Below are 70,303 nucleotides of genomic sequence, written 5' to 3' on the forward strand. Positions count from 1 at the left end.
GGAGCAAGTGCAGTCTGTCCCTGGCCTGTCTCCCTGGCTATGGGCCTTCCTTCTTTGCCTCTTAGCCTCAGACTGTTGGCCAAGTGTCTCTTCAAACTGGGAAAGGCCATGTTGCACAGCCTGCCTCCAAGCGGGCCACTCAGAGGCCAGGGTTTCCCACTTGTTGAGGTCCACTCCTAAGGCCTTCAGATCCGGAAACCAAATAAGGAACTAATTATCATTATCATTGAGGTATTATGTGTAGAATATAATGCACTTTACAGTCTATACCTGTTTATCCTCTCTGTCAGATAGGACACAATTATTTATCTTTTCTAGGTGAGGAGCTTTGGTGGAGAGACTGGGACATGCTAAAGGACACATAGCAAATCCATAGCTTAGGGCCAAGTTAATGGGGAGAGAGGTGGTGGATCCAGTGGCAATGGCGCACATCAGATCTTATTCCCTCTTTCAGAAACCTCCCTGCCCTTTTTCCTTCCTCAGACATATGCCACCAAAATAGGTAGCATATGTCGAAGGATAGGCAATCTGAAGGCTTACACATAGGTAAGTAAAAGACATTTGCATTCAGGTCTGTCTCTGTCCCCCATTGTAGAATGCAGCACACTTCTTTTTGGCCCAGCAGCATCAGCACTGGTGACGGGGGATACCCAGAATGTCTTTGTTCACCTCAAAATTCAGTGCTGTCATCAGATACAATGAGTACAATGACTGTTTTCATTCTGTCCATCAGGTGCAGTATAATGTCATCACCACTAAATGGCTGTGGACAATTCCACCATGGTGACAGAATTCATTCTTGTTGGACTCACAGACCGGTTAGAGCTCCAGCTTCCTCTCTTTGTTATATTCCTGGTGATCTACGTTCTAACATTGGCTGGGAATTTGGGAATGATTGTACTGATCAGGATCAATCCCCAGCTTCACACTCCTATGTACTTCTTCCTCCACAATCTCTCTGTGGTTGATCTCTGTTATTCTTCCGTCTTTTTCCCAAAGCTGCTGATGAATTTCATGCAATCAAAAACCATTTCTTATGCTGGATGCATCACCCAACATTGCTTTTTTGTTGTGTTTGTGAGCACGGAAGGGTTCCTGCTAGCAGCAATGGCATATGACCGTTATGTGGCCGTTTGTAATCCACTGCTCTATACTGCCCTTATGACCAAAAGGGTCTGCATTCAACTAGTAGTAGGGTCATATTTAGGAGGAATACTGAATTCTTTCACACATACATCTGGCTTGCTCAGACTATCATTCTGTACTCATAGAACAATCAATCACTTTTTTTGTGATACCCCAGCTGTATTGAAAGTTGCATGCTCAGATATCCACATTAATGAACTTTTGTTGGTTACCTTCTCTGGGATCGTTGCTCTTTCTACCCTCCTGTTCATCATAATTTCCTACTTGTGCATTATCTCCTCAGTCCTAAAGATCCAGTCTTCTGAGGGCAAAATCAAAGCCTTCTCCACCTGTGCCTCCCATCTGACAGTCGTGACCTTGTTCTATGGACCTGTAAGCTTAAGTCACTTACAACCCAGCTCCATGTACTCTCAGGAGCAAGAGAAAGTCTCAGCTGTGTTCTACACTCTGTTAGTCCCAATGCTGAATCCGCTCATCTACAGTTTGAGGAACAAGGAGGTAAAGGATGCTGTGAAGAACATGATCAGCAGAAACCGCGGGAGGGGGGTCTTTCATATGTAATCCCTGCCATGGTTTCTAGTCCAATAAGTAAATGGGGGGGGGGACTTTTAATAAAATCCAATAATTAAGACTAATTTTCTATACATCTACCTGCACTATCTGTTATTTTCCTCACTATAAGCTGTACAAAAGATGCAACTGATTCTACATTTTCAGAATATTTTTTTAAGATGGTAATGTAATAAGTAATAATAAAGAGTTGTTGGTTGTATAGATTTTCCTTCTTCTTTTCATTTGTTCTCTGTTTTATTATTTGTTTTACTCACTACATCTTCCCTGAAGTGGAATGAATATTTTTCTGCCAAAATGCTGAAACCTTGAAAACATTTTATTTGGAACAGGGGAACATGGGTAATACTGTGCTGATCAGCAATTATTAAAATGGCAAGGACCAGCCCACTTCCCAATCAATCAATACTTGGGGGGGGGGGGAGTGGAGCAGAAACTCCAAAAAGAAAGTATATAGCTTTCTAGGTAAGTACAAATGATTTCTGTGCTCATGCCAACGGCATTGCTAGCAGGGTGCAGGGGTGTGAATCTCATTGGGTACGGTGCAGTCAGGGGGTGGGTGACTTGGGGGGATGACGCCACTACTGGCCAAAATTGTGAAATCTTGGTATTTTTGAATAATACCATCATGCTATATATCATTCAATGTGGGAATTCATGCAGAATGCAATGAACGAAACCCTGTCTAGATATCTATATTTTATCAAATATTATGGCCAAATAACCAGAAAAGGAAAACACAACTGCCTTCTGTAACAGTGGATTTTCTTAACTCAAAACTGATTAATGAGTCTGATTGTTCTGAGAGCCAATGATGTATTTTTATGACACAGCAGGGAACCGATAAGTCATTAGTATGAGTCAGCTCTCATTTTCATGTCTCAGAGCTAATACTTATTCAGTTGTGCGAGTGTCATCGAATTGGCCACTGATTTTTTTGTTGGTTAATGATTTGTTGGGTGACCTATACTGTTATATAGCAAAATGAATGAGTGAATGAATGAATGACTAGGGATGACACCAATCCTACCATTGAGGCTGGGTGTAGGATATTGTCATTTGTTCTGTACGGTCTGGTATTAGAGCAGCATCATGGGAATGATGCAGTGAGCTCACACACTGTGTGATGCAAACTCCAGTGATGCCTCAGACCCACACCTCTCTTGAAACCTCTTGCAGTAGTAGGCAACCTTCAGTCTCGAAAGACTATGGTATCGCGCTCTGAAAGGTGGTTCTGGAACAGCGTCTAGTGTGGCTGAAAAGGCCAATTCGGGAGTGACAATCCCTTCCACACTGGGAGCAAGTGCAGTCTGTCCTTGGTCTGTCTCCCTGGCTATGGGCCTTCCTTCTTTGCCTCTTTGCCTCAGACTTTTGGCCAAGTGTCTCTTCAAACTGGGAGAGGCCATGCTGCACAGCCTGCCTCCAAGCACAACGCTCAGAGGCCAAGGTTTCCCATCTGTTGAGGTTCATTCCTAAGGCTTTCAGATCCCTCTTGCAGATATCCTTGTATCGCAGCTGTGGTCTACCTGTAGGGCGCTTTCCTTGCACGAGTTCTCCATAGAGAAACAAACCTCCATAGAGAATCTAACCTCTTGTACTAGGCCAGGGGTCGGCAACCTGCGGCTCTAGAGCCGCATGTGGCTCTTTCAGCTGTCTGCTGCGGCTCCTCCCGGTGAAAGTGGCAAAGGGGGTAACAGGAGGCACCTGTGTTGGGAGGGCAGGCTGCTTCCCTCCTCTCCCTTCACCCCCACCTTGGTTTCCCTTTTCAATTTTGCCCGCTCTGCAGGCTTAAGCTCCCTGTTTTTCCCTTCCCCAACTCTCCAGCAGGACGCCCTCCTCCTCAGCCATTGCGAGCCCTTGCAGGTCCCCACTCAGTGCAAGGAGAGGCTTTCCTCCACAGCTGAGGAGACATCCTGTGTGTCTACTCAGTAGTAAGCCCCATTACAGCGGATGAAGCTTACTCCCAGGAAAGGGTGACTGGGATGGCAGCCTTGGAGCCTGCTCCTATGTGTGTCTACTCAGTTGTAAGCCCAATTACAGCGGATGAAGCTTACTCCCAGGAAAGGGTGCCTGGGATGGCAGCCTTGGAGCCTGCTCAAGGCCAAGCGCAAGGACAGGTGAGTGGGAGCCTGCGAAGGTCTGTTTGAGAGCAAGCCCCGATGTAGTCCCTGGGCTACTCCCAGGAAGGTGTGGAGGGCTGTAGCCTCAGCCCCCTCCTGTGCAGGTCTACTCACAAGTAAGCTGTAGTCAGTGGGGCTTCCTCCCAGGAAGGTGTGGAGGGCTGTAGCCTCAGCCTCCTCCTGTGCAGGTCTACTCACAAGTAAGCCCCACTGTAGTCAGTGGGGCTTCTCCCAGGAAAGTGTGGAGAGGACTGCAACCTGAGAGCTCCAACCAACTTGTCTGCTCAGAAGTCCCATTGTAGTCAATGGGGCTTACTCCCAGGATAGTAAGGATCCTGCGATACAAGGACATCTGCAAGAGGGATCTGAAGGCCTTAGGGATGGACCTCAACAAGTGGGAAACCCTGGCCTCTGAGCGGCCCGCTTGGAGGCAGGCTGTGCAGCATGGCCTTTCCCAGTTTGAAGAGACACTTTGCCAACAGTCTGAGGCTAAGAGGCAAAGAAGGAAGGCCCATAGCCAGGGAGACAGACCAGGGACAGACTGCACTTGCTCCCGGTGTGGAAGGGATTGTCACTCCCGGATTGGCCTTTTCAGCCACACTAGACGCTGTGCCAGAACCACCTTTCAGAGCGCGATACCATAGTCTTTCGAGACTGAAGGTTGCCAATACCAAAGTGTGGAGAGGGTTGCAGCCTGAGTGAGGGAGGGCAGGCAGGCAGGGCAGAAGCTGGCCTGTGGCTGCCCCCCACCTCTGGCTTCTTCTCTTCCCCACCTCTGGAGTCTGTGTCCTTTTTTCCTTCCAGCAGGGTGCCTCTGGAAGATGGGGGGAGTTCTTTAGTATCCATGTAAGATAAGCAGATGTCATAACCGACATATGTATTTGAATCCTGGAAGATCTGGTGAGTAGATAGATGTGGTGTCAGCAGTGGCCCCTTTAAGGGTAAGGCCTGGGCTTCCAGGGAGTGTGCTGCACAGCTGCAGCCACTTGAAGGCAATAGGGCCCTCAGGGATATAAGGAGCACCTGAGGCAGGAAGGGGGGTGTGAGTTGGAGAAGGAGTACAGGTTGGAGAGGAGACTGACTTGCCTTATTGACTTGGATACTCTGACTTACTCTGATTTAACTGACTTACTTTGGAATCTGACCTTGGACTGTGACTTGGCTTATTGACTTTGGACTCTGCCCTGGATACTCTGACTGACTTTGTGACTAATGGACTGCTGGAGACACTGGAGTTTGGTGTGTGGCTGCTGTGCCCAAGACCTGCTGAGGACCCAGGGTCTGCTGTAGTAGTGGGAGGCTGCTGGCAGGAGAGAGGACCTCTGCAGGTTGAACAGGGGAGCTACCCTGGAGGTGGGGTCCAGCAGGACTGCAGGGCAGAACCAGGGTCATTTGTTGGGGGAAAGAAGGGGAGCTAATTTGCTTAAAGTGGGCATAATTCTCTAGGCAGAGAATGGCCTTGGAATCAGGCAAAACACCATAGAGGACCAGGTGTCTGAAAACACAAGACAAGAATGTATGACAAAACTAACTAAAAGCTACAAGAGGGGGCTACATTATAAAAATGGGACCTATAAGAGCATAAAGGTAAAAAAAAAAAAAAACTATATATGCAGTGTTATCTTCATTTTAGATGTCAAAAGGGTTTTGTGGCTCCCGAGGTTTATTTCCTCCGGAAAATGGGTCCAAATGGCTCTTTGAGTGTTTAAGGTTGCCGACCCCTGTACCAGGCAGAACATGCCTCTGTACTTGCCCAGCAAGGCAATGAACTTTCCAGAACCTCTCTGGAAGCATCTCCAGATTCTAATAAGTCCTAAGCATTCCCCGAGGGATGGTTATGCACAATTTGTCATAGCTGGCCCAGAGGTAATCAAGATCTAGCCTAGCCCAGGGTTCATATTCAGTGTTTAGCTGGAAAAAACTACTATGGATTGTGGTTCAGTTATAAAAGGGTTACCACTGAGGACAGAAAAGGGTGGGAAGAAACATTAGAGAACCAGAGGGAAAACTGAGAGAGTCAGGTTCTCTTCTGAAGCCTTATCATATATGGGAAGAGCCTTCCAGAACCTTCCAACAGTGGCTATATAAGCAGCACATTCCCTCAGGTAAGGGCTGCTGCTGCTATCTCCATTGGGTCTCTGTACCCTTGTCTTTGAGTTTTGCCTGAAGAGAGTGGTAGCTGCTGGTTTCCACAATGACATTTCAGTAGCAACAGCAGTCAGCTTATAGGAGACAGGCAGGGTAGCAGGGCAAGACCTACTGGTGTTCCTGGAGCGGAGGCAAAATGCTAAGTTTCTTCAGGCACAGGGATGCCTGTGTAAAGCACCCCTCCCCCTCGCCTTCAGAGCCAGCTGTGGCTGCAAAAGCTGTAAGGGACATAAGGAAATACGTTTCAAAATACCATAGTTGCTCTTTGAATCAGATGAAAAGCACAGAAAGGTAAACACTACAATCCATTTGGAGGCTTTGACATGTGGAGGCAGGTTTTGCAGATATCTTAGCTGTAAAAGAAGCCACATCAGGAAATGCATGCTGTGTGCAGGGATTGCACCGATAAGTGTCCCATACAGAAGACAGACATTGCAGTCTGTATAAGCAATACAGGTGAGCATCGCTTAGCAATGTTCCAACCAGCCACAGACCTCATATGCGACAGCCACCATTGTTCCCTGTTCCCCCCAGCCCCCGAAGGCAAGGAGAGCCATGCTCCCCTCACCTGAGCCTTGCAGGGGCAACGCACATCCACGCACTTCCTCTCCAAGGCTCACACTGCCCATTTTGACCAAAAACACATGACTTCCGGTTTCCCGGGAAACAGGAAGTCACATCTTTTCACCCGAAATGGGCATTCTGAGACTTGTAGAGGCAGTGCACTGACTCTGCAAGGCTCAGAAAAGCTTCTGGAGACGAGGGGAGCTTGGCTCCCCTCACCTTTGGAGGCACCACATAGCATAAAGTCTCACTTGATGACGGGGGTGCTGGTCCGCATCCCTGTAGCTAAGTGACGCATGACTGTACTGCCAATCATGACTGTGTTACCAGAGAGGGAGGATCCAGCTACCCTTCCCCCAAAATATGCTCAGGATTCATACCAAGATCCTAAGTGAGACATTGTAATGGTAGGTATCCTGGGATAACAAGTTTATGTTTGCTTACTCAGAAGTAAATCCCATTTTCTTCAATGGGGTTTACTCTCAGGAAACTGAGCATAGGAATGCAGTGTGGGATTAGCTGCCTGCTGGGCAGGGCACATCCACAAAGCAAAATTCTGAAATCTTTCATGGGATATGAAGAGATTTCTGCTAACTCTTGATGGGCTCACTGAACAGATCCAGTGAAGGATGACCTGCAAAGTACATAGAGCAAAAAAAAAATGACATAAAGGAACAAAGAAACAACCAAAGACCTTTTAATATGCAGATATTAAGCAATACAAGCCATAGTAACACAGAGAGAACAATCTCACAGAGATAACATCTCTTGATTTACTAATCTTTTCATTGCTTCCTTCACTTTGACTGCCTCCTTGGAATCAGGAGGAAAGGAGAGAAAGAGCTAGGGGTCATCAGCATATTGATGGCACCCTACCCCAAACCTCCAGATGACCTCTCCCAGCAGCTTCATGTAGATGTTGAACAGAATGGGGGACAGAATGGAGCCTTGCGGCACCCCACATCTAACAGGCCAGGATGCTGAACAAGCATGCCCCAGCACCACCTTCTGGGATCTGTCAGCCAGGAAGGAGCGGAACCACTGCAGAACAGTGCCTCCAAGCCCCAGCTCAGCCAACCAACCCAGAAGGACACCATGGTCAATGGTGTTGAAGGCCCCTGAGAGGTCCAGCAGGACTAACAGGGATGCACTCCCCCTGTCCATTCCCCGGTACAGGTAATCCACCAAAGCAGCCAAGGCAGTCTCTGTCCCAATCCCTGGCCTGATGCCAGACCGAAAAGATCCAGATAATTAGCTTTGTCCAAGACCCTCTGGAGCTGGGATGCCACCACCTTGCCTAATCACCCTGCCCAGAAATGGAATATTAGAAACTGGACGGAAGTTCTTCAAGTTAGTAGGATCCAGGGAGGGTTTTTTTAGGAGGGGACAAATCACCACCTGTTTCAAGGCCGGTAGCAGTACCCCCTCCCTCAGAGAAGAATTCATCACCCTCCCTGTCCACTCAGCCAGTCCCTCCCAGCCAGATCTAACTAGCCACAATGGACAAGATTTACTAATCTTTTCATTGCTTCCTTCACATCCTTGTTCCTTAAACTATAAATCAAGGGATTTAGCATGGGAATTACAAGAGTATAAAATACAGAAATGAATTTGTCTTGGTCCGTTGCATATTCTGAGCTAGGCCGCATGTACATAAACATTACAGTCCCATAGAATATAGTGATAGCGGTGAGGTGAGAAGCACAAGTGGAGAAGGCCTTGCGCCTACCCTCAGCAGAGCGGATCTTCACAATGGTGGCAATGATGTATACATAGGACACAAGGACAACTAAGACGGTACCCATGACAAATATGGAGGCCAAAGTAAAATGAACAGTATTTGTGACAATGAGGTCGGAACAAGACAGCTTCACAATGGGGGGAATATCGCAGAAGAAATGATTGATGACATTGGAGCCACAGAAAGACAAACTAAATATGAAAATGGTGTGTGTCGTTGCACTCACAATGCAAGCTAGGTACGATGCAATAACAAGGAAGACACACCGTCTTTTGGACATGGCAGTGCTATACAGCAGTGGGTTACAAATTGCTACAAAGCGGTCGTAGGCCATCACGCTCAAGATGCAAGCTTCGTTTGTCGCAAAGATGCAGAAAAAATAAAACTGAATGGCACACTCAACAAAAGGAATGGTGTTGTCGTCAGATACCAAAGTCATGAGCATCTTAGGAGCAACAGCAGAGGAATAACCAAGATCTATAATGGACAGGTTGCTGAGAAAGAAGTACATTGGAGTCTGAAGTCTCGCATCCAGATGACTTAAGATAATGATGCCAAGGTTCCCAACTAGGGTGATAATGTAAATCACAAGGAACAGCACAAAGAGGGGGATCTGCAGCTCTGGGAGATCTGAAAATCCCACCAAAATGAATTCTGTCACTGTGGTGTGATTTCTTCCCTCCATTTATGTTCCTTCATTCTCCACTAGAAGATGGAAAGAAGTTCTATTAAATAAACACTCAAGATTCAAGCATACTTGTTGCATCTCCTGCTGAATCTCTTGCTGCGTCTTTCAGCTTTTTTGACAAGTTTTTACATATACAGATTACCCCTAGGAAGATTACCCCTAATCCGGACATCCAAAATCTAGACAATTCTGAAATCCAGACCACTTTTGTCCAGTGGCATACCCAGAGGGTTGCAAGGTGGGCAAAATCCCTGGGCGCTGTGCTTGACGGGGCAGTGCTGCAACCCTCTCACCACTCTGGGTGCAGCCACTGTTGGCGTCATTCTGCTCCACTCTGAGGGCCGCCCCCTCCACTCCCTTTCTTTAAGAACAGCCAAGAGTGGCTGCACTCCAGTGTCTGAGGGCCGTAAGGAGACGGGAGGGGGTGGCCCTCAGAGCAATGAAAAGCAGTGCATGCCTCCTCCACCTTCAGAGGACACGCGTGCCACTTCTGGCTCTGATGGAGCCTTTTGCACCACTTCTAAGCGGCGCAAAAAGGCTCCATCATACAAAAGCAAGCGCCTCTTCCAGGTGCAAACCTCCTGGGTGCTGCTTTCATCAATACCAAAACACCCCAATGGAGCCTTTTCACGCCACTTAGAAGTGATGCAAATGACTCCATTAGAGCCTGGGCTGCCTCCTCCATTGCCCCTTTGATAAAAGGGGCAATGGAGGAGGCAGCCACGCAGAATAATAATGACTCATTTACTATTTCATGAATAAATGAATACGTTCATATAGTTACTTAATACACTTGATCTTAGCCAAGAGGCCGAGAAGCGATATTTATTTAGTCTAACAAAAACAGCCAGTTTATGCATCAGACTGAACACTGAAGAGTTCAGGAACATCATCATATGAATTTTTCCTCTGGTAACATTCCTACATTACTGCTTCCTTGACATATACCTGTTCATCATCTCTTGTGGTTTAACTTGGATTTAAATCTCCCATGTGCACTGTTTGTCACTCTTGAATGTCAAGAACACAAATCTGATGGTTTATGGATTCCTCAATAAAGTCACTGGATTACTGGATAAAGTCACTAACTTTTGATTCAACTTCCACAGGTTCACTCAATAGAACTGGATGTAAGTTCTCAATTTTAGTCCTTTTTTCTCTTGATTTTGAGTTTGTTCTTAGTGGATTAAGGGCACAATCCTAACCAACTTTCCAGTACTGACATGGCTGTGCCAATGTGGTGTGCACTCCATCCTGCAATGGGGAGGCAGTCAAGGAGGCCTCCTCAAGGTAAGGGCCTTTTTGTTACCTTTCTTTGGGTCTGCATTGTGGCTAGGTCAGTGCTGGATGGTTAGGATTGCACCCTAAATGACTTGAAACAGCTGGGTCTTCTAGGAGCATACAGAACCACCCATGCACAAATTTGTAAATCGGAGGAAGAATAACCAAACATAAATTTCAATTCTAAACAACATGAATATTATTTGGAAGTCAACAAGGGAAACAAAAGAAGACAGACTATTTGATCTTTATCAGTCAAGCTGGTAGAGCCCACCTGTGAAAAGCGGAGATGTTTCATCCATGAATGCAAAATTGTTGTGTTAATTAACAAATAGTGAGTAAATATACTATTCATTGTCAACCAGGGATACATACCCTGGGGACATCATTGTGAGTGTTTATTTTCTTCAGGGCAACTAGGGATTTGTAGATGATTAGATATGTTTTCTCCAGTATACTGCAATTCACCTAATTTCCCTAGTTACAAATATGAAATTTATAGTGAAAAGCTGAACCCATCAGGCTAAAAATCTGAATTGTTTTCTTCCCAACTAATTGAAAATCAAAAATTAGTGTCTTGGTGTGGATACATAGTCACAAAGAAGAAAACTCGTTGGTTCCACGTTACTTAGCAATGTGCAAAGGCCAGTCATGATGGAGAATTCTGTAGAAAAGAGCACTCTTGAGGGTAAGAATGTTATATAGCAGCGAATTACCCAGCTTCAAAGCCTCTCGATTACCCTGCAATGTGTGCAGACTCATACAAAATAAAGAACTCTGTGGAAGACCTGTACAGTGGTGCAGAGCAAAATGCAGGAGCCAACTTGAAATATTCCTTTCCACTTTCTCAGATTCTGCAAATCCAGGGCCCACTCCCTAAGATCCATTGACTAGAGCTTCCCCCAGTGTATTTTAAGGGATTAAATCAATCAATCAATGAATCAAGCAGTCTATTCTTGACCGGCAGCCTATCCTGGGTTCTCAGGGCTGCAGCAGCGCCAAAAATGGTTGCAGCTGCACCCTGCATGCTCCGCCAGCAGTGCCAGCAGCTCCTCGGAAGAAGGGGAACTTTCATCCCCTTCCCCCGGGTAAGGCGAGTAACCCTCCAATGGGGCTACTCAATTCCACATCAATCCGAGGGTTGGCGTAGAATTTTGAGTCTCCGTGTTGGGCCGGCGACCTGAAACGGAGGCTCAGGATAAGATGGAGTGAAGCTCCACCAGTCCCGCTTCCCTCCTGCCCTGCTCCCTTCCATCTGCACGCCTCCTCCCCACCCTATGTTACAGTATGTGCCCCATACAGTGATAGAAATAAATTTGCTCTTTTGGTTCTTTAGCTAGGCAGCCGAATAAGAATTGACAGAGATCTGAAGCTGTTCTACTTCATGCAGCTTTATTGCTCCATCAATCACAGGATAGAACAGATCGTCATAGGACAGAGACCAGGCCCCCCATTACCTCCCACTTATACTTGAATTTATAATAACAAGTTATATAAACCCTTGACGTAAACTTTGGCTCCAGTTTACAGGACTTTCCATACCTCCCCTCCGATGGTCACCATGGTCCAAACATCTTGTCATATTTGTTCAACAAATATTGTGACATATTTGTTCTTCCAACAAAAGTACAAAAGTCCTTGGCCCCAAGTTGACCAAGCCTTTTGGTCTCCTCACTTTATCTGCCACATAGGCAGACTTCAGCTGACAGTAGGCCTCAGCCATTCATTTTACAGAGCAATAACCATTTCTAACTCCTTAGGTACATGATTACATTAATAATGGCAACCTTCAGTCTCAAAAGTCTATGGTATCGCGCTCTGAAAGGTGGTTCTGGCACAGTGTCTAGTGTGGCTGAAAAGGCCAATCCGGGAGTGACAATCCCTTCCACACCGGGAGCAAGTGCAGTCTGTCCCTGGTCTGTCTCCCTGGCTATGGGCCTTCCTTCTTTGCCTCTTTGCCTCAGACTTTTGGCCAAGTGTCTCTTCAAACTGGGAAAGGCCATGCTGCACAGCCTGCCTCCAAGCGGGCCGCTCAAAGGCCAGGGTTTCCCACTTGTTGAGGTCCATCGCTAAGGCCTTCAGATCCCTCTTGCAGATGTCCTTGTATCGCAGCTGTGGTCTACCTGTAGGGGGCTTTCCTTGCACGAGTTCTCCATAGAGGAGATCCTTTGGGATCCGGCCATCATCCATTCTCACGACATGACCGAGCCAACGCAGGTGTCTCTGTTTCAGCAGTGCATACATGCTAGGGATTCCAGCACGTTCCAGGACTGTGTTGTTATGAACTTTGTCCTGCCAGGTGATGCCGAGAATGCGCCGGAGGCAGCACATGTGGAAAGCGTTCAGTTTCCTCTCCTGTTGTGAGCGGAGAGTCCATGACTCGCTGCAGTACGGAAGTGTACTCAGGATGCAAGCTCTGTAGACCTGGATCTTGGTATGTTCTGTCAGCTTCTTGTTGGACCAGACTCTCTTTGTGAGTCTGGAAAACGTGGTAGCTGCTTTACTGATGCGTTTGTTTAGCTCAGTATGGAGAGAAAGAGTGTCGGAGATCGTTGAGCCAAGGTACACAAAGTCATGGACAACCTCCAGTTCATGCGCAGAGATTGTAATGCAGGGAGGTGATGCATTGATGACCTGGCCACCACTATCAAGAAGATCCCCGTAAAAGAGCCATTGTTCATCCTTGACGATTTCAATGCTAGAGTTGGTGCTGATAACAGTTCGTGGCCCACTTGCTTAGGTCAGTTCGGCATTGGGAAGATGAACGAGAATGGCCAACGCCTGCTAGAGTTTTGCTGTCATCATGGTCTCTGTGTCAGCAATACGTTCTTCAACACGAAGCCCCAACATAGAGTCTCTTGGAGACACCCAAGATCAAAGCACTGGCACCAGCTCAACCTGATTCTCACCAGATGCTCCAGCCTTCCCAGCACCAAGATCACACACAGCTATCAGAGTGCTGCCTGTGACACTGACCACTCCCTGGTGTGCAGCAGAGTGAAACTGCAAACAAAGCGACTGTATCACACGAAAAAGGAAGGAAGACCTTGCATTGATACCAGCAAGACCTGGGATCAGAGAAAAGTGGAGGAATTTGCACGAGCGCTTGAGGAATCTCTTCCAGGCCCGTTCGATGCAAACACATCCAACAGATGGGAACATTTCAAGAATGCCGTTTACAACACCGCCTTGTCCATATTTGGCAAGAAGACCAACAAGATGGCAGACTGGTTTGAAGCCCACTCTGAGGAGTTGGCACCAGTCATTGAGGAAAAGAGGAGAGCTCAAGCAGCACACAAGGCCTATCCCAGTGAGCGCAACCTGCAGGTCCTCCGAGCTGCTCGCAGCAAAGTCCAGCAGACTGCCAGGAGATGTGCTAACGACTACTGGCTTCAGCTCTGCTCCCAGATACAGGTAGCAGCTGACACAGGCAACATCAAGGGGATGTATGACGGTATCAAGTGGGCCCTAGGTCCAACACAGAAGAAAATTGCCCCTCTGAAGTCTGCCACAGGCGAGGTCATCCAGGATCGGGCGCAGCAGATGGAACGCTGGGTGCAGCACTACTCTGAGCTATATTCCAGAGAAAATGTAGTCACCGAAGAAGTGCTGAACAACACTGAGTGCCTGCCTTTGCTGGAGGAGCTTGACAGTGAACCAACCCTAGATGATTACATAGGTTACATGATTACATGCAGAGATTATAAAACAGGTAAACCCCTAAAATCTCCCTCAACAGTAAGGCAATTTGGTGGCTGGATAAGGCAGGCCTACTAGACTGCTGATGTTTGCGCTAAATGTAAGCATACCTGTCAGACAATGGGGCAAGGGCCAATCAGGGCATAAGAACATAAGAACAGCCCCACTGGATCAGGCCATGGGCCCATCTAGTCCAGCTTCCCGTATCTCACAGTGGCCTACCAAATGCCCCAGGGAGCACACCAGACAACAAGAGACCTGCATCCTGGTTCCCTCCCTTGCATCTGGCATTCTGACAGGCCATTTCTAAAATTAGGAGGTTGCACATACACATCATGGCTTGTAACCCATAATGGATTTTCCAAACTTGTCCAATCCCCTTTTAAAGGCATCCAGGCCAGATGCCGTCACCACATCCAGTGGCAAGGAGTTCCACAGACCAACCACACGCTGAGTAAAGAAATATTTTATTTCCTCTGTCCTAACTCTCCCAACACTCAATTTTAGTGGTTGTCCCCTGGTTCTCGTGTTATGTGAGAGTGTAAAGAGCATCTCTCTATCACTTTGCTGAATTATTGCATAGAACAAGAAGAGATGGGGAAAGCTGATGCAATCCCTGCCCAGGATGATGCAATGACATTCCTCAGTGATGAGGTCATGGTGTTTCCCACTGGCTGACAGGAGTCCAACAAGCACACTCCACAGGTGTGGGTTGCAGGAGAGAGTCGCTGCACGAATCTCTGCTGGACGGACACCTGATTTGCTGATTACTTGGACTGTTTGCTGGACTGCCTCTTATTGCCAATTTCTGGAACTGCCTTCTGCTTGTAAATACTGCCTGTAAATAGACTCTGGTGCTGGGACTTCCCTGGGAATTGCCTCCTTTCTTTGGTGTTCTTCCCTATGCTCTGAGCACCACACGCTGCAGCTGCAGGCTTGCGCTTCTGCCATCTTTCTGTTTTGCCCATTATCTCTAACACTCCCTGCCCTCCGTCCGCCTCCCCCCACCCTGGAATGCCTCCTCCTCGCCTCCCTTCACGCCCCCACCTACCTCTCCACTGCCCAGCCTCACCACCGAGCAGTAGAGCTCTGGCGCTCGCCCAGTACTAACCCAGTGCCGTCCAGTGCCTCCCTCCCTCCTCTGCCCCCTCACCTCCTCTCTTGTCATTTAAGCCAAAGGGGGCTTCAGGGGGCAGCATGTCGAGCAGGACAGGTGGGGGAAGTGACGGAGGGAGTCAGAGCTGGCAGGATGGGTGAAAGAAAGAAAGAGGGTGCGTGTGTGTGTACCTGAATGAAGGAGGAGAAGGTATGTGCACACCGCCAGCTCCTCCACAGTGCCTGCTGCGACCCTGTGACCACTGCAAGGGCTAGACTGCCCCCCCCAAACAAGCAATTCCTTAAATCTCGGCTGTGGGGAGGGGCGCCTGTATGTTGCTGTGACTGTTGCCTTCCCTTAGCCTCCTGCCCTCCTCCCTCCGAGTGCCTGGCAGGGCTTTCTACAGCAGCTCGATCGTCGCACGTGGGCATTGTTGCCCATGCATTGTTGCTCCCCAGCCACCTTGTTGCCCGGTGCATTTGCTACCCCCTGCACCCCCCTAGCTACACTACTGTTCTAGCTCCCACAGTCCCTGTTCCTGCTTTCCCTGCTGCTAAGGGAGGGAGCCAGGGCCTCCTGTGCACCCAAATAGACATGGGTGACCAGGCCTCCCTGTATGAGGCGTGTTCAGAGGATCCATATCTGGCCCTCAGCTGAGGCTGGGATTCTGGCTATGCCAGGTGGCACTCAGCCTTCCTTGAGACTGATGCTGAGGCTATCAGTGCGTGGGGCTTCTATTAGGGCACAATCCTAACCCCTTATGTCAGTGCTTTCCAGTACTGACATAAGGGCAATGCAGCTATGAGGTCAGGGAACAAACATTGCTTGACTCTGAGGAGGCCTCCATGAGTGACATCCAACTGCAGGATGCAGCACATGTCCCACTGACACCGCTATGCCAGTGCTGGAAAGTACTAACATAAGGGGTTAGGACTGCACTCTTAGTGTATGGGGAAGGCTTGTCACAAATGCATGGTCACCCAGGGCAGTAGTGTAGCTTGGGGGGGTCACAGGGCTCACAGAACCAGGAGGTACACTCTTCCAGGGGACCCAGGGAAGCTCTCCCAGGGCCTCAGAGGGCTATCTAAGGCCTTAAAACATCACTTCCAGTTTTCCTGGAAAACCAGAAGTCACCTTTTAAGGCCTGGGAGGTCATGTGTGGGTAAGGCAGCACACCTTCCACCTATGCAGCTTGCCCAAGGTCCATTCCAGAAAGCTGCCCAGGTACATTTGGCAACAGCCTGGGCTATAGGACTGCTGTTGTCCAGGTTCTCAAGGACAGGCTGCTGTAACAAGAACCTAGAATGAAATATGTTTTTAAATCATACATTAAAATACAAGTTTTCTTTTTCTCCTTTGCTTCGTACCATGTGGTTTTGAATTTTGAATGAAATAGATGTCCTCTTTAGGGAACTGAAGAGCACTATCAGTCAGGTCAGTGGACATCGCCTGGGAAAAGAAAAGATCTACCACCTGTGACTACAAGAGTTGTATAAATGAACAACAAACTAACAAGCAGGAAAATAATACTTGAGGCCTGTTACAAAAATGCTAGCCTAAACGGAATTGCTGGTAACAATTAAAAACAAAACAAGCAGGCCATGGATTTTTTATGTACAGAACTGTCAGCTCTCATCTTGATCTTCCCTCTCCTTTTTTGTTGCTAGTCTGCATGCCTTATTGTTAGAGGTGTTTGTTTCTGGTGAGTAAGATAAGCTTACACTACAGTCTTATGGAACAAAATAGGCTTTCTTCTGAGTAAGGTAAATAACACCATTTTCAAACACCTCTACTCATTGTTCCAAAATGGGATTAGCACTTCTCTGGAGTATGTCAGCTTTCAATGGAGAGGATACCAGCAGTACTTCACTCCAAAACCTGTCAATGTGAGAGAGGGTGGCAAGCCCTCTGGTGGCACAGAATAGCAAAAGCATGCCAAGAAGGTTACTTGAGTCAGTCACAATATCCCTGACCTGCCTCCCTCCCCACTTACCATTCATTCATTCTGGGAACCAGGTAGGAAGACGAAATGTAGCTGGACCAGTAAATTCCAGTCCAGTTTGCAACCTTTTCAGAACAAAGGATTACTTTAAAAATTAGGTTGATTATGCTTATTAGTTTCATTGATGCTGTTTCACGTCAATAAGATTACGTTAAAGATATCTGAATTCATTAGTGTTCATCAGGTGATTTTTCCATCTAAAATGTCATAATTATGTTTATTATGAACATTAGTTAATGTGTTTTGATTAAATTCATCTTGCTGTGTTATAGTCTTACCACTGAGGGCCTATACAGTGCGTGCTGGCTCACCGCTGGTGTGCACTGTTGCAAAAATTTTGTAAGGCATGTTTGCGGGCCCTAACGCTGGAGGAGCGCTGGTGTTAGCCCAGCGCTGGCTGGCACTGGTCTAGTGTCGGCGAGCACTGGAGCTCCGCTGCTCGGTGATTGCGTGGGCTGCCTGGCAGCAGAAAGGTAGGTGGGGCCGTGGGTGGAGGCGAGGAGGAGGCATTCCGGGGTGGGGGAAGCAGGCAGAGAGGAGGAGGTGTGCTGGGGGGAGGGATCAGGACAGGAGTGAGGTGGGATCCGGAACCTCCATTTCGGGCCACCAACAACACAGAGACTCAAAATTCTACACCGACCTAATTCGAAATAGAATTGGGTAGCCCCATTATGGGGCTATGTGCTTACCTGGGGGAAGGGGCTGAAAGTTCTCTTCTCTCGAGGAGCTGCCGGCGCTGCCTGAGGAGCATGCAGAATGCAGCAGCAACCATTATTTTTGGCGCCACTGCAGCCCTGAGTGCCAGGAGCCAGTCAAGAATAAATAGACTGCTTGATTCATTGATTGATTTTATCCCTTAAAATACACTGGGGAAAACTCTGGTCAATGGATCTTAAGGACTGGGCCCTGAATTTGCAGAATCTGAGAAAGTGGAAAGGAAGATTTCAAGTTGGCTCCTGCATTTTGCTCTGCACCGCTGTACAGGTCTTCCACAGAGTTCTTTATTTTGTATGAGTCTCCACACATTGCAGGGTAATCGAGAGGCTTTGAAGCTGGGTAGTTTGCTGCCATATAACATTCTTACCCTCAAGAGTGCTCTTTCCTACAGAATTCTCCATCATAACTGGCCTTTGCACATTCCTGGGTAACATAGAACCAACAAGTTGTTTTCTCTTTTGTGACTATGTATTCACACCAAGACACTCAAAAAAACAACTCAGGATATAGACAAACAACTCAGACAAACAACTCAGCCGGATAGATTCAGTTCTTCACTATTAATACCATAGTTGCAACTAGTGAAATTAGGTGAATTGCAGTATACTGGTGAAAACATATCTAATCATCTACAAATCCCGAGTTGCCCTAAAGAAAATTACCACTCACAATGATGTCCCCAGGGTATATTTCCCTGGTTGACAATGAATAATATATATACACACCGCTTGTTAATTAACACAACAATTTTGCATTCATGGATGAAACATCTCCACTTTTCACAGGTGGGCTCTACCAGCTTGACTGATAAAGATCAAATAGTCTGTCTCCTTTTTTTCCTTGTTGACTTCCAAATAATATTCATGTTGTTTAGAATTGAAATTTATGTTTGGTTATTCTTTCTCCGTTTTACAAATTTGTGTATGGGTGGTTCTGTATGCTCACAGAAGACCCAGCTGTTTCAAGTCATTTAGGGTGCAATCCTAACCAACTTTCCAGCACTGACCTAGCCAGAATGTAGCCTTACAAACATGCTCTTACCTTGAGGAGGCCTCCTTGACTGCCTCCCCACTGCAGGATGCAGCGCACGCCACATTGGCACGGCCATGTCAGTGCAGGAACATTGGTTAGGATTGTGCCCTTAATTCACTGAACAAACTGATACAAATCAAGGGAAAAAAGGACTCAAATTGAGAGCTTACATCCAGTTCTGTTGAGTGAGCCTGTGGAAGTTGGATCAAAAGTGAGTGCTATCTCCAGTGACTTTGCTGAGGAATCAATAAATGATCAAATTTGTCTTACTTCAAGAGTGACAAACAGTGCGCGTGGGAGATTTAAATCCAAGTTGAAACACTACAGATGATGAATAGGTGTATGTCAAAGAAGCGGTAATGTAGGAACGTTACCAGAGGAAAAATTCATATGATGATGTTCCTGAACTCTTCAGTGTTCAGTCTGATGCATAAACTGGCTGTTTTTGTTGGATAAAATATATGTATTCATTCATTTACTCATGAAATGTAAATGAATCACTGCTGTTCTTCAGAGAAATATTAGCAGGCTTGAACCAGGGATTTCTGGGTTGAATTTTGCCAGAACAGATTATCACAATGGTCCTTTCTGGTAGCGTCCTGTATAGAACTAGAAATCACGACATCTTTTTTTCTCTGTATACATTTCATCAACAGAGTGTTCAGACATAGATTGTTGGTTGTTTTTTGAGTTTTGTTTTTCTTTATGGTGTAAGATTGGATAGTGGATATATGAGGCTTGCTCTGACTTTTATCAACATTTATGTAAATATAATACTGGTACCAAGAAATATGTTACTTTTAGTGAACATTTAAAGAAAGGGAAGGAAGGAGGCAGCCCTCAGAGTGGCACAGAATCACGCCAACAGTGGCTGCACTCCGGCAGCCACTGTTGGAGCGGTTTTCAGTGCACCTGGAGGGGTGAGAGGGTTGCAGCGCTGCCCTGTCAAGCACAGCGCCCAGGGATTTTGCCCACCTTGCACCCCTCTAGGTATACCACTGGACAAAAGTGGTCTGGACTTCAGAATTGTCTAGATTTTGGACGCCCAGATTAGGGGTAATCTTCCTAGGGATAGTCTGTATATGTAAAAACTTGTCAAAAAAGCTGAAAGACGCAGCAAGAGATTCAGCAGGAGATGCAACAAGTATGCTTGAATCATGAGTGTTTGCTTTTAATTGCTCATTTACTTTGGCATCTATAGTGATGAGTACTATTTCAGTTGCCTCAGTGTCCTCCATTTGCATCATCACCGCCATTTTGAAGAGCTGCAATAGTATTTAAGCATGCGAGCTGCAACAAGTGTACTTGAACCTTGAATGTTCATTGAATAGAACTTCTTTCCATCTTCTAGTGGAGAATGAAGGAACAAAAATGGAGGGCAGAAATCATACCACAGTGACAGAATTCATTTTGGTGGGATTTTCAGATCTCCCAGAGCTGCAGATCCCCCTCTTTGTGCTGTTCCTTGTGATTTACATTTTCACCCTGGTTGGGAACCTCGGCATCATTATCTTAAGTCATCTGGATGTGAGACTTCAGACTCCAATGTACTTCTTTCTCAGCAACCTGTCCATTATAGATCTTGGTTATTCCTCTGCTGTTGCTCCTAAGATGCTCATGACTTTGGTATCTGACGACAACACCATTCCTTTTGTTGAGTGTGCCATTCAGTTTTATTTTTTCTGCATCTTTGCGACAAACGAAGCTTGCATCTTGAGCGTGATGGCCTACGACCGCTTTGTAGCAATTTGTAACCCACTGCTGTATAGCATTGCCATGTCCAAAAGACGGTGTGTCTTCCTTGTTATTGCATCTTACCTAGCTTGCTTTGTGAATGCAACGACACAAACCATTTTCATATTTAGTTTGTCTTTCTGTGGCTCCAATGTCATCAATCATTTCTTCTGCGATATTCCCCCCATTGTGAAGTTGTCTTGTTCCGACCTCACTGTCACAAATACTGTTCATTTTACTTTGGCCTCCATATTTGTCATGAGTACCATCTTAATTGTCCTTGTGTCCTATGTATACATCATTGCCACCATTGTGAAGATCCGCTCTGCTGAGGGTAGGCGCAAGGCCTTCTCCACTTGTGCTTCTCACCTCACCGCTATCACTATATTCTATGGGACTATAATGTTTATGTACATGCGGCCCAGCTCAGAATATGCAATGGACCAAGACAAATTCATTTCTGTATTTTATACTCTTGTAATTCCCATGCTAAATCCCTTGATTTACAGTTTAAGGAACAAGGATGTGAAGGAAGCAATGAAAAGATTAGTAAATCTTGTCCATCATGGCTATTTCGATCTGGCTGGGAGGAACTGGCTGAGTGGACAGGGAGGGTGATGAATTCTTCTCTGAGGGAGGGGGTACTGCTAACGGCCTTGAAACAGGCGGTGATTTGCCAACTCCTAAAAAAACCCTCCCTGGATCCTACTAACTTGAAGAACTTCCATCCAGTTTCTAATATTCCATTTCTGGGCAAGGTGATCAGGCAAGGTGGTGGCGTCCCAGCTCCAGAGGGTCTTGGACAAAGCTAATTATCTGGATCTTTTCAGTCTGGCATCAGGCCGGGGATTGGGACAGAGACTGCCTTGGCGGCTTTGGTGGATTACCTGCACCGGGGAATGGAGAGGGGGAGTGCATCCCTGTTATTCCTGCTGGACCTCTTAGGGGCCTTCGACACCATTGACCATGGTGCCCTTCTGGGTCGGTTGGCGGAGCTGGGGCTTGGAGGCACTGTTCTGCAGTGGTTCTGCTCCTTCCTGGCTGACAGATCCCAGAAGGTGGTGCTGGGGGATGCTTGTTCAGCATCCTGGCCTCTTAGGTGTGGGGTGCCTCAAGGCTCCATTCTGTCCCCCATTCTGTTCAACATGTACATGAAGCTGCTGGGAGAGGTCATCTGGAGGTTTGGGACAGTGTGCCATCAATATGCTGATGCCATCCAGCTCTTTCTCTCCTTTCCTCCTGATTCCAAGGAGGCAGTCAAAGTGAAGGAAGCAATGAAAAGATTAGTAAATCAAGAGATGTTATTTCTGTGAGATAGTTCTCTGTGTGTTAGTATGGCTTGTATTGCTTAATATCTGTATATTAAAAGGTCTTTGGTTGTTTCTTCGTTCCTTTGTCTTTGTGTGTGTGTGTGTGTGTGTTTTTGCTCTATGTATTTTGCAGGTCATCCTTCATTGGATCTTTTCTATGAGCCTATCAAGAGTTAGCAGAAATCTCTTGATATCCCATGCCTTTTGAAGAAAGTTTTCAGGATTTTGCTCGTAATTCATCTGTAGATGTGCCCTGCCCAGCAGGCTAATCCCAGGCTGCCTTCCTATGCAGTTTCCTGAGAGTAAATTCCATTGAAGAAAATGGGATTTACTTCTGAGTAAACAAACATAAACTTGTTCTCCCAGGATACCTACCATTACAATGTCTCAGGATCTTGGTACAAATCCTCAGCATTTGTTTGGGGAAGGGCAGCTGGATCCTCCCTCTCTGGTAACCCTGCTAACTGGATGTTATGCAGGATTGAAAGAGACCACTGACACCAAACTAAGTTTAAGGCTTTTATTAGGAAGAATGGAACCTGAACCAAACCAAACGACCTTGTTCCAAATTCCCCCAATTGAGAGGGGACCTGAGGCAGGCACTAGGCAGGCAGGAGGCAGCAGGACTTGAGGCAGGCCAAGGGCTGGAAGCTTGATGGAAGTTCCTCTCTGGTTCTCAGCTCTGGCAAGGGGCACTCTCTCCCAGGGCTCCTTCCAACATCTCTCTCAGCTCTCCTGCAGAGCTCAGGGTTCAGCTCCTCCCTGCAGCTCTATCCCTGGTGGTCTCTCCAGCTTGCTCTTCTAGCTTCTTCTCTGCAGAGCTTCCCTGGTGGTCCCTGAGCTCTTTGCTGGTGCAGCCCCTTTTATAGCTTCAATTCCTCTGCACACAGCAGCCTCTACCTTTCCTCCACTGGTACTGCAGCCTTCTCTCCTGCAGCAGTTTTCCATTTGGTCCTCCTCAGACAAACTCAGACTGACTGTCTATTGGCTCATGGGCTACGATCCCCCTCAGGCCAATTTACAGCAGTGAACTGAGCCCAAGTTCTGCACATATCATGGATAAGAGGCACTTTTTCAAGTGGGTGTTGCTCTTTTTAGCAGGGGGAGAGTAACTGGCCCACCTCACCCCAGCAGGTGTCTTTTCTAGTGGCTGTCTGCTGGTGTTCTTTTGCATTTTTCTAGATTGTGAGCCCATTTAGGAGAGGGAGACATTAGTTGTTTGATTTTTCTCCGTAAACTGCTTTGTGAACATTTGTTGAAAAGCGGTATATAAATACTGTTGTTAACATGATTGGCTGTACAGTCGTGTGTCGCTTAGCTACAGGGATGCGAACCAGCACCCCTGTCACCAAGCGAGGCTTGGCATTAATGGCAGGGGGAGCCGTGCTCCCCTCACCTCCAGAGGCTTTTCTGAACCTCACAAAGCCAGCATGCTCTTCGGGCAAAAAGATGCAACTTCCTGTTTTCCAGGAAACCAGAAGTGTTTTTGCCCAAAATGGCCAGGTCGAATCCTGTAGATGTGCATTGCCTCTGCGAGACTCAGAAAAGCCTCAAGAAGTGGGGGAGCGTGGCTCCCCTCATCTTCAGAGGCTGGAGGGGAGGTGAACAGGGCCAAAGGTGGCCATCGCATACATGGGCTGTTGCTGGTTGGAGCATCGCTAAGAAAGACTCACCTGTATTGCTCATAATCTGTTCAGACTGCACTGTACATGTCTGTCTTCTGTACAGGACACATATTGGTAGTCTACATGTGCTCCTGTTATAGTTACAGATGCTCCGGCTTACACAGTCCCTGCTCCTGCTGTCCCTGCTGCTAAGGAGGAGGGAGCCAGGGCCACCTGTGCACCAAAATAGACATGGGCTGACCAGGCCTCCCTGTATGAGGTGTGTTCAGAGGATCCAGATCTGGCCCTTGGCTGAGGCTGGGGTTCTGGCTGTGCCAGGTGGCACTCAGCCTTCTTTCAGAATGCTGCAAAGAGTATTGGTGTGTGGAGCTTCTATTAGTATACGGGGAAGACTTACCACAAATGGATGGTCACCCAGGCCTTGGGCGGGGGGGGGGGGGTCACAGAGCTCACAGGACCCGGGGAATGCTCTTCCAGGGCCTCAGAAGGCTATCTAAGGCCTTAAAACATCACTTCCGGTTTCCCCAGAAAATCTGAAGTGACCTTCTGAGGCCCTGGGAGGCCATGTGTGGGTGGGGCAGCATGCCTTCCACCTATGCTGCTTCCCCAAGGCCCATTCCAGAAAGCTGCCCAGGTACATTTGGCAACAGCTGGGGCTACAACACTGCTGTTGTCCAGATCCTCAAGAACAGGTTGCTGTAACAAGAACCTAGACTGAAATATGTTTTTAAAATCATACATTAAGATATAAGTTTTCTTTTTCTGCTTTGCTTTGTACCACGTGGTTCTGGTTTTGAATGAAATAGATGTCCTCTGCAGGGAACTGAAGAGCATCATCATTCAGGTCAGTGGACATCGCCTGGGAGAAGGAAAGATCTACCACCCATGCACTGGCATGGCTAGAGGGGGGCGGCACACTACGTTTTGCAGGGAACCTCCCTGTAGCATGCAAGCGGCTCCTCCCCCTCCCCTTTGGAGCCATGTGGGTGGGTGGGTGGAAACAGAGGCGAATGGCACTGTCGCAAACGTGCCATAAGGCACATTTCTGGGCCTGAGTACTAGTGCTAGCCCAGCACTGGACGGCACTGGGCGAGCGCCAGAATGTGGAGAGGGAGGAAGAAGTGTGTTTGTGAGGAGAGTGGGGGCTGTCTGATGCTGGTCAGGACAGGGTGTGTGTGTGATGGAGCCCCTGCAAGGCAGAGCCCCCAGAGACCCTAGTGGAACCCAGCCTGGACTGAGGAGGGGGTTCTCCTTGTGCAGCGGACTGCCTGCTCTCGCCCCCTCCCCATGCCTCCTACTCTACTCTGCTCCCCACACATCCTCTCTCCATTTGCCTGCCCCCTTAGCCTCCTCCTGGCAAGGATGCAGCAGCCTGGTTGTCTCTGCAATCTAAGCTTGTAGGGCTTGCTCCTGACTAGACATGCAGGAGATTGGGCTCCAACACTATCCACACATTCCTGGGAGTAAGACCCATTGACTATAAAGGGCATGCTTCTAAGTAGACAGGCAGAGGATTGCACTCCCCTCTGAGGCTGCAACCCTAGCACCACTTTCCTGGGAGTAAGACCCATTGACTAGACTGGGCTTGCTTCCAAGTAGACAGGCAGAGGATTGGGCTCTGAGCTGGCTGGCTGGCTGTGATAGGTTACCAGTGTATGTGGAGGAACCTGAAGAGGGTAGCAAGCAAGGCACAGCTACCTGGGAGGCAAGTTGCAGCAGGAGCACTTCCTAAAGGTAAACCACTGGCTCTTACAATTGTCTCCAGCCCTCTCCTGCAACTCTCAAACTGTGTAAGGCTACAATCCTACCTTACCTCACTTACCAGAGAGTAAGCCCCATTGAACACAATGGAATTTACTTTTGAGTAGACATGCATAGATTGTGCTATAAAAGTGCAATAAGTACTTTCAATAAGTGCTTGATATTTCAGAATATTAGCTAACATTTCTCACTCACTTTAACAAATAAAAAGACCCAATTTATTTAATTAAATTCATTAATGAAATTTGATGTCATTGAAGCAGAGGGGGAGCTACAGAATCTTCTTTGCACCGGGCAGCAACTTGGTTAGCTACGCCACTGAGCTGGAGTAGCTGTAACTATAACAGGAGCAAGTGTGGACCCTGTTAGGACAACAGCATGATGGTCACGTGCATTGCACAAACCCTAATCACCATGAACATAGGTCATTTATAGGCACACAATATGCGATGGATGCCAGAAGGGCGCTGCTGCATGCTAGAAGTGCTGGAAGGGTGTCACTGCGTTGCCCAGCCATGAATAAGAGCACCGGCACTGGGTTGGCAACCTCCATACTGTGACCAGATTGACTGGGAGAGAGGATGGAGGTAGCTGCACAGTAGCAGCAGCCCACAACCCTGTGACAGGGGCTTGGAATAGGGCATGGGGCTGCAGAAGCCTGGTCGGGGTGGGGGACAGGGTGCTGAATATTGTGGGCCATGATGGGGCCCTGGGGCACAGCAACAGGGGTTTGAAGGGCCAGGGGAGCTAACCAGGTCATACCATCATACCCCACAGTCAAGATGAATGACATAGCCATCTGCATGGCAGAGCCACTCCCTCAGCTCCTGTGTATTGGTATCCTATACCTGCCATTGCAATGACCTCAAGGAGAAACTCCATCTTCCAGAAGGTCCTCATGACCTTCATGTTTATCCATATTAATCTGCCTGTTTGTATTCTAGCTTAAACAATAAATCCTGTTCCTCTTTATCCACCAGTGTGCTCTATCCAAAAAAGAACCATTGTCTTCCATGATATAGGCCCTGAGACACTCACTCATCAATTCTGTCCAGGACAAATAATTTTTGGAAAGCACTCTTTGACCCAGACTTGGATCCAACCAACAGTATTGTGATATAGCTCACATCCCACCTGTTTGTCCATCAGGATGCCATGGGGAATCTTGTAAACTTTTTACTGAAATTCAGATGTATAATGTCCACAGCAGCCTCTCAATCTAGTCAGTCATTCCATCATAGAATGAGCTACAGTTCATGAGATTTAAAAAAAACAAAAAAAACAACTTATTTATAAGACTTGTTCTTAAGGATGAGAGCTTGCTTCTTTTGCAATGTCTCCTGCTCTCTCATTGATGCCTTGGACACTGCCCATTCTTGTGGAGCAGGTGACCCAAAAACAAATCTCCAGTTCAATCAACCTCACCTTCTGCCTTCCCAGCTCTGGCTAGACCAAATTACCTCATTTTCCCCCCATGCAATAATTGGTTTTCAGCCCAGGTCAGGCCTCCTGAATCCCTGGTTGCCTCCCAAGTGTGCTCCTTCTCCTGCTTCTTCTCCCCAACTGTGCTTTTGGTTGATCTGGCTTCCTAGAAAAAATAAAAGCTTATTGCCTGTATGCAACCTCAGAGATCCTAACCAATAGCTATCAAGCATGGCCTTTGTATACATAATGCAACATGGGTACATTCAACAAAGAATGACAGCCAGTCCTGTTTTCTAAAATAATATGTACATGTTTCCCCGTCTGCCTCACCACTGCTCCTTATTCAACTTCCTGATACACACAAACCCCTCTCCTGCCCCTCCCCCTGCATCCCGTTTGCCTCACCTCTGCTCCCTGTTCAACTTCCTGATACACACAAACCCCTCTCCTGCCCCTCCCCCTGCAACCCGTCTGCCTCACCACTGCTCCCTGTTCAACTTCCTGATACACACAAACCCCTCTCCTGCCCCTCTCCCTGCATCCCGTCTGCCTCACCACTACTCCCTGTTCAACTTCCTGATACACAAAGTCCAAAAGCAAAGTCCAAAGTCCAGCTGAAATGTCTGCGTGACTTCCTCTTTGCCGACGATGCAGCTATCACTACCCACTTTGCCAAAGATCTCCAGCAGCTCATGGATCGTTTTAGCAAGGCCTGCCAAGATTTTGGACTGACAATCAGCCTGAAGAAAACACAGGTCATGGTTCAGGATGTGGACTCCCTGCATTACAATCTCTGCGCATGAACTGGAGGTTGTCCATGACTGTGTACCTTGGCTCAACGATCTCCGACACTCTTTCTCTTGATACCGAGCTAAACAAACGCATCGGTAAAGCAGCTACCACGTTTTCCAGACTCACAAAGAGAGTCTGGTCCAACAAGAAGCTGACGGAACATACCAAGATCCAGGTCTACAGAGCTTGCGTCCTCAGTACACTTCTGTACTGCAGCGAGTCATGGACTCTTCACTCACAACAGGAGAGGAAACTGAATGCTTTCCACATGCGCTGCCTCCGACGTATTCTCGTCATCACCTGGCAGGACAAAGTTCCTAACAACACAGTCCTGGAACGTGCTGGAATCCCTAGCATGTATGCACTACTGAAACAGAGACGCCTGCGTTGGCTCGGTCATGTCATGAGAATGGATGATGGCTGGATCCCACTCTATGGAGAACTCGTGCAAGGAAAGCGCCCTACGGGTAGACCACAGCTGTGATACAAGGACATCTGCAAGAGGGATCTGAAGGCCTTAGGAGTGGACCTCAACAAGTGGGAAACCCTGGCCTCTGAGCGGCCCGCTTGGAGGCAGGCTGTGCAACATGGCCTTTCCCAGTTTGAAGAGACACTTGGCCAACAGTCTGAGGCAAAGAGGCAAAGAAGGAAGGCCCATAGCCAGAGAGACAGGCCAGGGACAGACTGCACTTGCTCCCAGTGTGGAAGGGATTGTCACTCCCGAATCGGCCTTTTCAGCCACACTAGACGCTGTTCCAGAACCACCTTTCAGAGCGCGATACCATAGTCTTTCGAGACTGAAGGTTGCCAACTAAAAAACAACAAACTAATGTACACGTTTGCAAAATACAAGTTTGCCCCCACTTCAGGATCACACTTAACATGTTCAATTGTTTGCTTAGTGCATCCTAGTTGTACATCTAAAAAAAATGAAATGCATTAATTAGCCCAGGCCACTGAGTTTTCCATGAATCTGTACTTTGTGAAGCATACAACTATCAACATAACATGTGCTGATAGGTATGTTAGGTTGGCTTCATTCTTCATGCTTTGCTTGGGTGATAAGATATCATCAGGGGCTGTGGAAGGTGACCAGTTGTCACCCTGCAAAAATGAATGGAAGGAGGTGATTTGCCCCTTGCCCTCATACCTCACTCTTCCACACATGGTCTTCCTCACAGAGTTTAGAATGCTCTGGGTGGACTCCCACCATGTCAAGCACTTTCTGTTTTGTTTAAAGGGGAAGGAGAGAGGTGTTGGATAGATCATGGCCTTCCAATCTGCTTCCCACTTGCTTTAGGTGAGTGGTCAGCAAATTGGAGTGGCTCCATTCATGGTGGAGGTGGCAAACTCAGGTGAAAGGCACCCTGAGTTCATTGGCTGCTGATCAGTGAGAGTCACATCATTTGCTTGAAGCACAGGCTGGCCATGATATCATGCAATGAGTATTGCACAACATTATACCTCAAAAGTAAGCTAGTCAATGACTTTGTCTACAGACTTACATTAAAACAAAATAGAAGGAACTAACTAATCAGAATTCTTACTAAACTCTGGACTGAACAAAGTCAGAACAATTCTGTTGGAAACTAATTAAAGACCGCAAACGCATACAAATTCCCACACATTATATCCTCAGGTGATTATGTGAATAGGTCATTCAGAACATTTTAATGATATGGGCCTCCCCTAAGAGTTACAAGGATTTTGTTTCAGTGAATACCAAACCAATTATAAAATGAGCCAAACTCTGCATGTACCATCTCAGGTTTGTGGAATGACAGCTTTCTTCCACAGGTAAGAATCCATAGGCTTAAGATCCTTTTTGATTAACCAATGTACGGATTCACCGAAAATTTGTTTCTCGCATTCAGATTTAGTTGTAAGAAGAGACGTTAAATACATTGTCTGACATTTTTTGCTTGTTTCCACAACCATTGGATGGAGTTTGGTAGGATTTTGCTTGGGTGTATTTGGTAGGATTATTGTACCAGAAATTTAAGAATCCAGTAAACAAACTATTTACAGCATATACAAAAATAGAAATCCTTTCCCATATAGGGGAAAAGAGTGATTCAAAACTGCAGTAGATAAATAAATAAATATAAACACATTTAACAAATATCTTCAATACCCATGTACTTGTGACCAAAGGTAGGATAACATTCTTATTAGGACTAACCAAAACATCCAGTAATAAAATGGCAAACAGTTGGCTTTCCCATTTCATAGAGCTCTTCATCAGGCAAATAGTAAGCAAATGTCCTTATAGCAGTTAATACAGCTAATAGCTTAATATTAAATCAGGTGAGACCACTTTAGAGGCCTGTTGTCTAGCTCATATCCTGTCATAATGCAGCAAATTAATGGTCTCCAAACTAGATGTGGCAAATTGGTTTTAATAGCAGTTATTTCCTCCCCCCCCCCCCGACCCTCAATAGCCTTTTTTTAAAGCTTAAAATGTAGTATTATGCTGAATGTACAACATGACCTTGTTTTCTGTAAATAGTGTTTTTTTAGGGGGGGTGAAACAAGAAAAAATACGGAGGGTGTGGGGGGCTTTAAAGCTTTGCCCCATCATGGTTCCAATTCCAGTTGCACTCCCTGTGCACTACTCAAATAGGGACCAATGCTCCACTGACTTTCAACTGAAGATTTTTTTTCCCAGTGAAAAATCACATACTGAGGAGGACAGATCAGATTCAGAAACTTGGTGGGGGCAATTTTCTAAAGCCCTCCTACCCTGACACAGTTTTACTTGTTTTGCCCACCACTTATTTAAAACATAAACAAAAGGAAAACACATTCCAAGTACCATCTAGCCTTTAGTGGGCTATTGGGGTGATTTCCAACAACTCCTATAAATAAGAGTGGTTCAAGTTATCATGTAAAGAACTCTCATGATGGGCAGCTCAGTTTCATAATTTAATCAATTCAGATAGAGAGAAATGTAGAATTATCTGAATAGTATTAACAACCATATTCCATAACCATTGAGATCTTATCAGTGGCTTAGCTAGAGGGGGTGCAAAGCACTAAGTTTTGCAGGTGCCTAATGCACTGTGCAAGTGGCCCCCTCCCCTTCGGAGCCATTCCTGACTGTGGGAGCAAAATGGAGGTAAATGGACTTGTATTCAGTGGGACTTACTCCCAGGGAAGTGCATTCAGAATATCCAGTAATTCACACCACAATCTTATGTATGTTTACTCAGAGGTAAGTCCCATTGTATTCAATGGAGCTTACATCTAAGAAAGTGTGCAAAGGATTATAACCTGATAGCCCAATCATATCTAAACCCCCATGTGGTGAAGCAATGGCATTGGCATGGCTTCCACTGCATCTCACAGGTGATTTTCAGCTGCTGGAGGTCCCCTTCCCTTGTGCAAGCCCCAGCAACTGCTATGGGATAACTTGGACCTGTGCCAGCTCCATTGCTGGCTCAAGTCAGCATTGCTCAGTGCAGGTGGATCATGCCTGAGAAGGGGTTTGGGATTTGGTATACACTGCTGCCAGACCCACTCCCCTCCTGGGCCCACCCCATGCCCCATCTCCTCCCCATTCTGCCCACCCCACCCCCTTCACCAGGCTTACCTGCTCCAATGGGCCTCCCAGTGTCCATCAGCATGCAGAGAAAGGCTCTGCTACTTTATAACTGCTGAGCACCTTTTGGCTGCTTTGCAGCAGACTGCAGCTGCTGAACATATGTCCCACCAGTGCTAAGTTTTGATAGGATTGGGCCATTAGTTTAGTTACTTCAGGTCAAAAACAAACAAATCCTCCTAAGCCTTTTCTGGAAGAATGCTGGAAGACAGGTCCCTGGAATTGATACAAGGACTTGATAACTAAAGGTATACAGCTCTAACCTTCCTTCCTTGAAAAACATCTTGCCCATAAAAGCTCTCACATAACCACAATCTAACAGACCTTTGTTGAGAAAAACATATTCGTCAAGGAATAAAACTAGGAGAGTTGGCATGCCCAATGCAGAGTCCCCAAATGAGCAAGATTTGGGTTTTTTATTAGTCACTGCTCACTTGGGCATTCTGCATAATGTATTATAGGCTGTTAGTGATGTACTCTTGTTTCAGTACCAGCTAACACCTTATGAGGCAAACAGGAATGCCTCCTGCAGTATAGAATCTTATCATACATATATATTTCCTTGGATGTCAAACTGATTAATAAGTGAGCATCTGATTCCTAAAGAGGAAAAAGGGGTGCAAAAACAAAGACATTTCTAGTAGGTCCCTTTCAAAGTGGTAACAACCTTTAGCAGTTTAGGGACAGAACAACTTATAGCCCAATCCTATCCACACTTTCCTGGGAGTAAGCCCCATTGACTCTGATAGGACTTAATTCTGAGTAGACATGCATAGGATTGGGCTGCAAGTCTGAATATCCATTGCACCTCTTCATTGTTGACCATCAATCTTCCCTAAAGTCCTTAAAAAAGGCAATGAGGTCACTAGGGAAGTGCAGGGGGGGGTATGGTCCGCACCAGGTGACTCGCACGGGGGGTGACGCGCACTGGGGTGACACGCTAAAATCGTGGTGGTTAGGAGTAACCCCATCATATTATATACCACTGGATGTGGAATTTTGAGCGAACGCAATGCAAAAACCCAGAATGAAATATCTCCTTTCTATCAAAAGTTATGGCCAAAAGACAGGAGAACAAAAAATGAATGGATCTCTATGGAAAGTGAAACTGAGTTGTATCGCGCTTTTACTCACAAGTAGGTGAACTTGCCTTAATCCTTCAGAAAGGGCAGGCTGAGAGGAATCCAAAGACACCTGAATGGTCCTGATCCAATGACTGCAGCCCCCAAAAACACCTGAGAAGGAAGTCCCTCCATCCATGCAGATGAATGTATTGAGCCCTATGGAAAACAAAACTAAGCCTCACAGTTGTGTTTACTCATGAGTAAGCAAACGTGCCTTGGCTAGTGTGGAAGAACAGGTGAAGGAGAATGCAAGGCTACCAGAATGGTTCTGATCCTATGTACCTGGAGCTAAACAAGTGCTCCAGAAGACAGCCTCCCCCCTCTCCCCCACTAAAAAGGATCAAAACAGAGGCTTTAGCTGATAAGGTGAACCTTTTTGAGACTTGCAAAGTCAGGTGGATCCTGACAGTGATCTGGTTTAAACAGAAGTTCTTAAATTGAACTGGGCATTGGATAGGGCTGAAACCTTACTGATTTTGGAGGGGGGTGTTATTGCAGGCAGGCTACAGAGGAAATTCACTTGGTGGACCAGGGCTGGCTTCTACTTATTTAATTTTTTGTTTTACTTTAATTATTTATACTTATTTATTTTAATTTGCCTGATGATGTCACTTCCACCAAGATATCACTTCTGGTGGATCTTGGACAGATTGTCATTCTAAAAAGTGGGTCCCAGTGCTAAAAGTTTGAGAAATGCTGCAATAAGGTTTTAATAAATGGACACCCTGGGGTTGGGTGGGTGACACCACTAGTGACCAAAATCACAGTTTGGAGGAATAATACCAGTATGTTATATATCAATCTATGCATAATTTCATTCAGAATGTGTTCTATCTTTGTTCTATCAAAAGGTACAGCCAAAAAACCAGTGGGGGCAGAGTGATGGTACATCACCACACCCATCACCTGGGGTGTTGCCCCCCCACTGCATGGGGGGGTGACACACTGGCATCCCACACCAGGTGACGCAAAGTTGTTCTGCCAGATTTCCACTCCAAACTCCACCTGGAGAATTATGCCCACTTTTAGCTAATTAGCTCCCCTTCTTTCCTCAGAAATGACCCTGGTTCTGCCCTGCAGTACTGCTGGACCCCACTACCAGGGCAGCTCACCTGTTTAACCTACAGAGGTCCTCCTTCCTGCCAGCAGCCTTCCACCACTACAGCAGCCCCTTGGTCCTCAGCAGGTCTTAGGCACAGCAGCCAAACACCAGTCTTAATGTCTCCAGTAGTTTCTGCTCCAGCAGCTTCCAAAGCCCATTCACACATCATCAGCAGTTCCATTAGCCATCAATTCCTCAGTCCAGTCTCCCCTTCCTTTCCTCCTTCGGCTACCCACACCAAACTCTTTTAAACCTCAGGTGCTTTTTACGCCTGATGGACCTATTGCCTTCAAGTGGCTGCAGCTGTGCAGTACACGCCCTGCTGAATGCCCAGGCCTTCACCCTTAAAGGGGCCACTGCTGACACCACATCCTACCTCCTTGCCAGATCTGTATTCCAATACAGAAGCCTAGTGACGCCACTGAAATAAGGTCAGGGGACCAATGACCATGTTCTAGAAAATGTTCAACCAATGCTTCTCCAAGCCTCATGTTCTAAAGCTTTCACTTGCAATCAATGACTGTTTATTCATCTGTGCTGCATAATGAACCATAATCATGCCATTTCCCAAATGAATATTTGAGTCAAGCTAACTGTGATATTATTTTTAAATCGTGTTTCTGTCCAGTTCACAAAATTAAATCTAGAATGGAATCTTATTTTGACATATAAGGGGAATGTGGATGAGGGGGAAACAGCATTTCTCCCATCTACATTGTATTTAGAAGTAGATTGTGCTTTCTTCCCCTTTTAAATTTGCATTGAAAACCAACATTGTGTGCAGATTACTATCATGAATCTCACTGAGCAGGATAATTAAAGGATGCATTATAAGTTTTGGCAAAAAAAAAATTGGCAATAATTTCTTCCTTGCTAGAATTTAAGTGAAAAATGGGTGTGCATATATATAAATAACATAAAATAAAATAAATAAAAATAAATAAAATAATATAAAATAACAAATTATGTTTACTTTCACTACAGTGAAAAAAAAATACTATCAGTGGGAACTTTGCCGTGGACTTCAAATAAATGTGGAGGCAAAAAAAACTATTGTTTGACCGATAAATTGTTCTTAAATGTCAGGTGGTCATCTGGTTTCACACATTCTTTATCTTTCTACAAAGAACCAATGAAACCATGAAGCAAAATCACACAACTGTGACTGAGTTCATCCTTGTAGGATTCATGGACTATCCACAGCTTCAGATCCCTCTCTTCATCTTGTTCCTGGGAATCTACCTCACCACACTAGTAGGGAACCTTGGATTAATTATATTAACCAGTACTGATCCTCATCTTCATACCCCCATGTACTTTTTCCTCAGAAACCTCTCCGTTATCGATATTGGTTACTCTAGTGCCATTGCCCCCAAGCTGTTGGCAACTTTTGTGTCAGAAAATAAATGCATTTCCTTCACAGGGTGCACAGTGCAGTTCTTCTTTTTTTGCCTTTTTGTGACCACTGAAGGTTGCCTCTTGGCTGTGATGGCCTATGACCGTTTCACAGCCATCTGCAACCCACTGCTCTATATTGTGGTTATGTCTAAGAAGTTGTGCACCCTGTTAGTCATCAGTGCATACACTTGTGGTTTTGCAAGTTCAACTGTCCATACTATTTTCATATTTCGCTTGAACTTCTGTGGACCAAATATAATTAATCATTTCTTTTGTGATGTTCCTCCAATGCTTAAATTGTCCTGTTCAGACACTCATGTGACTCGCACTCTGCATTTCATTATATCCGCTATAATTGCACTGACTACATTTCTGATTGTCTTGATCTCCTATGTTGCCATCGTGTTTGCTATCCTGAGGATCCATTCTGCCCAGGGCAGATACAAAGCCTTCTCCACCTGTGCCTCCCACCTAACTGCTGTCATCATCTTCTTTGGAACTATCATCTTCATGTACGTACGACCCGGATCAAGTTTCTCCACAGATCAAGACAAAATTGTTTCTGTGTTCTATACTCTTGTGATCTCCTTACTCAATCCACTCATCTATAGCCTGAGGAACAAAGATGTGAAGGATGCTGTTGGTAGGATCATAAACAGGGTGACATTTCTGAAGTAAAGATGGCATGGTAAAGACAGTTCTTTGTTAAACCAAAAAAGTGAATAAAGAGATGTCTGGATATATATCCTGTATTAACGAGTGGCATTTCTGTGAATGCTTAAGCTGATTTGACAAAATCAACAACAAGGTCATCTGAAATCCATGTTTAGATGTAAATCTCATGTCAGTGAGGTCAATTTCAGCATTTAGTACTGCTTTTAGTAGACTTTGGGTAAGTAAAAATAGCATTTACAATGTGATGGTTTACCATGGTGTGCATGTAAGACAGGATAAGCCTCTTTTCTGCATCACCTGCCTAGTGGATCCAAAAGCAGCTACTCTTGAGTAATGACAGACTGACACATGTAAAATCACACATAGTTTGGCCTTGAGGCCCAATTTAAGTGTGGTGTTGGATAAAGATACAATTGTTTCAGGGTTCTGATTACGTTTTTCAAACCAGGGTCAGCATAGCCCCCTTTACTATGTGCACATACATGAGACACTGGGCAGAAAACAAAAGAAAACTGTAGCAGCAGCATGGAAATCTAGTTTCTGTGGGCACTGCTTCCCCCTCTTTTCCCCGGCAAGTGTTCCCCTACTAGGCATGGTGAGAAGGAAACAGCAGCTGTGGTTTAGCCTCGTTTTTGCTGGATACTATTTTAAACTCCGCAGATACCCTAGACCCCAACACTGCACCAGGGAAAGGGCATCTGGGCATTTTAAAATTGTCTGGTAAGAAGGCTTGATGCTTTCTGGGCAGTGGGGGGGGGGGGGAGGTAAGACAAAAGAAAATTTGTCTGTGCCCAGTGTGTAATTAATCTGTGGAATTCCTTGCCACAGAATGTGGTGATGGCACCTGGCCCAGAAGCCTTTAAAAGGGGATTAGACAGATTAACCCATTTTTGCCCAGCCCACGGGTGTACACATTTGGTCCCTGTTACATATATGCAACATTGGGCAGAAATGGCTTAAGGGCCCAATCCTATCCCTGGCTGCTTCCCCACAGTACAATGGCACCAAAATGGCTGCCACTGTATCCTGTGGGAGTTGGGAAGCGGCTGAAGGTTTCCTTAGAGTAAGAAAATGTCTGTTCCCTTACCCCATGTAGAGCCCTGGCAGCCCTGATGGGTCTTCTCGGAGCTGTGCCAGCCTTCGGTATTGGGAATTTGAAGTATTACAGAACCCTGCATAACTTGTTTGACCAGAGATCAGAGTCAAGTTGTCACCTCTGACTGAAGAGATTTCTGGTTTTATGTATTTATTTATGGCCTAACGTGTCATGTCATTAAGCAAAGGTAGCCCTGTTCAAATCTCTAGGATTGTTTCAAAAGTTATCTGGAGATTGACCCTGTTCTCTTGAAAACTTCAAACCAATCCTGATGAATTGGCAATCCTTGATGAGAAGACTTACAGTGGGATAGAAAAGAAATGAATATATACACCAGGGATGGGAACTCAAGTGACTCAAGCCCAAGTTGCAAAAACGTAAGTTTTTGCTGACTCATGCAGATTTGAGTCACCTGTTGTCGATGACTTTGGCACTGACTCGGGTCTGAGGTCACTGACTCAGCACTCAGTCCCCATGTGTGCAGATGCATGTCTGTTGTGTGTCTGGGTGTGCTTGCTTACTTATTTTGGCACATGAAAGACCTGTGGGGACATCATTCAGACTGGGTGAGCAGCAGGAAAGGTCTAGTCAGGAAGCAGGGAAGGGTTAATGTTTTGCTTTCGCATCGAGCAGAAAGTGGGAGAGGGGAGCGGCGAGCTCTCTTTTCCATCTCTGAGGGAACTGATGGTCATTGGACAAAGAATGGCTCATCTAATTCCTCTCTTTGGGTGAGGTAGGGCAGAAGGAGGAGCCCAAGGGAATTCTTGCCCTTGAACTGGCTCGAGAACCAGGGAGGGGGAGAAAGGGGGCAGGGTAGTTGGGGGAGGCAATTCATAATGATTATGCTTTCCAAAAGTATGGCTTCTGTAAGCGCCATTGTTACTTGGAAGGCGAAAGCCTCACTGAATGGCTGGCACAAATGGGACTGTCCCTGCTCTCATGCAGTCTGACCCACCCTTTCCTACCTTGTTTACAGATGGGATGGAGACATCAGGGGAGTGGTTAAAGATAACTCTGACACACACACACACACACACACACACACACACACACACATTGGCAGCAGCTTCACTTTTTCCAGCGGAGCCACTACTGGTTTTTTTAAGGGAAAGACTTGAGACTCTAGTATTTTCAAGTCACCAAAATGATCTGGGAGACTCAGAAAGTCTGCCCATTAGGACTCATTTTCAACTTGAGTCTCAGGGCGGAGACTCGTGACTTGACTCAAGCTAAGCTGTGCTTGACTCGCCCATCCCTGAAACACACCACAAACCATAATGGCTCTTTCAAACACCACCTTCTCTTGCGAAAAACAGCAAAAACAACTGTCGGCCTCCAATTTCAAAGGTCCCAATGCCACCGCCAGTCAGATAAGTGCATTTGCAAGTACAGATTTGCCCCAACTTGTATTCACAGACACATTTTAGGTGCACACTTAAAAACAAGTACAGTAATGTACAAAGCAGCCCTGTGTATTCTCCAAAATTCTGTTGGCACTAATTAAAGAGGAATCATGCAAACATGAACATAGTATGTCCTTGGGTGATTATGCCAAAAGATATTATGCAATATTTTAATGAGATGGGCCCACCTGAGAGTTTCAGAGTTGGTTTCTAGATGACATCAAACTAAACATAAAATGAGCCATTCCTCCATAAGCTGTACCTCTTAACTTTGGAATTGTCAGCCAGGCTTCTTCACAGGTAGGATTGCTATTTCTCTTTTCCCTAATTCACTTTCAAAATGTTCCTGAAGTTTTACTTCTGGCAATCAAACTTACAAACAGTTCAGTTTTCTGGAATTTAAATATACTCTATACAATTTTGTCCTTTCACAAAAAAAGCTGGGTACCTTTTTCACAAAAAGCATGATAACCTTTCTACCATGCTGCTGGAGATGTCTCCTGCCATTTTCCTGTGTCTGTAAGCAGCCCACACAATCTCCAGAAAGGCAGAATGAGATTCAGAAATCTATCACATTTACTAAGAACATTGTTTGAGCTCTGCAGCCAGCATATAAACTCCAATCTGCAAAAAAAAAAAAAATGCAGACTGAAGTTAAGACACTCATCATATCACTTGTACATTCGGGGCTCATTTACCAGTCAGCTGCAGTATGTATCTGCTTTCTCTCTCTTCTGTGATCCTGACATTTTAACATCTAGCTTCTGGTTTTTGGTTGGACTGTTTGTTGTATTATCATCAGGGGCTAATAGTCTTTCAAAGGTTTCTAAACAGTAGTTAAAATTAAACTTTTTTTTTAAAGAGAAAACAAATTATGCTGGTTTTAGTAGAAGAGTTGGTCACTAGTGGTGATCACTAGTGGATATCAGAGGCACTAGCCATCAGTGTGCAAGAGCATTCCACTGAACACCAGTCCACTGAACACCACACCACACTGAGAGACACGCTGGATTGCATTTGCAGAGACTGGGGAAGGGGAGGGGAGTAGCAACCTTCTCTGTTCAACATCAGAATGGCTCTTGCTGGTGTCTTCCTTGTATTTCTTTTTTCTGCTTTGGGAGCTTATATCCCAAAGGATGTAAGGAACAATCATCAAGATTAGCTCACAAAATAAAAATGCACATAAGTAGAGTGCAGGAACAAATCAAGTCCTTTTGCCTACAGATTTCCTTTTAACTCAAGCAAGTGGCTCAAGAGACATCTTCTTCCATTTTTTCCCCCTCAAACTGTAAGAATGTTTTTGAAAAACTCCTAAAATTAGGTTGTGCTTTTTTGCCTTGATCATATTGCCCTTGGACCCAGAAAGGCAGCAGGAGGTTCATTGCCCAGCATGTCAATACCCTCTAATTCATTGGTTTACAAACTCTCAGGGAGAGGAGGTTGAGCTGCTCTAAGTTCTTGCAAAGGTGGGGGGAGGCAGTGGGGGCAGGGGGAAGGCAGCGGCGTGATCCCCAGGATTGTGCCGCTCAGTAGGGCTGCAGGGGCTTGAAGTGAAAGTGGAGCAATTGCGCCCCACTTCCATTTTAGCGGAGGCGGGGTGCGATTGCTCCACTTCGCTTTCAAAGCTGCAGGGAGCCCTGCATAAGGTCATGCAGGGCTCCCCACACCCCCGGGAGGCTGCAGGAGGCTCGAATAAGTGGACCCAGGCCCCTGCAGCCCCCCTGAGCGGTGCGATCCTGGGGATCACACCGCTGCATCCTCCCTGCCTCTAGGCTGCCCCGCCCCTTAAGATGAAAGTGGCCAGGGCCCACAGGCTGCGGTGTCTCAACGCCCCAGTTTGAAAAGCCCTGCTCTAATTGAACACACAGAGGGAAGGTTTAACAGAAAATAGCTTGTTTATTGCTGGTACTAAAGCAAGGTTGGACAGAGACCTATAGCCTTAGATCATGCACAAAGTACCAGTTGGATGCAGCCAGCCTTTTACACTTCACATTCAACAGGCAAAAAGTTCAGAAAATTTCCATCTCTGCCTCACTCAAACACCCCCTTTTTCCTTCCTGTTGGTTGTTGCTCTTGCAAGATATCACAGACTGACTCTGTCTGATCTTCTAGGACCAAGGTATTCAGGAACTGGGACTAAAAGCACTGAACAAAGGCAAAATGTTTGTAAGTTGGCTCCTGAGGCTGTTATCACTATAACAAAGGCCCTGGGTGAGGATTAACTAACAGCATTTTGCTAACAAGCATTTTAGGGCCAGAGGCAGGGCTGATGTTAAAATGGCATTACTTTGGCCAGAGTTTAGTGAGAGCTCTTGGCTCACAGCATCAATAATTTTGTTGAAATTATTGATGCAAGCCATATTGTTGCAAGGTTCAAAAAGCAAGACTCAGTACTCAAGGGTGATCGTTGCAAGCTTTATTTCGTTGCTAGCAACGGGCATCTCATGGGACTAATGTCCAAAGTATTGAGAGCCCTTTCCCAATGTTAACTGGACCCTTTATAGCATTCTGGGTTCTTTGTTTGAAAATCTGAACTTCTCATTGGCTAAAGTTTGACATCATAGATGGGGCTAACTCTTAGGCTATAGATAAGATACCATTTACATAAAAGGTAGAAAATAGGTGGGGTTTCACCGAAATTGCACAATTTCCAAAAGTTTTCAGAAACCAGTAGGGTTTGCTGTAACATCCTCATTAAAGAGAACACACATTTCTTCTCCTAGTTTTAATAAAACACTGTGGGGCCCTCTGCAAACCTCTGCGAAGCAAAGTCCTTTAAACTTCCTTTAACAGTTTCACTAACATTCTATGTCTTAATCCTTATGACTATTGTGACCAGTTACCTTGAGTACATTGGTATTAAGAGATATAGTGGTGTATATCCTTGCTAAGAAGTGACCTCTTCCCTTTTCAGTGGTTGTCTAGCACCTGCTAAAGTGTAATCTCTTTGAGCTAAGGCTTCAGCCAGCTTCTTTGCTCACTTAAACTTTTCAGGTAACTTTGGTCCCCTATAGTCTGCCTCTATTTCAGTTGCAATTCAAACGAAGAGACTCCAAAAGCAGAAGTTTCCTGATTCGCAAGGATGCTCTTGCTTATCTAATTAAAATGTGTACTGTCTTCAAAATTCATCTCTTGCAGGTGTCTGTGGTTAGCTAGCTAGACGCTTTGTTAGTTTGCCAAGAAACATTGCAAACTGATAAGCCTTTCTGCAATGCTAAGGCTTTTGTCTGTTTTTAAGACTTTCTTACCATGTCTCCATATATGTGTCTTCTCAGCTTTGTGATGTCCTTGGCAAGAAGTGTACTTCTGCCAAGATGAAGCCTATCTCCTCATTTCCTTAGTTGCACTATCTTTTCTAAATGCCAAAGTGGCCCAAGGTCCCAGCTTCTGTGAAACTTCTGTGAAACTAGCAAACAGCTTCTAAAATAATTCTTGTTAACACAGCCTTTCTGTGAGACTACCTGTTGTTGGCAACCTTCAGTCTCGAAAGACTATGGTATCACGCTCTGGAAGGTGGTTCTGGAACAGCGTCTAGTGTGGCTGAAAAGGCCAATTTTCAGCCACAGGCAGGCTGTGCAGCATGGCCTTTCCCAGTTTGAAGAGACACTTGGCCAACAGTCTGAGGCTAAGAGGCAAAGAAGGAAGGACCATAGCCAGGGAGACAGACCAGGGACAGACTGCACTTGCTCCCATTGTGGAAGGGATTGTCACTCCCAAATCGGCCTTTTCAGCCACACTAGACGCTGTGCCAGAACCACCGTTCAGAGCATGATACCATAGTCTTTCGAGACTGAAGGTTGCCAACTACTTTACTGGGCTATCTAGTGACTTTAAAGTCTAGGGTCAAAGTTCACTGTGCCTCAATATAGAATATTATGATGTATCCATGGAGAAATATAGAAGTAAATATAAATATTTGTAAAAACTTGATTATAAGTAGTTTTCTTGTTGGGGCTTAAGGAACATTTATATTTCCTTAAGCCCAAATGTAACTACTTCATTACTCAGTGTAAACTCCTATAATGAATGGGTTTTTGCTGTCAATTTAAGAGAATGCAGAAGAAAAAAACTTTCTTATGATTTATGAAATTGATTCATTCCTTAACTATTCCAAGACTTTGTTAAAATTGTTGAAAATGTTTTTTCTTAAGTAGCCGTCAGGGAACTGACTGCAAACTTTCTTTCTAATGTTACTACAGAGGAGCAATGAAACCATGAAGCAAAATCACACTACTGTGAGTGAGTTCATCCTTGTAGGATTCATGGACCACCCACAGCTTCAGGTCCCTCTCTTCATCTTGTTTCTGGGAATCTACTTGACCACACTAGTGTGGAACATTGGAATAATTATCTTAACCAGGATCGATTCTCATCTTTACACGCCCATGTACTTTTTCCTCAGAAACCTCTCCTTCATAGATATTGGTTACTCTAGTGTCATTGCCCCCAAGCTGTTGGCAACCTTTGTGTCAGAAAATAAAACCATTTCCTTCACAGGGTGCACAGTGCAGTTTTTCGTTTTTGCTGTCTTTGTGACCACTGAAGGTTGCCTCTTGGCTGTGATGGCCTATGACCGCTTCACAGCCATCTGCAACCCACTGCTCTATTTTGTGGTTATGTCTAAGAAGTTGTGTACCGTGTTATTGATCTGTGCATACACTTGTGGTTTTACAAGTTCAACGCTCCAGACCTTTTTCATATTTAGCTTGAATTTCTGTGGTTCAAATATAATTAATCACTTTTTCTGTGATGTTCCTCCAATGCTTAAATTGTCCTGCTCAGACACCCGTGTCGCTCACACTGTACATTTCATTATATCCGCTATAATTGCACTGACTACATCTCTGATTGTCTTGGTCTCCTATGTCGCCATCGTGTTTGCTATCCTGAGGATCCATTCTGCTCAGGGCAGATACAAAGCCTTCTCCACCTGTGCCTCCCACCTAACCACTGTCACCATCTTCTTTGGAACTCTCATCTTCATGTACGTACGACCTGGATCAAGTTTCTCCATGGATCAAGACAAAATTGTTTCTGTGTTCTATACTCTTGTGACCTCCTTACTTAATCCACTCATCTACAGTCTGAGGAATAAAGACGTGAAGGATGCTCTCAGTAGGGTGGTAACCAGGGTGCTATTTCTGAAGTAAGAAAAACATGAGGGTGACGTTTTCTGAACACAAAAGAAAGACCCCAAGAGGTAGTGTGGTCACAGTGCATCATTTATTTCAGTGCTATCCAAGATGATAACTAGCCAGAGTTCTTCACAAGGCATGATGTAGAAGATGAATTTTGTAACGGATATATAGGACAGATTTTTCTCTTTGTTAAACTACAAGGATGAATTAAGATTACAATCCAAAGCACACTTGCCTGGGAGTAAGCACCACTGAATCCAATTGAACTTACTTCTGAGTAAACATACCTAGGACTGCACTGCTATTCATGTCTGAACACTTATTCTGAATAAATGAATATTACTATAAAAGTATAGGCTGACCTGACTAGTTCTATTCAGAAGCCGTGCCAATGTTGAATAGGTGCCTGTGTGACATCCCTCATATTCTAAGCCCATCCTGGCAATGCTGCTCTATGTCATTGCCAATCTATGCCAATGTAACAAAGACCAAATGCCAAGCCTGTCCTAGCAAAGCAAATGGAAAGTGAAAGTGAGTCATATCGCGCGTTTACTCGTGAGTAGGCGAACTTGCCTTAGTGCAATGGTTCTCACACATTTAGCACCAGGACCCACTTTTTAGAATGAGAATCTGTCAGGACCCACCGGAAGTGATGTCATGACTGGAAGTGACCTCATCAAGCAGGAAAATTTTTAACAATCCTGCAATCCTACCCACACTTACCCAGGAGTAAGTCCCATTTATTACCATTGTTAAAAAAATATACACAGTAGCTTGTTAAAGTACGGGTCTGTAACATTTCCCCAAACGAAGTCACATACTATGGTAGCATCAAGTCTAATATATTAAAAATAAAATACTAAAATGAATGGGGGACCCACCTGAAATTGGCTCACAACCCACCTAGTGGGTCCTGACCCACAGTTTGAGAAACACTGCCTTAGTGCTTTGGAAAGGGCAGGCTGAGAGGAATCCAATGTCACCACAATGGTTCCTATTCAATGAAAGCAGCCCCCAAAAATCACTGAAGAAAGAGCTCCCTTCCTTCAAGCAGATGAATGTATTGAGCCCTATGGAGAGTGGAAGTAAGGCTGCAATCCTAACCACACTTTCCTGAGAGTAAGCCCCACTGAACAAAATAGGACTTACTTCTGAGTAGACCTGGTTAGGATTGCACCCTGCCTCATACAGTCGCGTTTACTCGCGAGTAAGCAAACGTGCCTTGGCTGCTGGTCAAGTCAGGCAAAGGAGAATTCAAGACTAGCTGCATGGTCCCAATCTGATGAAAGTGGAGCTCAACAAATGCTCCAGAAGGCAGCACCCTCCCCAGAATAAAACAGAGGCTTGAACTGGTAAGGTGGGCACTGGGGAGGGCTGAAAATCGCACTGATATTTTTGAGTGTGTGTGTGGGGGGGTGTTACTGCAGGCAGGCTACAGAGAAAATTCACTTGGTGAAACAGGGCTGGCTTCCCCTTGTTTAATTATGTTTTTCTTTAATTATTTAAAACTATTTTATTTTGCTTGATGATGTCACTTCCAGCCATGACATCACTTCTGGTGGGTCCTGGACAGATTGTCATTCTAAAAAGTGGATCCTAGTGTTAAAAGTTTGCCTTAAACACTGCCTTAACTCAAAGCAGGTCAATTAGACATTCTTGGGGGGGGGGGGGTGACACCCTAGTGACCAAAATTCTGGAAATCGTGGCTTTCAGGAATAATACCATCATTTTATATACCATTTGATGCAGAATTTCATCCATTGCTTGTGGGGAAATATTCACTGCATTTATTTTCTGGCCATTAATATTATTCATTTCATGTAATGACTATTACTATCTGTCTCACCTACCTCATAGGGTTGTTGTGAGGACAAAATAAGGGGAGGAACCATGTACACCATCCTGAGCTGCTTAGAGGAAGGGTGGTATAAAAATGTGAATTAATTAATTGATTGATTGATACAATATAATATAATATAATGCAATTAATTAATTATGTCGTATGTGGTAACAAAAATTTATGGGCCCCAGGTGTCAAATGACCAAGCTATGCCTCTGCTGGAAAGAGAAAAGAGAGAATGCGTTTGAAGAATCACTATTCCTTGGCACTCTTGCCCCACTTCAAACCTCCTCAGCGGTTATGGGTAGGCAACTTATGACATGAGCCACCCTGACCATTGGCCCCAAACCTTCCTGTTTATGTATAATGGATGTACAACTCTGAAGATTTCAAAGGAAAGAAAAGAGTTCCCCATCTCCCACCATTGTATCTATGAGCAATGTTAATGAGTTCATCCACTTGAGACTTCACAGTCAATGTCTTAAACCTTTGAGGATTCTGTTGCAGAATAAATACAAAAAGTCACACTGATGCAAGCCAAATCTTTTGGAGAACACAGGATGACAATGTATCTCCCTCTCATTGGGAAGCTTCCTCACTCTTCCCTCAAACAACCAAAGAGGAGAGACCACATTCCTTTGGCACCCCCGAAGAACGCTCTCAAGTTACCATGAGATCATCATTGTGCTGGTCATCAAAATGTTTGCTTTAGAATGGAGGAGAATGTAGTTTAATGGTACTACAAGTGGACTTTGGAACCTAACTGGGGTGTTTCCAGGTAAGATTAATCAGCCAGACAATTAATAGCAGCCTCTAAATATCAGACTCTTGAAACAGATATTCCTTTAGGACCCAGCTTCTAGTTCATTGTCTCAGTATTATGGCAAGGTTTGCCACAGCAGAGCACTTCTCAGATGCCTTCATCAGGAAGTCTTCTTTTATCATTTATCCTGACATTTGTAGGCCACACTCCCAACTCTTAAGCAGCCCTCAAGGTGCCTCACAGTCCCTTTTCCTTACTTTTCAAACAATTCAGCTTTGAAAAGCACAGCAAGTGGTTTGGGTGGTGATTTCCTCCTTGCTTGCTTTTCTCATCTTCCTCACAAAGGCTTTAAAAAAGGGCAGTTCACCTGATGTGCTTCATGTGCGTTGGGGGAGTTGGTCAATGTTGCAGCTCACTGGGAACCCATCAAGCAGGCCTGAAGGCCTGTCCCTCACCCAGTTGCTTCAATTGGCTCCAGACAAGAAGAGTACAGGGGCAGTGACTGTCCACCTCTTCCTCCTGCAAAAAGAAGCAGCACAGCAGCCCACAAGCTATCAGAACAAGATCACCCAGCTTCACCTCATCTGCCCAACAAAAGGAACTTGTGGGTAGGTAGGAGGAGGCAGAGCCCCACCACCACCTACCACTGACCTTCAGGTCCCTCTCCACCTCCCCATGCTTCCTCCTGGGTGGGGTAAGGATGAGCGGAGTATATGGGGAGCATTTTCAGCAATGCTGTGCTATGGACCTTTTGTGCTTTTGTTCTTAGGTGTAGTTTCACTAGCAGGGGTGGCAGATCCAATCAGTTCTCTCTTGCTGACAGGACTAGCTATGGACAGGAGAGGAAAGGAGCCTTGGAATATCTGTGGCAGGTGAACAGGTTCCCTTCTACGACTTATAATGATGTTGAAAGAAACTATAGAAACAAAAAAGCTCACAGCAGCCTTACAATCTAGGATGAGGAAAGCTCTTGCAGAGACCTAAGAACCTCAGAAAAGCCTGCTGGATGTCCTTATGGCCCAACAGCCTGTGTCCAGCAGAGACTGGCAGTTCCCTTCTTGCTCAGACAGATTAACAAAACAAGCTTCTCAAACTAACTGAAACACATGTTGGAAACACTATAAATTCCAATTGTATTAGAGATCATTACATCAAACTTTTAGTTTTTTAAGAAGTCAGCTAAAGGACGTACATGTTTGGATCAGTGATGAAAACCCTGTTTGCCCCCCATGTTTTGGCTACTTTTCTGTGTTTTGGGCACTGTTAACTCCTCAGAAGTTCCTGTGCAGGTTCTACCACATAAAAAGCTGTTGGGACATCCTTTGCAAGCAGGCTTGCTCCATTGTTTGGAAGTACATTATTCCCCAAACATGCAATGTGTATGGATTCAGCTACACCCCCCTCCCGGTTTGGCATGTTCTTGGTGACTGGGCTATGATACCATCTAGGTCAAAAGGGTGGGATGGAGGGAACAGTTCAAACCACTTCTCAAACCAGGTAATTTGATGATGTTATCAAGGCAAAGTTATACATTCCCCAGTCCAGTGGAAACGTGGATTGTTCTCTGCCAGTAACCAGAATGACATCTTTTTGTTGGGAGGGGGGGGGGGCTAAGAGATGGGCACCCACTTGCTTACCCAGCCAAGTGTTGGGGGGAGGGGTTGTGGACTGAGATGTTTGGTAGCATCCCAGCTCCATGTACTGGGCATCCATACATTTGATAGAAACTTTTCATTGTGCATTCCAGCTAAGATGAGGCATTCCATCATTCTGTTTGTACCTTTACTACCTACCTTCTTGTCCCAATTCTGTTTAATGGTTCTCTTCTTATTATTTCTAATAAATTAATTACATGTTGACATTTGGTCCAGATTAATGGAAAATTCAGGGGATTGTCATGTCTCTTCACTGTTCAGACCCTACAATGGGCTTTGTTTGTTATAAGAGCTCTACTCCCAGGGGTGGGGTTGCCCAGATGCAACCCCCTCTGATTGATCTCTGGAACCTGGAATTGTGGCAGCAGATAAAAACCACCAACTTAAGAACATAAGAAGAACCCTGCTGGATCAGGCCATAGGCCCATCTAGTCCAGCTTCCTGTATCACACAGTGGGCCAACATATGCCCAGGGAGCACACAGGACAACAAGAGACCTGCATCCTGGTGTCCTCCCTTGCTTCTGGTGCACTCCCTTGCATCTGGTGCCATCCATTGCAACATGTTTTACATGTTCAGCCACTGGTCCAGGAAAGTGAAAGTGAAGCATGATTGGGTACAGGTGTGCTACTCCCCTCGATCAGCCAGACTGTTTCAGGGAGACTCTTTCCCTGACATGACCTAATACTCTTTCAATGTCATTCTCTTGTTCTTATATGCAGGTGCGAGCCTAACCCACTTCAATGGCCGAAAGAAACGTCACCATAATCACGGAGTTCATTCTGCTGGGATTCACAGATAACCCAAGACTGCAGCTTGTCCTCTTCCCAGGGGTCTTAACGATTTACTTGTTGATCCTGATAGGGAACATTGGCATGGTGATGTTAATCTGGACTGACTCTCAACTTCACACACCCATGTACTATTTCCTAAGCAATCTATCCCTCTTAGACATCGGCTATTCCAGTGTCATTGCTCCCAGGACATTGGTGACCTTTGTGGCAGAAACCAAAACTATTTCATACACTGGTTGTGCCCTGCAGTTTTTCTTTTTCTGCATTGCTGTGTCTTGTGAATGCTGTCTGCTAGGTGTGATGGCATATGACCGCTTCACTGCTATCTGTAATCCGCTCTTGTATACCACTATCATGTCTAAACCATTCTGTAAACTGCTAGTGGCTGCTTCATATCTAACAGGATGTGTGAATGCAATTGTTCAGACTTCAATTATATTTAATCTTTCCTTCTGTAGATCCAATATCATCAACCATTTCTTCTGTGATGTGCCGCCTATCCTAAAACTCTCTTGTTCAGACACACGTGTCATTGATGTAATCCATTTCACTTTCGCTACAGCAATCGTGGTCGTTACCCTCCTGACCATTCTCATCTCTTACACATACATACTTGCTGCTATACTTAGGCTCAACTCAGCTGAGGGCAGGCACAAAGCCTTTTCCACCTGTGCCTCCCACCTTACAGCTGTCACTGTTTTCTATGGAACAGGTGCTTTCATGTATGTACGAACCAGTTCGAAATATTCTATTGAACAGGACAAAATTATTGCTGTGTTTTATACTCTCGTTATACCCATGTTGAATCCGTTCATCTACAGCCTGAGAAACAAGGAAGTAAAAGAGGCCTTCAAAAGAGTGTATGGGAGAAAGGTTGTCTCTCAGAGACAGTAACCATCTTGGACTTGGTCTCATATATGTCTACATCCAGGAATGCAAAGCCCATTGACTGTGAGCCCAATTCTATCCTTTCTCCCCTTCACTGGTGCACCTGCGCTGAAATGGCACGTGCTGTATCCAGCAGGGGGGAGGCAGACCAGGAGGCTTCAGAGGGGAAAGAGGATTTAGTCCTCCATAAGGTTCCCACTCTGCAGTGGGTCTTCAGACCTGCACCAGCTCTTTAGCTGGCACAACTCTGAGGCGAGAAAAGGAGTGGGGAGACTTCAAGAAAGGACAGAATCCTGTTTGTGCCATCACCACCAGATCTCTTACCTCCTGCAGCCTGACTGCCCTTGTTCCTCCCCCCTCCCTGCCAAATTTCACCCCTCCTCACCCTTTTTCACCCTCTCCCCACCCACTGCTGCCTTACCTGCTCCGACGGGACCAAGCAGGTACAGTGATGGATGGGGAATGCTGCTGCCTGTTGCAGCAGCTCTCCCCAAATGGCCCCCAATGGAGCACTACATGCTCAATCAGCAGCCATTTTACAACAGCAGAGCTCAGCGGAATGGCTGTGAGCAACAGCTGTGAGCAACTCTGAATTTGACTGTCCTATCCTGGGTGAGCAATGGACTGTGGCACTTAAGAATATACAGGCAATATCTAGAGATCTTAAATTACGCCTAATACAGCAAAAAATACTCTTTAGAATATACTGGACACCACAGAGGCTACTTCTTAAAGGACTTAGTAAGGAACCTAGATGTTGGAGATGTTTGAGTTTGAATGCTACACTTACACATATGTTGTGGTCATGTCCTGTTATTGTAAGCTTTTGGGATGAAATAATTAATATTATAAAGATAGTGCTACAGCAATCTTTAATTTTTACAGATATGTATGTAATTCTTAATTATCTACCCGTTATCTGGAGACTCACACCTGGACAACTGAAGTGAACTCTCTGTGCCCTCATGGTAGCAAAAAGACTTATATTACTTCATTGGAAGGAGAGAGGCCCACCTACATATGCCCTATGGATGAACGATATTTTACATTTACCAGTATTCAAGTGAATGGCCTATCGGCGTCAACTGCGTATGGATTTATTTGAGGATATCTGGAGGCCTTTCCTTGACATAATAACATAAGCCGCATGAAGTGTTGATATGTAGATACTCTGATCATGTATATGTATAAATATTTTTTCCTTTTTCTTTTTTTTAAGCAATTCATAAGCACGTATTGATGTTATATTCTCTTTTTTGTTTGTTTTTGTTCTGTTTATGTAAAACAATAAAATTTAAGAAAAAAATTTGACTCGTGTTCTGATTCTCTTTAGTGTGTATGTGCTTGCTTGCTTACTTTATTTTGCTTCCACATTGCTCCCAAACCCCTCATGGGTGATTTGGACGTCATTCTTCTGACCGCACAGCAGCAGCAGACATGGTGGGAGGAGGGTAGGTGAGGGTTGAGGAGAGGAGGAATGCTTAAGGTTTTATTTTTTAGTTCAAGGACTTGTTTCCCAAAATGGCTTAGGACTCGAGTCAAATGACACAAAAATTTGAGTTGCCATTCAGTACGGATTCTGAGAAGGCTCTGGGCGAGTTTTGCTTGATCCATCATCTGTCATATCCAGAGGGCTCTTCTGTCAATGACAGAATCCTCCCCTCATAGTCATGTTCACAGGTATATGTCATATACCTCACAGGTATATGTCATTGGACAGGGCCATCCAGGTGGTGCGCAGCTGTGGCAAGGGTACACTAATGGCAAAGGCCAATACTGAATGGCTTTCAGACTTTTATCAGTTCACCCTGATGATTTTTGTCTTTTGGGTTTCCAATTCGGAAGGGAGAGAATTTAAGTAGGCAGGGACCTTCTGATGTGGTGCTCTATATCCTGTGTGGCTTTTCGAAAGGTTCAGTACCTTTCTAGAATGGGTGGTAACCTTTAGAACAGGTCTGGCACAAATGGCGCACTACCTGGACAATTTCCTTTTCATGGACATGAAGAACACCAGGAACAATGCAATTGCCTCCTGGACATGTTTGTGGCCTTATGCACAGAGCTTGTGGCCCCTTTGCCCATGACACAACAGAAGGCCCAGTGACTAAACTCACCTTCGTGAGGTTTGAACTTGACACTTTGGAAAAGTGCAGTCAACTTCCACTTGACAAGCTAGACAAAGTTAGGGAGTTGCTCCAGGATGGAATGTCAGCACGCATGTTCGCCCTACTGGAACTTCAGGTTCTTATCAGACACTTGAACTTTGTCTGCAGAGTTGTGGCACCTGGTTTTGCCTTTCTCAGCAGGCTTTATGATAGCATGGCATGGCTTCACAAGCTGCACCACCGCACCAGAGTAACCCTGGAGATGAGGCAGGACATGCACACCTGGTTACAATTCCTGGTGGGTTATAATGGCATATCACTTTGGCAGACCAAACACTTGCTCCAGGTAGAGCTTCAATTCCATTCAGACTCTGCAGGCAGTCAAGATTTTGGTATATTTTTCTTAGGCATATGGTGCTCCAAACCATGGCAAGAGATGTGCGCAGGATGGTGTTAAGTCAACATGGTTTTCTTAGGGCTTTTTCAGTTTGTGGTGGCTGTGCACTTGTGGGCAAAGGACAAATGCCACAGTACATATCTGGTGTGACAACCAAGCAGTGGTCTTTGTGGTCAATGAGCAAACATTGAAATCTCCGTGGGTAATGACATTGGTTAGAGCCTTCTTCCTGAAGTGCTCTTAGGAATAACACCCTTTTCATGGCAGGCACATCTCCAGTCTTCAGAATGACATAGCCGATGCCCTGTCTTGTTTCCAGGTGGAACTCTTCCAATAGCTGGCCCCCTGGGTGAGCCAGCATCCCATCGCAATGCCCCAGTGGCGCTGGAGCCTTGGTACCACAAGGCCCAGAATATGCTTGTCACTTGCCCCTTCCACAGGACAGAGCTATCAAAGTAAGGCAAGATAGTGTGAGGCTTACTGGGAGGCACTCTCCTTCCCACAGACCTGGCCCATAGTGCCAGAGCATCTGATGCAATATATTTTGTATTTACAAGGATTTGGGCTCACCTGGCAGCTTTGGCATTTTGTGTCAAGGCCTCAGGTGTCTATGATTCAACAGCCAACTTTAGAATTAGGAAAATGGTGGAGAGTTTTAAAAGAAGGGTTCCCCCTCCCCAAGGCCAGACTGAAGGACGCCGATCACCCCAAGTTATTGGAGTTAGCTAGCCAGTATGATCAGTTGTGTATTTCACCTTACGAGGCCCTGGCACTTAGGACCATTGGCCTTGTCCTGTTCTCTTGGGCATTTCTCCCCAGTGAAGTTTTATCAGCTTCAGCTAGCGATGCAACAGGTAGAGCTCTCCAGTTTAGAGATATATCAGCTCAACACAGAACTCTGTTACTCTGCATTCACTCAATAGCAGGCACAGAATCGAGCAGAAATTTCCTTACACTGAGGAAGGAGAAAGTCCCTTTCTCCTGAGGAGGCAGCAGTGGCTCCCCAGGGTGCGCTGGGTGCCATGGCTACCATTTTGACACCACAGCAGCCCTGTGCTCCAGGCACCTCAGGATTGGGCTGTCAGCTCACAAATGGGAGAGAAAACATTGAGAGAGATTCCTCTTCACAATCACCCAATCAGTGAGGGCTCTGTGTTTCTTGCCTTCAGTGGGAGTGAAGATGTGCATCAGACAAAGTGTGGGAGACATATGCAGCCAGAAAGTTACCAGACTTAGAAGGAATCCACCTGGAGTGAAGGCATTCTATGGAAAATTGGAACTTGAAATTGTAAAAATCATTACATGAGGTCTAGAAAAGCCTGCTTAAACAGCTGAAAAGCCTGCACCCACACATTGCCCAACAGTTTAACAACATACTGCAAGAACATACTGGCGGTGGCACAAGTCTGAGGACAGCAGAGTGACTTGAAGCCGCTCCGTTCTCCCCAGGAACGAGGGTTGGAATCCGGCATAACTGCAGGATGCCAGCCCCGCTTCCCTCTCTCTGAGCGCCCTCCCCCCACCCAAGAATGCCTCCCTCCCTCCTCCTCCCTGCCTCCCCCACGCCTACCTTTCATCCTTATGTCGGCTCATCTGAGCTGATGCAAGGCAATGGGAGGAAGCTGGCACGGAGGCTTCCATCAGCCTCCACAGGCCAGTGCTGCTGGGAGTGCCGGCCTGGTTTCCTTCCAAGCCGGCTCAAGGGACCTAACTCCATGTTAGGATTGCGCCCTTAAATTGCTACCTTGGGTAATAGCAGATGCAGTCCAGCAGCATCTTGTGAAGAAAGAGCTCTTCCCATCTGAGCAGAAAGGAAATTGCCCAAATACAAGGGGAACAAAAGACCAGCTATTGAGTGATAAAATAATTCTGGAAAACTGCAAAAAAAGAAGAACAAATTTAAATGTAGCTTGGACAGACTACAAAAAGCATTCAACTCATTGCTGCATGATTTGATACTGAAGTGTCTAGAAATTACAGGCATCAGTAAAAATGTCAGATAATTTGTACAAAGATCAATGGCAAAGTGGAAGACGTATTTGATGCTGCTCAGTGGTGATAGGTTGGGTGTTGTTAACATCAGGAGAGGGATTTTTCAAGATGACTCATTCTCACCACTATTTGTCATCTCATTAATTCTTCTAACAACACTACTGAACTAAACAGATTTGGGTTATCAAACATCCCAAACACCTCCTAAGCTTTTCCACCTCCTTTACATGGATGATCCAAAGCTATATAGAAATCACCATCTGAGATAGAATTTCTGTTAAACACTGTCCAAATATATAGCCAAGATATAGCAATGGAGTTTGGATTAGACAAACGTGCAACCCTCACTATCCACAGGGGAAAAGTGGTGAGAAACCGAAGGAATTGAGATGTCATATGGAAACAACATCAAGTGTTTGGAAGAAGATCACTACAAGTATTTAGGCATTCTTCAGACAGAAACCATGAAATGTGCAGAAATTAAAAGGAAGATTGGTAGTGAATATATTAGGAGGGTGAAGAAGATCTTGAAATCCCAACTCAGTGCAGGAATATGCAACTCATCCCAACTCATTAGAGCAATAAACACATGGGCAATTCCAATCATACAGTACACAGCTGGCATAACAGACTGAACCCAGGCTGAATTAGAAGTGCAAGACAGGAAGACCAGAAAGATAATGAAAATGAATCATGCCCTACATCCATTGATCCATCCAACATCCTACAACCTGACTGTTGGACCACAAACTCTCCTGTATACATACAGTGGATGTAGAACTTTGAAGATTTCAATGGAAACAAAAGAATTCCCCATTTCCCACCATTGCATCTATGAGCAACGCCAATGAGTTCATTCCCTTATGACTTCACAGTTAATAAACCTTTGGAGACTTTGTTGCACAATAAACACAAAAGTCACACTGATGCAAGCCAAATCTCTTGGGGAAAACAGGATGACAATATAGCTCCCTCTCATTGGGAGGCTTCCCTCAATCAACCAAAGAGGAGAGACCATGTTCCTCTGGTACCACCAAAGAGCTGTCTTAAGTCACCATGAGATCAGCACCGTGAAGAAAATGCTTCGTCTACTCTTCCTGCTTTAGAATGGAAGAGAATGCCAAGGATATTTAATGGTGCTACAAGTGGACTTCTGAACCTCATTGGGGTGTTTCTAGGTAAGATTAATGTGCCATTCAAATTAATAGCAGCCTCAGAATATCATACTCTTGATACAAATATCCCCTTATGACCCAGCTTCTAGTTCACTGTCTCAGTCTTATGGGAAGGTTTCCTACAGTGGAGTACTTCATCAGAAAGATTATTTTGGGCGCAATCCTATCCTGCATTGGAACAGGCAAGCCAGAAGGCTTGCGCTGTACCCAGAGCAGCATAGGTTCCCAAAGTGCTCAGCTAGAGGTAAGGGAAAATTTTTCCCCTTTCCTCCATGTGAGCCACCTTGGCCCCAATGGGTCTCCTCAGACTTGCACCACCTCCTCCTGTGCTGCTCGGGAACGGAGGTTGGGATCTGGCATAAATGCCGGGTCCCAGCCCCGCCTCCTGCTCCCCACCTGTCCGCTGCCTTGGCCAACGCAAGGCTCTGTGCCTCCATCGGTGTGGAGGCTTAAGTCAGCCTCCGTAGGCCGGCACACTTCTGCACGCCAGCCTAGCTGACTCACAGGGAAGCGCAAATGCGCCTTACAGCACCAAGGGCCTGTAAGGATTGCACTACACATTATCTACCCAGACATTTTTATGCCACCTTCCCAACTCCTAAGTCACCCTTGAGGTGCCTCATATTCTGTTTAAAACAATTCAGCTTTCGAAAGCACAGCAGGCAGTTCTGGCGATCCCTGCCTTGCTTGTTTTTCTCCTCCTCCTCAAAAGGGTAGTTGGACATTCTGCTCTAAAAAAAAAGAGCCTATGTGGTTCATGTGTGTTGGGGAAGTTGATCAACACTGCAGCTCACTGGGAACACAACTGGAACTCTCTCCATGCCCTCTGCATGGTCTCCAACTGCATGCATGAGGCAGCAGAGCCTGCTGTGCCTTGCATTGGGCCCTTCATGTTTTCGTTCAAAGGGGAAGGTTCAAACTATCAGGGGTGGCAGATTCTCTCAGGCCTCTCCTGCTGACAGGACTCAGTGGTGTAGCTAATGAACGTGTAGCCTGGTGCAGAGCTCAAAATGATGCCCCAGAAGTGATGTCACAACCAGAAGTGACATCACACCCAGGCTTTTTAAACAGTGCAAATTGGGGGGAAACCTGCCTCCTTCCCCCAGCAGTTCACCACCCACATCACCTGTGACCTCTCCCCAGCCAGTGGCATAGCTAAAGCATCGATAGGCTACCTGGGATCAAAGAAGATTTTGTAGCCCTCCTCCACAAGAAAATGAAATTTAATTGAGTAAATAAATAAAAAGTGTGCCCCATATTGGTTAGAGACACTGTGCTGGAGTGAAGAGGGATGGCTGTTCTCCCTCTGCTAAATATAAGAGGAGCACCACTTGAAAAAGTGCCTCTTTAGCAGTTAGCAGGAGTAGTTGTGTTATGATACATGGAAATGAGTGCTGATTCATATTAACAACTTACTGGTTCCAAGCTGTATCATGATAACATTTCATTGGCTCCCAGAACAATCGGTCTCATAGGTCAGTTTCAAGTTTAGAAAATCCAGTTTTTGTTCCATAAGGCAGCTGCATTTTCATTTTCTAGTTAATTAGCCATAACTTTTGATAGAATACAGATATTCCAGTGGGGTTTGTTTCATTGCATTCCACATTAAATTACCTTTCCAATGATATACAACATGATGGTATTATTCATACATACCAAACTTTTTCACAATTTTGGTCACTAGTGTCAAACTCAGCTTGTTGCCCCCCTAAAGCTTGTTGCCCAGTGCGACTGCTACCCCTGCATCTCCTTAGCTACACCACTGACAGGACTGGCTATGGAAAGGAAAGAATAGGGGAAACAGTGTCTGGTATTGATCGAAACTGTAGAAAAACAACAGCTGACAGCAGGCTTACAATCTAGGATGAGCAAATGTCCTGCAGAGACCTAAGAAGCTCAGAAAAGCCTGCTGGACATCCTAATGGCCTGGCTTGTGTCCAGCAGAGATAAGCAAGATGCCCCCAGTTGATTTGCAAGCATCTTGCGTCACTGGCGTACCTGGAGGGGGACAAATGGGGCAAAAGCCCCAGGTGCTGACCCTCTGGGGCAACTCTTTAAGCCTCCCCCTCCCGCCACTTGCATGCCCACCTTTTTCCTTAAAGAGAGAGAAGCCGGCAGTTCCACCAGCTTCTCTCCCTTTAAAAAAAGAACCTCCTCCCAACAGAGGAGGGGTGCCTAGGAGCACTCCTGGAGAAGCAGCAGGAAACTACCTCTTCAGCAGCGACTCAGCACCGGACTGGGCCGCTCCTGCCCCTGACCTCCTCCTTTATAGGAGGAGGCAAGGGCAGGGGTGCCTAGGCTAGATCATCCAGAGGTGGTGTCAGGACTGGAAGTAACATCATCAAGTAGGAAGATATTTAATAATCCTAGGCTGTAATCCTACCCCACTTACCCAGGATTAAGTTCCATTTACTATTATTGTTAAAAGCATATACATAGTAGTCTGTTAAAAGTACTGATCAGAAACTTTTCCCCAAATGCAGTCACATACCATGGTAGCATCAAGTCTAATACATTAAAAATGAAATATTGGAATGAATGGTGACCCACCTGAAAATGGCTTGCGACCCACCAAGTGGGTCCCAATGCACAGTTTGAGAATCACTGCCCTAGAAGGTGTAGCTACTCTAAAAGTTCCCAGCATGCTCAGACGGATTAACAAAACAGGCTTCTCAAACTAACCAGAAACATACTGGAAGCACTATAAATTCTAATTCCATTATACATCCTTGGATCAAGATTTTGTTTTCTTTTTCAAAGGTGAAAGATGTTTGTGACTTTGTTTGGATCAATGATGATAACCTATTTGTTCCTCTTTTCTGACTACTTTTCTGTGTTTTTGACAGTTTCAACTCCTCTGAAGCTCCTGTGCAGGTTTCCTGCTGGGGCATTGCTTGCAGCAAGCTTTGTTTGTTGCTTGGAAATATCATTATTCCCCAAACATGCATTATTTATGGATTCAGCTACTTTTAGCCAACCTCCCTCCGCACCAGGATTGGCATGTACTTTGTGACTGGGCTGCAAAACCATCTAGGTCAAAAGGATGGGATGGAGTGGGCAGTGGGATCCACTTCTCCAACTAGGCGATTTGATAACAAAGCAAAGTTATGCATTTCCCTGCCCACTGGAAATATGAGTAGTTCTCTGCCAGTAACCAGAATGAAGTGTGGTGGGGGGCTCAGAGATGAGCACCAACTTGCTTACCCAGCCAAGTGTTCAGGGGAAGGGTTGTCTGCTGAGAAATTTGGTGACATGCCAGCTCCATATGCTAGGCAGTAATGGTCATTACATCCATACATTTGATGGAACCTTTTTGTTGTGTATTCCAACGATTATTTGTTGTGTATTCCATTCTGCTTGTATTTTTAGTACCTACCTTCCTACACCTATTTTGTTTTATATCCTTGTTATTTCTTATAAACTAGTTACATGTTGACCTTTAGTCCAGGTTAATGGAAAATTCAGTGAATTGTCATGTGTCTTCACTGTTCAGACCCTACGGTGGGTTTTATTTGTAATAAAAATTCCCAGTGCTCCGCTGGGGGGGGGGGGGGAGAGTGTAAAGGGGTAGGGTGGGCATGCCCATTGGCAATCCCCTCTGTTTAGTGTATGTAACTTGTAATGGTGGCAGCAGATAAAAAACTACCAACATCTTTTACCTGTTCAGCTGCTGGTACAGGAAAGGAAAAGCAGGAAGAGGTGTGGGCAAGCTAATCCCTTTGGTCAGCCAGACTCTTTCAGGAAGTCTCTGTACCTGACATAACCTAATACTCTTTCGTTGTCATTCTCTTGATCTTATATGCAGGTGTGAGCCTAACCCACTTGGATGGCAGAAAGAAACTTCACCATAATGACGGAGTTCATTCTGCTGGGATTCACAGATAACCCAAGACTGCAGCCTGTCCTCTTCACAGTGTTCTTACTGATTTACTTGTTGATCCTGACAGGGAACATTGGCATGGTAACCTTAATCTGGATTGACTCCCGGCTTCACACACCCATGTACTTTTTTCTAAGCAACCTGTCCCTTTTAGACATCGGCTATTCCAGTGTCATTGCTCCCAGGACACTGATGGCCTTTGTAGCAGAAACCAAAACTATTTCGTTCACAGGTTGCGCCATCCAGTTTTTCTTTTTTGGCACTGCTGTGTCCTGTGAAGCCTGCCTGCTAGGCGTGATGGCATATGACCGCTTCATTGCTATCTGCAACCCACTCTTGTATACCGCTATCATGTCTAAACCATTCTGTAAACTGCTAGTGGCTGCTTCATATCTAACAAGCTCTGTGAACGCTGCTGTTCAGGCTTCATTTTTATTTAATCTTTCCTTTTGTAGATCCAATAACATCAACCATTTCTTCTGCGATATGCCCCCTATCCTAAAGCTCTCCTGTTCGGACACCCGTGTCATTGATCTAATCCATTTCAGTTTATCTACAGCATTAGCGTTAATTACTATTGTGACCATTCTTGTCTCTTACACATACATACTTGTTGCTATACTTAGGATCAACTCAGCTGAGGGCAGGCACAAAGCCTTTTCCACCTGTGCCTCCCACCTTACAGCTGTCACTGTTTTCTACGGAACAGTCATATTCATGTACTTACGTCCAAGTTCAAAATATTCAATGGAAGAGGACAAAATCATCTCTGTGTTTTATACACTTGCAATACCCATGTTGAATCCGCTCATCTACAGCCTGAGAAACAAAGAAGTAAAGGAGGCCTGCAAAAGGGTGCTGGGGAGAAAGGTTATCTCTCAGAGACAGTAACTATCTTGGACTTGGTCTCATACTTGTCTATGTCCAGTAATGCAAAGCCCATTGTCTGTGAGCCCAATCTAACCTTTCCCGCCTCACTTGTGCAGCTGCGCTGAAATGCCATGCATTGTATATGACGGGGGAGGCAGATCAGGAGGCTTCAGGGGAAAACGGGGTTAAATTCTCATAAGCTTCCTGCTCTGCAGTGGGTTTCTTTGTACCTGCACCAGCTCTGTAACTGACACAAGCCTGAGGAGAAAAAGGTAGTGAACATAAGAACATAAGAACATAAGAACAGCCCCACTGGATCAGGCCATAGGCCCATCTAGTCCAGCTTCCTGTATCTCACAGCGGCCCACCAAATGCCCCAGGGAGCACACCAGATAACAAGAGACGTCATCCTGGTGCTCTCCCCTACATCTGGCATTCTGACTTAACCCATTCCTAAAATCAGGAGGTTGCGCATACACATCATGGCTTGTACCCCATAATGGATTTTTCCTCCAGAAACTCGTCCAATCCCCTTTTAAAGGCGTCTAGGCTAGACGCCAGCACCACATCCTGTGGCAAGGAGTTCCACAGACCGACCACGCGCTGAGTAAAGAAATATTTTCTTTTGTCTGTCCTAACCCGCCCAACACTCAATTTTAGTGGATGTCCCCTGGTTCTGGTATTATGTGAGAGTGTAAAGAGCATCTCCCTATCCACTCTGTCCATCCCCTGCATAATTTTGTATGTCTCAATCATGTCCCCCCTCAAGCGTCTCTTTTCTAGGCTGAAGAGGCCCAAACGCCGTAGCCTTTCCTCATAAAGAAGGTGCCCCAGCCCCGTAATCATCTTAGTCGCTCTCTTTTGCACCTTTTCCATTTCCACTATGTCTTTTTTGAGATGCGGCGACCAGAACTGGACACAATACTCCAGGTGTGGCCTTACCATCGATTTGTACAACGGCATTGTAGTGCGGAGACTTCGAGAAAGGATAGAGTCCAGTACATGCCATCACCACTAGGTCAACCTCCTCCCACAGCGTGCTCACTGTCATTCTTCCAGTTTCACCCCTCCTCACCCTGTTCCACCCCATCCTCATCTCCACTGCTACTTTACCAGCTCTGATGGGTTCAGGCAGGCCCAATGATGGATAGGAAATGCTGTTGCCTGTTGCACCAGCACTCCCCAAATGGCCATTGTACGTTCTATTGGCAGCCATTTTATGAAAGGAGAATTAGGCAAAACGGTTGTGTGCAAGAGCCCAATTCTGGATATGATTGTAACTTGTAAGCATGAGTATTTGTTCTCATAAAATCACAAGCTAAGCATGAAAATAGTCAGACCTCACTATTATTAATGTTAATTTAGTGAGACATAAATGAATTCATTTCTCTGTGATTGACTGTGGAAAGTTAGGATGCAACACCTGAAAATAAGCACGTATGTGTTCATTCCCTGCAATGGCCACTTGCGTACGCTTGTAAACATGAGAATGGTGACATTAAATAACATATCAATGATAATCAAAACAGCAAATCTTCTGTTTGGGCAGGAGAGATGGAAACCTCACAGTTTCTGTACAGGATGAGGAGGATCCCTTTTAACTGAGATGAACATATTGAACACCTTGCCCAAAGTCTCATTCTGTGACATTTTAAGTTTCAAAGTCAGTCATTTCAAATAACAGATTTGTGATCAGTAAATGCAGCGTGAGGGATAATTTCCATACAGAGGACTGTTGTGGTGGTTATATGAGTAATGAAATAGTTTGAATGTCATTATATTGAGCATGTTAGTGATTATTCTTAGATTGGTAGTTGCTGTATGATTTCCCTATTAATGCTGGCATGTCCAGAATTTGAATTCTGGATATCCGCCTTCAAAGCATAATGTGCCTGTTAGATTGTCCTGAGAAATGATAATGTGGGGATTAATAATTGCCCTTAGAGCACAAGCCTAAGCCGGTCTACTCAGTAGTAAGTCCTATTGTGTTTAATGGAACTTACTCCCAGGAAATGAGGTTAGGATTGCAGCCTTAGAATTAAAGTAGAGAAATGCCATAGATCAGTGATTTTCAACCTTTTTCATCTTATAGCACACTGAGAAGGTACTAAAATTGTCAACCATTTTAGTTGAAGGTACTAACCATTGGTCTTTTGACAATTGACAAGGCACACCATGCTGTTGTTGGGGGCTCATATCTCCTCATTGCTCTACTAATAAATGACCCTCCCCCAAAGTCCCTTGGCACACCTGCAGACCATTTGCGGTACACCAGTGTGCTATGGCATAGTGGTTGAAAATGGCTGCTGCAGACACTTGGGTGTAAGTCAATCTCACAGACAAGTTGAGGGCAGGTTCTGACTCAAAATCATGGAATTTTCTATGACCCTCGGAAAAGTCAGGAGTTTAAACTGAGGGAAGTGTCTGACTATAATTTTGTCTGATTTTACCGGAAGCCAGATCCACAAAAATAACCTCCCAGTAATTGTTACCTAAGAACTGTACAGTCTCTAATTTATTAAAAATTTAGTAAAAGATCAAAAGATACATTTTGATTCATTCACTTTTTTAATTCTGGTCTTCCCAAACTATTTGTAAACGCTCTCAGAGTAAGTGCACAGTAAACAACATACCAGTAGAAACATTAATCAAATTCTTCTTTAAGGTGCCTGGCGTGTTAAGCCAGAGGCTCTACATATAACATACAAGTCATAACTGGGAGAGTTCAATTCAATTCACAGTAGAGAGACAAGCAACAAGTACTGAGCTACTCATAGTTGCAACCCAATGTACTCAGAAATACATGCATTGCTTTCCATGGGTGTTAAATAATAGTGCACTGAATTGCAGCCTGGGGCTTTGTTTCAGATGGAAATGAGGTTTACATCCTGGTGCATTAAAACCAGACCTCTGTCAAACATTTGCAAAATGGAATGAGGGTGCAGAAGGGTCTGGTGTGATCCCAGTGGTGTAGCTAGCAAGGGGCAGCCTTGGGGGGGATGACACCACAAATGACCCAACATCGCTAACATTGTGGAGTTAGAAATAATCCCATAGTGATATACACCATTGAATGTGGAATTTCCAGCAGAATGCAATTTTAAAAACTAGAGTAAAATATCTCCTTTCCATCAAAAGTTATGGTCAGAAAACTGGAAACAAAAAGATGCATGGAGCCCTATGGAAAGTGAAACTGAGCCATATTGCATGTTTACTCGTGAGTAGGCAAACTTGCCTTAGTCCTTCAGAAAGGGCAGACTGAGAGAAATCCAGTGAAACCAGAATGATTCCTATCCAATGAAAACAGCCCCCAAAAAACACCCAAGAAGGAGGTCCCTCCCTCCAAGCTGACGAATGTATTGAGCCCTCTGGAAAGCGAAAGTAAGCCACACAGTCACATTTACTTGCGAGTAAGCAAACGTGCCTTGGCTGCTGGTCAAGGCAGGCAAAGGGGAATGCAAGGCTAGCTGCCTGGTCCCAATCTGATGAAAGTGAAGCTCAACAACTACTCCAGAAGGCAGCGCCCCCCAAAGAATAAACCAGAGGTTTGAGCTAGTAAGGTTCATTTGTTTTTAGACTTGTAAAGCCAGATGGGTCCTGATAGTGCTATGCTTGAAATATAGGAACTTACATTGAACTGGGCACTGGGGAGGGCTGAAAACCTCACTGATATTTTTGTGGAGGAGGGGTGTTATTGCAGGCAGTTTACAGAGAAAATTCACTTGTTGGGAAAGGGCTGGCTTCAGTTTAATTTTTCATAATTATTTATTTTATTTGCTTGATGATGTCACTTGCAGCCATGACATCACTTCCGGTGGGTCCTGGACAGATTGTCATTCTAAAAGCTGGGTCCAAGTGTTAAAAGTTTGAGAACCACTGCCTTAACTCAAAACAGGTCAATTAGACATTCTTGGGGGCAGGGGTGACACCCTAGTGACCAAAATTCTGGAAATCATGGCTTTTAGGAATAATACCATCATGTTATACCATTTGATGCAGAATTTCATCCATTGCTTGCGGGGAAATATTTACTGCATTTATTTTCTGGCCATTATGATTATTCATTTCATGTCATGACTATTACTAGCTCTGTCTCACCTACCTCACAGGGTTGTTGTGAGGACAAAATAAGGGGAGAACCCATGTACACCATCCTGAGCTGCTTAGAGGAAGGGTGGTATAAAAACGTCAATTAATTAGTTAACTAATTAATTGTCTCATATGGGGTGACAAAAATTGATGGGCCTTTCTTGTCAAATGACCTAGCTATGCCACTGTGTGATCCTGCCAAAGAGAGAGAGGCTTATGTTGAGCCCTTACTTTTTTTTCAGGAGGAAGAAATGAAAGGGTTAACTTTGGCTACAGCTTGCAGAGTTTAGTGACCTGGTTGACCTGGAGACTAATAGTCCTTAATTATCTCTACATTGTCCTCTTGCTCTTCTCTTCACTTCTGGCTGCCTGAACAGCTGTGACCCCTGAGTGACCTGAAGATAAGGCAAGGAGATGATTTACCCTTGATTGATTGGCAGAAAATTCTTGACTGAAAGGAAATTATCTATGGTATGTAAAAGGGCAGAAAATGAACATACAATGGCCTGATTCTTTACCTTCCCCCCTTCCCCAAGGAAGACATGATGTGCACAGGGAATTGAGGTGCCTCTAACATGGGAAATGTAGCATAGATGCATGATGAGAAGGGAATTGGTAACCCGTTTTAAAAATTGACTGGGGCTTCATTTCATGGAGACCAAATGGCCAGTGTGGTAATGTCACTCCACTTTCAGCAGGGTAAGTACTGTAGTCAGAAGGTCAGGGCCCAAGCAAGCAGTGGCATTTCAAGGGGGTGCAGGCCACACCGGGTGGCGCGCACAGGGAATACACCACTACTCACCAAAATTTTTTAAATCTTGGTATTTTTGAATAATGCCATCATGCTATTTATCCATCTTGTGTCATTTCATGTAGAATGCAATGAAACAAACTGTTAAAATATCTCTATTCTATCAAAAGTAACAGACAAAAACCCAGCAGGGGCTGGGTCACCACGCTCACTGCTTAGGGCATTGCCCTGCTCGATACATGGGAAGAAGTCCATCGTAGGGGTGATGTGCTGGCCTCCTGCACCGGGTGACACAAACCCTAATATGCCACTGCAAGCAAACATCTAAGCCCAAGCAAATATCTGACAGTCACCATTCCATGTCATTGGCTGACTCATGCCATTCCAGCCAGTTGAACAACAAACAGAAAACAAGATAGGAAATTTGGAGGCAAGTGAGTCACTCCTCAGAGAAGACATTTGCCTCCAAATTTCCTATCTTATTTCCTGCTTGCTTTCTTCCTATCTTGTTGTCCTGAGCTGCCCAGTGTGTGAGGCTGCCACAGCACCAAAGATGGCTGCCACAGTACCCTGAACACACCAGGCAGCCGCCAACGGCTCCTCGGGAGAAGGGGACATTTGTACATTTGAAGGGGACAGAGGAAAGTAGCCTCGCAATGGGGCTACTTGACTCTGTGGTGGCTATGTAGCTGGTGCAGAATCAGGAAGCCTTGTGTTGGGCTGTGAGGCCCAACATGGGGCTCTGGATCTGGCAGAGATGAGCTCCACTGGTCCCATCCCCTTCCCATCCTGCTCCCTCTCCTGCCATGCCTTCCTCCCCCACTTGCCCAGAACACCTCCTTTCTGCTTCCCCTCATACCCCCACTTACTTCTCTGCCGCCTGGCACTTCGCATGTCCGCCAGCCTCCAACAGCTCTGGCGCTTCGCCGGCAGTAGGAATTGCAGACATGCCTTATTGCAAGTTTGTGACACTATGCACCGGCGGTGAGCCAATGCGGACTCCATACAATTAGGCTCTTATACAGGGGCAGAGTTGTTGGAAACCTTCAGTCTCGAAAGACTATAGTATCGCACTCTGAATGGTGGTTCTGGAACAGCATCTAGTGTGGCTGAAAAGGCTGATTCGGGAGTGACAATCCCTTCCACACTGGGAGCAAGTATAGTGTGTCCCTGGTCTGTCTCCCTGGCTATGGGCCTTCCTTCTTTCCCTCTTTGCCTCAGTCTGTTGTGCAAGTGTCTCTTCAAACTGGAAGAGGCCATGCTGCACAGGCTGCCTCCAAGCACAACACTCAGAGGCCAAGGTTTCCCATATGTTGAGGTTCATTCATAAGGCTTTCAGAAGTCTCTTGCAGATATCCTTGTAGCACAGCTGTGGTCTACCCGTAGGGCAGTTTCCCTGCACAAGTTCTCCATAGAGGAGATCATTTGGGATCCGACCATCGCCCATTCTCATAACATGACTGAGCCAACGCAGGCGTCTGTTTCAGCAGTGTATACACGCTGGGGATTCCAGCTCGTTCCAGGACTGTGTTGTTTGGAATTTTGTCCTGCCAGGTGATGCCGAGGATGCATCGGAGGCAGCACATGTGGAAAGCATTCAGTTTCCTCTCCTGTTGTGAGCAAAGTGTCCATGACTCGCTGCAGTACAGAAGTGTACTCAAGACGCAAGCTCTGTAGACCTAGATCTGGGTATGTTCCGTCAGCTTCTTGTTGGACCAGACTCTCTTTGTGAGTCTGGAAAAGTGGTAGCTGCTTTACCGATGTGTTTGTTTAGCTTGGTATCCAGAGTAAGAGTGTCGGAGATTGTTGAGCCAAGGTACACAAAGTCATGGACAACTTCCAGCTCATGTGCAGAGATTATAATGCAGGGAGGTGAGTCCACATCCTGAACCATGACCTGAGTTTTCTTCAGGCTGATTGTCAGTCCAAAGACTTGGCAGGCCTTGCTAAAACAGTTCATGAGCTGCTGGAGATCTTTGGCAGAGTGGCGGTGACAGCTGCATCGTCGGCAAAGAGGAAGTCACATAGACATTTCAGCTGGACTTTGGACTTTTCTGCCTGTCTGGAGAGGTTGAAGATCTTTCCGTCTGAGCCGGTCCGGAGATAGATGCCTTCTGTTGCAGTTCCAAAGGCCTGCTTCAGCAGAACATTGAAGAAAATCCCAAACAAGGTCGGCGCAAGAACACAGGCCTGCTTCACTCCGTTTAGGATTTCAAAGAGGTCTGATGTGGAGCCATCAAAGACAAGAGTGCCCTTCATGTCCTTGTGGAAAGACCTGATGATGCTGAGGAGCCTGGGTGGACATCCATTCTTGGGGAGAATTTGAAGAGGCCTTCCCTGCTGACCAGGTCAAAAGCCTTCGTGAGATCTATGAAAGCTATAAAGAGTGGCTGTCGTTGTTCCCTGCATTTCTCCTGCAGCTGTCTAAGGGAGAATACCATATCAGTGGTGGACCTGTTGGCTTGGAATCCACACTGCGATTCTGGATAGATGCTCTCTGCAAGTACCTGGAGCCTCTTTAGTGCAACTCGGGCAAACAGCTTTCCTACAACGCTAAGGAGAGAGATGCCGCAGTAGTTTTTGCAGTCACCTCTGTCACCTTTGTTCTTGTACAGCGTGACGATGTTTGCATCCCTCATGTCCTGTGATACTCCATCTTCTCTCCAGCAGAGACAGAGAATTTCATGCAGCTCAGTGACGATGATCTCTTTGCAACACTTTAGAACTTCAGCAGGGATGCTGTCTTTCCCAAGTGCCTTGAACTTTTTTTTGGCCGAATATGGACAAGGCGGTGTTGTAAACGGTATTCTTGAAATGTTCCCATCTGTTGGATGCATTTGCGTCGGCCGGGCCTGGAAGAGATTCCTCAAGCGCTCGTGCAAATTCCTCCACTTTTCTCTGATCCTGGGTCTTGCAGGTATCAATGCGAGATCTTCCTTCCTTTTTCGTGTGATACAGTCACTCTGTTTGCAGTTTCACTCTGCTGCACACCAGGGAGTGGTCAGTGTCACAGGCAGCACTCTGATAGCTGCGTGTGATCTTGGTGCTGGGAAGGCTGGAGCGTCTGGTGAGAATCAGGTCGAGCTGGTGCCAGTGCTTTGATCTTGGGTCTGTCCAAGAGACTCTGTGTTGGGTCTTTGTGTTGAAGAACGTGTTGCGGACGCAGAGACCGTGATGACAGCAAAACTCTTGCAGATGTTGGTCATTTTCATTCATCCTCCCAGTGCCGAACTGACCTAAGCAAGTGGGCCACGAACTGTTATCAGCACCAACTCTAGCATTGAAATTGTCGAGAATGAACAATGGCTCTTTTTTGGGGATCTTCTTGATAGTGGTGGCCAGGTTGTCGTAGAATTTGTCTTTAACTCCTGCTGGAGATCAGAAGTGCATATGCAGAGTCGATGCATATGCACTGATGAGAGACATTGTACAGAAGTTGTACAGAAGCTCATTTGATCCCAAAGTGTGTTGAATACTATGGCCCTGATGATGATGATGATGACGATGATGATGATGATGATGATGATGATGATGATTCTTATAGGATTCTTGCTCAGAAAAATTAACACTGTTTTCTGGAGCTTAGCTGGGGTAATTTCCTCAAGGCCAAGAATGTTGAGGTGTTCTCACACAATTACCATTTTTTAACAACAACAACAACAATAACAATAATAATAATAATCCCAGTAAAGAACCCAGAGCCCCCAGAAGACAGTTTAAAAGCCACTAGGATGTCACGCTGGACAATTGGTGCAGAAGTGTGCTTCATATTTGATGCACTTTATGATTAAAAATGAATAAAAAAGCATAATTTTAATTTGATTGAACTGGACCTTGAAACTCTGCATGATACATAAATGGCCTATTATCTCTTAGTGATTTGCTTGCAAGGGAAATCAAAATATTTGTTCTCTGAAGAATAAAACCATATAGCTTGTAAACAAATCCTCAGGGATTCTTTTCTTTTTCTCAGACTAGGTGATTAAAGAGCAATCTGCAGCAACCTCCACCCAGCCAGAGCAGGAGATAAAAGGACTGTTTTAGGATTGTAAGGCTCACATTTATCTGCTGTTTGGGATAACCAAGTCCCCTACTTGCCGGCGGGGGGGAGGGGGGAACGCTGTGCAACTGATGCAAGAGAAGCAACTTCTGGGGCCATAGCAGCCTGATCTTTCTGTTTTGGATTCATTCTAGGTTTGGGCATTCTGGAAGCTATTGAGAGGTTGTTCAGTGCCTTGTCCCTACTGCTGTTGTTGTTGCAGGTAAATTGAATGACTGCAGATCATCAGGGCAGCATTTGTGTTATCCGTCATTTCACTGCCTGCTGGCTAAGCACACATGGAAGTAAGTTAGTCTTATTGAAATCAATGGGGCTTTGTTCTAACATGTTGGGTTGTTAGGGCACAATCCTAACCCCTTATATCAGTGCTTTCCAGCACTGACATAAGGGCAATGCAGCTCTGAGATAAGGGAACAAACATTCCCTTACTTTGAGGAGGCCTCCATGAGTGACACCCAACTGCAGGATGCAGCACAGGTTCAATTGACACCGCTATGCCAGTGCTGGTAAGTACTGACATAAGGGGTTAGGATTGCGCCCTTAGTCATCTTCCCAGTCAACTGGTTATCTCCTACATTGGATAGGTAGCCTACTGGCAGAGTCTGTTCTCCATGGTTCTCATGATGTGCATTTTGTACTCATGCATGATGAGCTGAAGACAGAAATCAGCAAACTGACTATTTAGCTGATAACTGGCTAAGCTTTCTAGAGGTGATGCTCACTAAGGCTTTTTGAAATTTCTCCCTACGTGCAAAATAAAACAAGACACCTGAATCTTGGAATACACTTTTCACTGGTGAAATGAAAAGAGAGAAGAGAAACAGAAGGTGCCACCCTACCTACATCCTAACAACCTACTTACCTACCTACCTACCTACATACCTACACACACACACACACACACACACACACACAACCCTTGGCTTTAGTACCAGAAAGTTTTCTGTCAACATGGCAACTGTAATCACTGGGCTCTGCTTATGTAGAACTGGGGGCAGGATTAAAGTCACATGAGTTGGTTCAAGATTCTCTTATTTGCATGAATACATAACAGGGCTTAGTAAGGGAGGAGGATTTGCTCCTGTCCTGGTGCTTGTCTAATTGTGACCTCACCTATTCACCTGCAGAGTAGACTTCATCTGGGCTAAATGATGAAGAAAAACCACACCACTGTGATGGAGTTCATCTTCTTGGGATTCACTGACCATCCAGCGCTCCAGACTCCCCTTTTCTTGCTATTTCTGTTTATCTATGTCGTAACCCTGATGGGAAATCTTGGGATGATTTTGCTGATTAGGACTGATACTCGACTTCATACTCCCATGTACTTCTTCCTCAGCAATTTGTCTCTCTTGGATGTTGGCTATTCAACAGTCATTGCTCCAAGAATGCTGGTAACTTTCACAAGAGAAAGCCAAGCGATTCCGTTCAAAGAATGTGCCGTCCAGTTCTTCTTCTTCTGTATTGCCGTGTCCATTGAATGTTACCTCCTGGCTGCCATGGCCTATGATCGCTTCACAGCCATCTGCAGCCCCCTGCTGTATACAGTTATCATGTCCAGAAGACACTGCATTCTGCTGGTGGTGGTGGCATATGCCTGTGGCTTTGTGAATGCCCTTGTTCAGACCAGTCTAATATTCAGTTTGTCTTTCTGTGGCTCCAATGTCATTAATCATTTCTTCTGTGACGTGTCCCCCATCCTGAAACTGTCTTGCTCTGACACACACATTACGGACATTGTGCACTTTACCTTCTCTATCATTGTTTTGTCAAGTACTCTTTTGACCATTCTGGTTTCCTATACTTACATCCTGGCAGCCATTCTTCGAATCAATTCCACCACAGGCAGGCGCAAGACTTTCTCCACATGTGCTTCTCACTTGACTGCTATCACCATTTTCTACGGAACCGTCATATTTATGTACTTAAGACCCAATTCTAATTTTGCAGTGAATGAGGATAAAATCATCTCTGTGTTCTATACTCTAGTAATTCCTCTGCTAAACCCCCTGATCTATAGTTTGAGAAACAAGGAGGTGAAGGATGCCTTATACAG

The 70,303-nt window shown here is 45.5% G+C and overlaps 8 protein-coding genes and 1 pseudogene across 10 annotated transcripts in view; 7 read left to right on the top strand and 2 right to left on the bottom strand.

Annotated features, from left to right (window-relative positions):
• The first annotated feature begins 759 nt into the window (after nucleotides 1–759).
• On the top strand, nucleotides 760–1,707 carry LOC136644638 (olfactory receptor 5J3-like). The gene has a single exon (XM_066620671.1). The coding sequence runs from the start codon at nucleotides 760–762 to the stop codon at nucleotides 1,705–1,707; it is 948 nt and encodes a 315-aa protein (XP_066476768.1).
• Nucleotides 1,708–8,038: 6,331 nt separating this feature from the next.
• Nucleotides 8,039–8,974, bottom strand: LOC136644648 (olfactory receptor 5AR1-like). Its single transcript, XM_066620683.1, has one exon. The coding sequence runs from the start codon at nucleotides 8,972–8,974 to the stop codon at nucleotides 8,039–8,041; it is 936 nt and encodes a 311-aa protein (XP_066476780.1).
• Nucleotides 8,975–9,640: 666 nt separating this feature from the next.
• Nucleotides 9,641–9,800, bottom strand: LOC136638362 (U2 spliceosomal RNA; annotated as a pseudogene).
• A 10,375-nt stretch (nucleotides 9,801–20,175) lies between these two features.
• On the top strand, nucleotides 20,176–29,331 carry LOC136644656 (olfactory receptor 5AR1-like). Its single transcript, XM_066620695.1, has 3 exons — nucleotides 20,176–21,087; nucleotides 23,743–23,832; nucleotides 29,326–29,331. The coding sequence occupies exons 1-3, from the start codon at nucleotides 20,176–20,178 to the stop codon at nucleotides 29,329–29,331; spliced, it is 1,008 nt and encodes a 335-aa protein (XP_066476792.1).
• A 3,902-nt stretch (nucleotides 29,332–33,233) lies between these two features.
• LOC136654341 (olfactory receptor 5AR1-like) lies at nucleotides 33,234–35,354 on the top strand. 3 transcript variants are annotated; one of them, XM_066631313.1, is made up of 2 exons: nucleotides 33,234–33,242; nucleotides 34,425–35,354. In XM_066631313.1, exons 1-2 carry the CDS (start codon nucleotides 33,234–33,236, stop codon nucleotides 35,352–35,354), a joined length of 939 nt encoding a protein of 312 aa, XP_066487410.1. The 3 variants fall into 3 exon arrangements, with proteins under 3 accessions (XP_066487410.1, XP_066487402.1, XP_066487418.1); XM_066631305.1 differs by lacking the exon at nucleotides 33,234–33,242 and adding an exon at nucleotides 33,395–33,403; XM_066631321.1 differs by lacking the exon at nucleotides 33,234–33,242 and having other exon boundaries at nucleotides 34,419–35,354.
• A 6,683-nt stretch (nucleotides 35,355–42,037) lies between these two features.
• LOC136659375 (olfactory receptor 5AR1-like) lies at nucleotides 42,038–43,000 on the top strand. Its single transcript, XM_066636519.1, has one exon. It carries the CDS (start codon nucleotides 42,038–42,040, stop codon nucleotides 42,998–43,000), a length of 963 nt encoding a protein of 320 aa, XP_066492616.1.
• Nucleotides 43,001–47,989: 4,989 nt separating this feature from the next.
• LOC136644662 (olfactory receptor 5AR1-like) lies at nucleotides 47,990–48,934 on the top strand. Its single transcript, XM_066620710.1, has one exon. It carries the CDS (start codon nucleotides 47,990–47,992, stop codon nucleotides 48,932–48,934), a length of 945 nt encoding a protein of 314 aa, XP_066476807.1.
• A 9,489-nt stretch (nucleotides 48,935–58,423) lies between these two features.
• LOC136644669 (olfactory receptor 5AP2-like) lies at nucleotides 58,424–63,098 on the top strand. Its single transcript, XM_066620722.1, has 2 exons — nucleotides 58,424–59,332; nucleotides 63,048–63,098. The coding sequence occupies exons 1-2, from the start codon at nucleotides 58,424–58,426 to the stop codon at nucleotides 63,096–63,098; spliced, it is 960 nt and encodes a 319-aa protein (XP_066476819.1).
• A 6,294-nt stretch (nucleotides 63,099–69,392) lies between these two features.
• The window catches only part of LOC136654359 (olfactory receptor 5AR1-like), a 942-nt gene continuing 31 nt past the window's right edge, over nucleotides 69,393–70,303 (top strand). Inside the window, exon 1 of the mRNA XM_066631333.1 lies at nucleotides 69,393–70,303. This exon is cut by the window's right edge and continues 31 nt beyond it. Within this exon, the coding sequence (XP_066487430.1) occupies nucleotides 69,396–70,303 (908 nt within the window). The 5' untranslated portion in view covers nucleotides 69,393–69,395.

The sequence above is a fragment of the Tiliqua scincoides genome, chromosome 1 (genome assembly GCF_035046505.1).
Source record: "Tiliqua scincoides isolate rTilSci1 chromosome 1, rTilSci1.hap2, whole genome shotgun sequence".
In the NCBI taxonomy this organism is placed as follows: Eukaryota; Metazoa; Chordata; class Lepidosauria; order Squamata; family Scincidae; genus Tiliqua; species Tiliqua scincoides.

What these genes read in the sequence shown, in the direction of transcription:
- LOC136644656 (XM_066620695.1), top strand. Translation starts at nt 20,176, where the DNA reads ATGGAGGGCAGAAATCATACCACAGTGACAGAATTCATTTTGGTGGGA. An exon ending in AGGAAGCAATGAAAAGATTA is followed by an intron (nt 21,088 to 23,742) that starts GTAAATCTTGTC and finishes AGGTGTGTTCAG; the next exon opens with AGGATCCAGATCTGGCCCTT.
- LOC136644662 (XM_066620710.1), top strand. Translation starts at nt 47,990, where the DNA reads ATGGCCGAAAGAAACGTCACCATAATCACGGAGTTCATTCTGCTGGGA.
- LOC136644648 (XM_066620683.1), bottom strand. Translation starts at nt 8,974, where the DNA reads ATGGAGGGAAGAAATCACACCACAGTGACAGAATTCATTTTGGTGGGA.
- LOC136659375 (XM_066636519.1), top strand. Translation starts at nt 42,038, where the DNA reads ATGTTACTACAGAGGAGCAATGAAACCATGAAGCAAAATCACACTACT.
- LOC136644669 (XM_066620722.1), top strand. Translation starts at nt 58,424, where the DNA reads ATGGCAGAAAGAAACTTCACCATAATGACGGAGTTCATTCTGCTGGGA. An exon ending in TAAAGGAGGCCTGCAAAAGG is followed by an intron (nt 59,333 to 63,047) that starts GTGCTGGGGAGA and finishes GTGTTATTGCAG; the next exon opens with GCAGTTTACAGAGAAAATTC.
- LOC136644638 (XM_066620671.1), top strand. Translation starts at nt 760, where the DNA reads ATGGCTGTGGACAATTCCACCATGGTGACAGAATTCATTCTTGTTGGA.